At 42.2% G+C, this 72,089-nt stretch overlaps 3 protein-coding genes across 4 annotated transcripts; 2 read left to right on the forward strand and 1 right to left on the reverse strand.

Moving 5' to 3' along the window:
• Positions 1-3,741: 3,741 nt before the first annotated feature.
• LOC106585609 (inositol polyphosphate-5-phosphatase A) lies at positions 3,742-29,868 on the forward strand. Of its 2 annotated transcripts, none has more exons than XM_014172016.3 (16): positions 3,742-4,238; positions 11,295-11,336; positions 11,683-11,783; positions 13,680-13,767; positions 20,359-20,422; positions 21,051-21,154; positions 21,399-21,451; positions 23,901-24,020; positions 24,233-24,317; positions 24,445-24,540; positions 24,638-24,712; positions 25,763-25,836; positions 25,929-26,040; positions 26,158-26,226; positions 26,354-26,411; positions 27,178-29,868. In XM_014172016.3, exons 1-15 carry the CDS (start codon positions 4,179-4,181, stop codon positions 26,393-26,395), a joined length of 1,185 nt encoding a protein of 394 aa, XP_014027491.1. In that variant the 5' UTR covers positions 3,742-4,178; the 3' UTR covers positions 26,396-26,411; positions 27,178-29,868. The 2 variants fall into 2 exon arrangements, with proteins under 2 accessions (XP_014027491.1, XP_014027492.1); XM_014172017.3 differs by having other exon boundaries at positions 27,182-29,868.
• A 28,140-nt stretch (positions 29,869-58,008) lies between these two features.
• On the reverse strand, positions 58,009-60,897 carry LOC106585346 (homeobox protein Nkx-6.3-like). Its single transcript, XM_014171436.3, has 3 exons — positions 60,060-60,897; positions 59,128-59,297; positions 58,009-58,993 (listed from the first exon to the last, which is right to left on the reverse strand). The coding sequence occupies exons 1-3, from the start codon at positions 60,463-60,465 to the stop codon at positions 58,763-58,765; spliced, it is 807 nt and encodes a 268-aa protein (XP_014026911.1). The 5' UTR covers positions 60,466-60,897; the 3' UTR covers positions 58,009-58,762.
• Positions 60,898-64,102: 3,205 nt separating this feature from the next.
• lincr (E3 ubiquitin-protein ligase LINCR) lies at positions 64,103-67,479 on the forward strand. The gene is given in 4 exon segments (NM_001140813.1): positions 64,103-64,200; positions 65,348-65,848; positions 66,336-66,521; positions 66,899-67,479. Coding segments are annotated over 4 exon segments (903 nt in total). The 5' UTR covers positions 64,103-64,139; the 3' UTR covers positions 67,054-67,479.
• The last annotated feature ends 4,610 nt before the right edge of the window (positions 67,480-72,089 follow it).

Genomic DNA, 72,089 nt, shown 5'->3' on the forward strand with positions numbered 1-72,089 from the left:
TTCTGGCTTAGTTGACCGTACCTTTTATCCTGTACCAGGTTCCTTTCAATATTTTGTTGGCTACCTGACCACTTTTGCTTGGTCTGTTATTGATGGGATATTTGGTGTTCCTTCATACAGTATGTTCAACGAGACCCTTTCCAGAACATGTCTAATACTCAGGGAGCCAAGTCCCCTTTTGTGTGTGGTCTTCATCTATGATCTGTGTCTTCCTTTCTAAGCAGGAAGGAGAGGATGCAGTCCAGTTTGCCAATCATGTGTTACATGAAAACACACTTGGATAGGCATGTTGAAAAGAGTGGCCTTTGTGACATCTGGAACCCCTAAGAATCAGCATTCCATCAGCATTCAAACCATGAAGTTGGCATTCCATTATGAAAGTTTGCCAGCATTGGGCCTGCTGGCCGGGTGAGGCTGTACAGCTTTAATAATGGTTGATTGGGTTGAATAAATACTTTTTTTGTGGGGATCTGAATGGTTGATAGGTTTGTGCTAACCCTTGGCTTACTGAACAATATACTGTGCCCAGTTGTCCACTGCGGGCAGAGTGCCTACCTACTGTTAATTCATTTATAATGCAGTGGGCTGTGGGCCAGTAGTGCAGTGTAAGTTGTGAGGATTGAAAACCTTCCTTTTGAGGGTGATATATTCTATATCAATCCAATATCTGACCATGCACTCAGGGACGTGTTGTCCAGCCAGGACTCCTTTCTGCCAGGGTAAATTATTGCGAGTGATTTTACTGAGTACCCAGCCTGCATCCCGACAGTGAGGAACTGCCTCAGTAGCCTTTCAGGGGGAATTTCCCTTTTAGGTGGCTTTGTTTACACTGCTGATGGACAGGGCAACATAATGCTCTGCCAGGCTTCAAAGGGATTTATTGACACGGCAGGACAAAGCACACAATATGCAGAGGAGCAATAGGAAGTAGTGTGCAAACCTCAAAGGTTGGTTGTTTAAACCATGCCATGGTTTAGCAACTCGCAGCAAGCACTATTAAGGGTCCTGGGCCTCTGCCCCCTTTCTGTGCTTTACTCTGAACTATCTTTACTCTTTCTAAGCAGATTCAGACCGAGGCTAGTTCAAGACCAAAATAATGCAGCCCCCCTTGGAAGCAAATGACATGGTAAGGACAGTGGCGGGCATATCATTAGGCAGAAGAGGCAATTGTCTCAGACCTTGCATCATCATGGGGCCTTGGGAACTGGGTATAATAAAAAAAAAATACTAGTATTTTTTTTCTAACATCTCAGCAGCAGCTAAATATGCAAGAAGCTTCAAAGTTGCAAAGGAAATGAGGAGGGAGGGGGGTTTTGCCTGGCCGCTGTACCCAGGTTAATGAGGCCACATTGTCGACACAAAAGGCCCCCCAAAAAGTAAATGAATCCTTACAGCCGAATAATAATTAATAATAGATCAATTATTTATTTCATATCAATATACTTTTTTCTCATAACAGTAGAAACAAGTAATAAAAAATGTATATTTAATTTTAACAGAAAAATGACCTAATGCATTTAGTAAAAAGAAAGGTGCTGCTGATAATACTGCCATCGTCAGCGGGGCAGAGGACATGTACAGTGGGTATAGAAAGTCACCACCCCCTTTCAAAATGTTCACCTTTTGATGCCTTACAGCCTGAAATGAAGGAGCTTCAGGCCTTTATGGCAAAGACTGGTCAATGTGTTCATGTGACCACAATATCACAAGCTCTCCACAAATCTGGCCTCTATGTGAGGGTGGTAAGAAAAAAAACACTCCTCAAAAAAAGCCACTTCAAGTCTCATTTCAGCTTCGCCAAAAAGCACATTGTAAATTCCGAGGCTAAGTGGCAAAAAGTGGTCAGATGAGAACAAATTGTAACTTTTTGGCGTGAACGCAAAACGATATGTCTGGCGAAAACCCAATACATCTTTCCAGCCAAAGAACACCATTCCTACAGTAAAGAACACCATTCCTACAGTAAAGAACACCATTCCTACAGTAAAGAACACCATTTCTACAGTAAAGAACACCATTCCTACAGTAAAGAACACCATTCCTACAGTAAAGAACACCATTCCTACAGTAAAGAACACCATTCCTACAGTAAAGCACGGCGGTGGCAGCATCCTGCTGTGGGGGTGTTTCTCTTCAGCAGGGACTGGAGCACTTGTCAGGATAGAAGGGAAAATGGACAGTGCAAAATGCTGACAGATTCTTAAGGAGAACCTGCAGCCCTCTACAAGGAATTTGAAAATGGGAAAATGGTTCACGTTTCAACATGACAAGGACCCAAAGCACACCGCCAAAGCAACCAAACAGTGGCTGAAGGACAAGAAGGTGAATGTCCTTGAGTGGCCTAGTTCGAGCCCCGACCTAAATCGCATCGAGAATCTGTGGAATGACTTGAAAAGTGCAGTCTGTGAGCTGTCACCATGCAATTTGACTGAGCTTGAACAATTCTGCAAGGAAGAATGGGTCAATATTGCATATCTGTAATTCAAGCAAAAGGTGGTTCCAACAAGTATTAACTCAGGGGGGTGTTCACTTATCCAAATAGGGTATTTTACTGTTTTAATATTAAGTTTAAAAAAAAAGTACAAAAATTTGCTTGGATATTGTGGGTTACTGTGTGTAAATAAAGCTGAGAAAAGTCTGATTTTATGTGTTTTCATTTCTGGCTGTAGTGAGACAGAGGTTTGCTGTTTCGCTCGCTCGGATGCTTTCTCTGGTGAGATAGTTTCAGCCGCTTGCGAATTGAGGTGGCTGTTGGGATGCTGGAATTATTTTGGATGAATGTGTGAAGATAACCTACTGTTTGAAGTAATTTGTTTGAAGTGAAAACATCATGACTGTGTCATTAAAAGGTATTACATTTTTACAGTTAAACTGCGTCTTTACTATAAAATAAGGTCTGACCTGATTGTTCAACAGCTCAATATAATAAGTGGTCTGTAGTTTGTCCTGTTATCAAGTAACAGAGTAGGCTGTGAGGTCAGTGAAAAGCTGAATGTGGAGTCAGAATTATGATCTTCACAATATCAGTGTATCACTAAAAGTGTGGCTGCTCTAGTGCAGCACTGTCAATGTAGTGTCTGCTCAAAGATCATAGCATAAGTGTAAAACAAACATATTTCTGTCTTGTCATGCATGGTGACAGACAGTGGTTGGCACACATCCAAATGGTGCAGGTTACGAATAAAGGATGGTGAGATGGGGTCAATCCAATTAAATCACACAGCTCTGCTCTTTTGTTTCCATCATTGAAATGAGTCAGTTATGTTTTACAACAGCAGTGTCAGAGCTTGATGGAGTAGTTAATCAGAACAGTGCCTGGTCTTTTATCTTGTGCTCTTTGAACATTTTGCGTAGAGCAAACTGTTGCCAGCCCACTGACAATAACAGATTGAACATGATACACAATCTATATAAATGAATAGGCTACGTGTTTAAAAAAAATGTTTTTATGTAGTTTGTTTTATTATTTGTGAAGTAGCCTAATATCTGGTATTTGACAGGCTAACAGCTTTCAGGCCCAACCATTCATAATCATTCCCCCCAGTCTCAGACTAGTCACAGACGTGGGCTATAATTAGAAGGTATACCCTATAGTTGGCTACACTAGCCATAGCTTGTATATAAATGCTACTAGCCTATATTTTTTCGGTGTTTGGATGTTTTGAGGTCTGGATTATGCGTCTGTGGTTTTTCATAGTAAAAGGTAGGCTTATTTGTAAAATATAAATACCGGTATAAAAGAAACTGAGCGCCGTGGGCGGAGCTCCGGAGTTCATGACACAACAAGATCTGGTCGCGCTGTTCTGGCGCAAGCAGCACATGCACCGTTCCAGGTTTAAATCGGTTAAGAACCTAGTCCAATTACCATGGAGAGATATACAAATCCTTTCCTGCCTGCTCTGCCATTTCTTAGCAGACATGGGAAATAACTCCTTCCCAAGGATATAGAATCAAGACGGCGAACGACACCATCCATCAACAAAAAGCGGGCAAGAGAAGAGCAGAAATAAATTATCAGGATTAATTAATTATACGACCGACTTCTTAAGGGCAGGTTATAGCGACCTATACAATACACCACCATAATCAGTAAACTGTTTGTAGTTAACACACAACATTTTACCATCGCGTGTACAAGAGTTCTTCCTGCAGACTATTTCTGGAATTCGATCGTAATCATGGAAACGTACACTGACGTTCTACTTGTCACCGCAAATGTTGGTTCATTATTCGACAATGTAAGTATTAACACCATTTCACCTAACGATATCCTGTTTTAAGTCACTTTGAATGGTGAATCAAAATGTCCAAGTGGAACAGCGAGATTCCTATGTGAGCAGTTACTACACCTGCCAGAGAGCACCAGAACCGTTACAAGACCAAATTCTACTACCTGTAACATTGTAGTTAACTACATTCGAATAGAGACCAGTTCAACTCCCACAGGCTGGCATCGGGCACGCAATCCAATATTTAATTAAATTATTATAGGCCCTATAAAATAATATATTTTTTTAACATTAAATACTTCTTTAGACTATTAAATTTAATCATGACAACCATGATTTCTGTAGCCTAAATGCTTTCTTCTCAAACTTTGAAGTCACTTATTTAATGTTATTGTGGCTTCTGACGACACATTGTTTTCACTTCGATGGGCCTATACAACTGAAAGTCCTCTGTCTATAGTTATACTCACCCCGTATTTATCATGAGCTGTTGCGGCATGATTCTTGAGGCGCGTGCGTGTTCTCACATCATATTGACAGATTCGTGGAGAGAATCTACCTATCAAGGAACAACGGGTCCCAGTTCAAATCAAACAGGAAATTGATGGCGTGCAACAACGACACGTTTAAAGTTATTGCCGCGAAAGTGCAGTGCGAAACTTTTTATCATTCACTGAGCTCCCGCTCAGCTACTGCAGAAACAAGTGATTTGATATAATTTGTAGCCTAGGCTACATTGTTGGCAATTAGATGTGTATGCCTATATTGTTTCAATACTGTGGGCCTAACACCTGTTAGGTTACTACGAGTTAACAACATATCAATACAATGCTGGTACCACAGTAGGCCTTACTGCATAAGTATTTTACACATGATCACTGAAATAGGCAATGATCATGGTCAGCATGGAATTGTCCATATTTGGGTGTAATTTTAAATGGGCTAATTTTGCTGCACAATAACAACTCACAATATGCACAGTAGCCTAAAGAAGGGTTTCCCAAACTCGGTCCTGGGGCTGACCCTCTTGTTTACATGGTCGGACAGCATTCCTGTGTAGATTAAATTACAGCAGAGCCAGCACAAGATATGGCTTGGAAAATGTACCTCAATCCATGGATCAGAAATGCGTTGTACTCAGAACTGTCCCATTATTCCAATTGAAGATTAAACAACTAGTAGTTTTTCCAAAAACTGGCCTTTTGGTCCTCATGCTAGGTAGCAGAAGCCACAGCAGGCATTTTGGAACGTGTTTGTCATCCCTGGATCGAGATACGTTTTCCGAGCTACATCTTGCGCCGGCTCCATGGTGTGTTAATCTACACAGGAATGCTTGTTGGATCTGCTGGCTACCTAAAGCAATTACCTCATGGCCCTAGACAACATTGTGCATTTACTTATTTAATTTCATTCCGAGGAAGTCCCTGTCAATGGCTGTGAGGCTGAAAAGTTTGCACAAATACACGTCAGCTTGTTTTCTTTTAACTAATTGTCATTTTCCATGAAATCTGGTTAAAATATTTGAAGAGGCAAGTATTGTGAGTTGAGATCATGGAGACAGTTGCCTTGATGATATAGTCATTTGTATATGTGGTAGTAACAGGATGAAATCAATAATATATGAGTAGACATACTTTAAGTGGTTGTGATGTGATGAAAAATGCAAACACCAGTGCATTAGTTTTGTGCTGTGGTGTCTGGGGAATCGGGGCTTGGCTGTCATTGTGACTGAGGGGGAGGGGGGTTACACTAATGGAAATGTGGCTCAGGACCATGTTTCCGGTTGCCCTATCTGGCCTAGTTGAAAACATGTCAGATCCCATTGTGGGTTCAAGAGATCTGTAAACAGATGATTATCTTCCCAGGGGTTTCTTCATGCTTTTCTTCTTATATGGCTCCTAATACTTTTAAACAAACCCTTCCAAACTTGGAGAAAAGTTTATGCCTCACATTTTAGGGCCTTTAGTCGCGCTAGAGACTAGTAATCTTGTAGACATATTTACACAAGAAAGATGGAAATCCAGGTTTTCTATTATAGGGATATACTTCTAGATCAAATCAAATTTTATTGGTCAGATGTTATTGTGCTTGTAGCGAAATGCTTGTGCTTCTAGTTCTGACAGTGCAGCAATATCTAACAAGTAATATCTAACAACTTCAAAACATATACCCAATACACACAGATCTAAGTAAGGAATTGAATTAAGAATATATGAATATATAGACCAGCAATGTCAGAGCGACATAGACTAATATACAGTAGAATAGTATAGAATACAGTATATACAGTTTGTCTGAAGTTTACATACACTTAGGTTGGAGTCATTAAAAGTCGTTTTTCAACCACTCCACAAATTTCTTGTTAACAAACTATAGTTTTGGCAAGTCGGTTAGGACATCTACTTTGTGCATGACACAAGTCATTTTTCCAACAATTGTTTACAGACAGATTATTTCACTTATAATTCACTGTATCACAATTCCAGTGGGTCAGAAGTTTACATACACTAAGTTGACTGTGCCTTTTAAACAGCTTGGAAAATTCCAGAAAATTATGTCATGGCTTTAGAAGCTTCTGATAGGCTAATTGACATAATTTGAGTCAATTGGAGGTGTACCTGTGGATGTATTTCAAGGCCTACCTTCAAACTCAGTGCCTCTTTGCTTAACAAAATGGGAAAATCAAAAGAAATCAGCCAAGCCCTCAGAAAAAAATTAGTTCATCCTTGGGAAAAATGTCCAAATTCCTGAAGGTACCATGTTCATCTGTACAAACAATAGTACAAAAGGATAAACACCATGAGACCACGCAGCCGCCATACCACTCAGGAAGGAGACGCGTTGTCTCCTCGAGATGAACTTGTTTTGGTGTGAAAAGTGCAAATCAATTCCAGAACAACAGCAAAGGACCTTGTGAAGATGCTGGAGGAAACATGTACAAACATATCTATATCCACAATAAAACGAGTCCAATATCGACATAACCTGAAAGGCCGCTCAGCAAGGAAGAAGCCACTGCTGCAAAACCGCCATAAAAAAGCCAGACTACGGTTTGCAACTGCACATGGGAACAAAGATCATACTTTTTGGAGAAATGTCCTCTGGTCTGCTGAAACAAAAATGGAACTGTTTGGCCATAATGACCATCATTATGTTTGGAGGAATAAGGGGGAGGCTTGCAAGCCAAAGAGCACCATCCCAACCGTGAAGCACGGGGGTGGCAGCATCATGTTGTGGGGGTGCTTTGCTACAGGAGGGACTGGTGCACTTCACAAATTAGATGGCATCATGAGGCAGGAAAATTATGTAGATATATTGAAGCAACATTTCAAGACATCAGTCAGGAAGTTAAAGCTTGGTCGCAAATGGGTCTTCCAAATGGACAATGTCCCCAAGCATACTTCTAAAGTTGTGGCAAAATGGCTTAAGGAGGCCTACAAACCTGACTCAGTTACACCAGCTCTGTTAGGAGGAATGGGCCAAAAATCACCCAACTTATTGTGGGAAGCTTGTGGAAGGCTACCCAAAATGTTTGACCCAATTTAAACAATTTAAAGGCAATGCTTCCAAATGCTAATTGAGTGTATGTAAACTTCTGACCCACTGGTCCACTGCTGTCCCATCGATGTGGATGGGGGGTGCTCCCTCTGCTGTTACCTGAAGTCCACGATCATCTCCTTTGTTTTGTTGACGTTGAGTGAGCGGTTATTTTCCTGGCAGCACAATCCCAGAGCCCTCACCTCCTCCCTGTAGGCTGTCTCGTCGTTGTTGGTAATCAAGCCTACTACTGTTGTGTCATCTGCAAACTTGATTATTGAGTTGGAGGTGTTCTTGGCCACGCAGTCATGGGTGAACAGGGAGTACAGGAGAGGGCTGAGTATGCACCCTTGTGGGGCCCCAGTGTTGAGGATCAGCGAAATGGAGGTGTTGTTTCCTACCCTCACCACCTGGGGGATGGCCCGTCAGGAAGTCCAGAACCCAATTGCACAGGGCGGGGTTCAGACCCAGGGCCTCAAGCTTAATGATGAGCTTGGAGGGTACTATGGTGTTGAATGCTGAGGTCACAAAAGGTCACTAGGACATTCAATTAAAGGAACTTTACTTGTCAAGGAGAGAACCGTGCAAATCACCTCTAGGTTTAGAATTGTTAGGCCTACTTTTTTTTAGAGGGTATGATGGAACAGAGAGTGATGGTGGTACAGGACATGTACAGTGCATTCGGAAGGTACTCAGACCCCTTGACTTTTTCCACATTTTGTTACATTACAGCCTTATTCTAAAATTGATTAAATTCATGTTTTACTCATCAATCTACACACAATACCCCATAATGACAAAGTGAAAATAGTTTTTTGAAGTTTTAGCAAATGTATTAAAAATAAAAAAACAGATACCTTATTTACATAACTATTCAGACCCTTTGCTTTGAGACTCGAAATTGAGCTCAGGTGCATCCTGTTTCCATTGTTCATCCTTGAGATGTTTCTACAACTTGATTGGAGTCCACCTGTGGTAAATTCAATTGATTGGACATGATTTGGAAAGGCACACACCTTTCTATATAAGGTCCCACAATTGACAGTGCATGTCTAAGTAAAAAGCCATGAGGTCAAATGAATTGTGAGCAGAGCTTCGAGACAGGTTTGTGTGGAGGCACAGATTTGGGGAAGGGTACCAAAACACTAAGCAATCAGGGGAGCCAAACTGAGCAATCAGGGGAGAAGGGCCTGGGTCAGGGAAGTGATTCTCTGGTCTGATGAAACCAAGATTGAACTCTTTGGCCTGAATGCCAAGTCACGTCTGGAGGAACCCTGGGACCATCCCTATGGTGAAGCATGGTGGTGGCAGCATCATGCTGTGGGGATGTTTTTCAGTGGCAGGGACTGGGAGACTAGTCGGTTGAGGGAAAGATGAATGGAGCAAAGTACAGAGATCGTTGATAGAAACCTGCTCCAGAGCGCTCAGGACCTCAGACTGGAGTGAAGGTTCACCTTCCTACAGGACAACGACCCTAAGCACACAGCCAAGACAACGCTGGAGTGGCTTCGGGACAAGTCTCTGGTGCTTCAACAAAGTACTGAGAAAAGGGTCTGAATACTTATGTAAATGTGATATTTAAGTTTTTTATTTTGAAGAAAAAAACTGTTTTGCTTTGTCAGTGTGGGGTATTGTGTGTAATTTGATGAGGGAATAAGGCTGTAACATAACAAAATGTGGAAAAAGTCAAGGGGTCTGAATACTTTGTAGGGGGCACCGATTGGTGTCACCTCTTTAGTCCGTATGTGTTATACCTGTACTGGTTGCCATGTCGTTAGTGGGAAGGTGTTTCACCTGTGCTGGACCAGGTGCTATTTACTAGTGGCTGGCCGGTGCTCCAGTTGTCTTGAGAGATGTGGAGGGTCAACACCTTTAGTTTGCGCTCCCTATTTGAGTTCTAGAAAAACATACATTTTGCAGATTTGTTTTGTTCCACATTTTTGGTTTGCTTCCTGTCTTTAAGTTTGGTATGGGTTCATCTTTTTGTCTGCCTCTTCTTGGGTAAATTTAGTGGGCGTTCATGGTGGGTGTCTTTTAGGTTCCAGTTGTTGTTGCTAGTCAAATTTCAGTGGACACCCCTATGAGTGTCTTTCAGAACCCCGCCTAAAACCCCTGCTCTTTTGTTTTGATTGTTGTTCAGTGACTTTTTGTTAGTTCCCACTTTATGTTTGAGCGACATTTTTGGTTTTCTTGATGGGGAACGTAACAATAGCAATGTAAATAATATAATTACCATTAATAGTCATCAATGTTAGATCGACATATTTATCTTGGTGTTCTCTACCTTTTTAAAGAGCATTGTGTAAATTCATTTGGGTTGCCATGGTGTTTGGATCAGCATAAGGAAACAGCAGGTTGCCAAGTTTCACTTTCTTTGGCAAACACTTTCTCTTACTTGGAAAGGACTTCAGATGGACTTACAAGGGTGCCTTAGGCTGGAGTTACCCAAAGCAACTTTCATGCAACTTTGTCTGCTTGCACCCTGAGAAACTGAAGGGAATGGACATAAGGCACTGTAATGAAATGTTTCAGACACCAAGCCCTTCAATAAAAACCTTTGCAAATAAAATGGCATCTCAGCATCTGTTTTAGGCCTAATCATGCTTTTTTTATGAATAAGATTCGTTGGGAAAAGACAGTACAGGACACATGCAGTTGGGTTTCTTCAGTCAGTCACCTGGGACACATGCAGTTGGGTTTCTTCAGTCAGACACCTGTATTATGGATGAGCTGCTCTCCTGTCAGGCCATGGTGCCTGGGCAGCGGGGCATGGTGGGCAGCAGCAGTCATTTGGCCATGCAAATGCACTATGCAAAGCCACTGCTGTGCTGCTACAGCTCTGGCAGATTGGCCTGCATCCGGCTGGCCCTGGAGAATACAGCACAGTCTGTATTCTGGCCTGGCACTGGGGGAAACACAAACACACACTGTACTCTGGATACTTAGTAGCTCACAGAGGTTCCCTGGAAATATTTTGTTGAAGAACAGACATTAAACAAAATGGAAGGATGCATGTTAATTCAATCTCACATTGTTAGTGTATACATCAACAGGCAGGCTTGCTAATAATGTTACAGATTAGAGTCTGATTCTTTATGCCACTTATGTAATAAACATATTACAACCATTCCAGAGGGACATTTGTTTTTTAATTGCATAGGTTAAGTGTTAAACACACCAACAGGTACAATTATATGTTAATCTGCATAAATCTTACTGTATGTCCCAACAAAACATTTGACAAGACTGCCGTGTTGTGCTTATCCGCCTGCCTACCTCATGCATGTTTTATATCTTCCACTGTCAAGTGCTAATATATAATTAAACATGGCCTTTTGTCAGTGTATAGGAAAGGTGCCTGGCAGGGTTGATTGGTAAACCTGGGTGGACAAGATGGCACCGTAGGATCTCATTTAAACCATTCTGTTTATCCCCTTTGTTTTCAATATCTCAACTGTTCCGTTATTATTTTTGGTAGAAACCATGTGTGAATTGAAATGTTTTTTTTGTTTTTTTTTCAACCCACAGGTGGGTGAGATTGAGAGTGACTGGCTTCGAGAATTATTTGGGGTGAGTTTAGGATCCCTCTCAGGTGTCCACTCTGGATTCTCACATTTTTACTGTTGACATGCAAACACCTGAAGCCATCCTCTCATGTTGAGGCTGAACCAGGAACCCTCCTGGATGGTGGACTTATAAATCGAATAGATACTGTCTCCATTACCAAAGAGGTGAAGAAGACACTTTCCACTATTTAGCCAACACATTACCCATAGTTAAATTCCAAAGTTGTATGTCATCTTAAGAAATAACATGTACTTACCAGAATTCAGTAGGATGCCCCACATTTGACCACCATTATGGCACATGATTGTGGTAGTTTAACGGCTTGCCTGATGTCTATATCTTGTCACAGACTGTCCAGAGTCACAAACCACGCTTCATCGCCCTGCACTTCCAGGAGATTGGAGGCAAGGACTACATGGTCAATATGGGCCATGCGGAGAACTTCTTCTGGTAAGACATCACTGTGCCACACTCTCTATGGGACACTTTCAAAAGTATCCGCAAATGCTGCCCAGACTCAGTTTTATGACCAACAGATACAGTTTAACTTCATGATTCGTCTGGCAGGTAATGTGGTAGAAGGGTTTTTAACTGTGGTCATGAAATCTGTGTCAAAGACTGTATAATGTTATTATAACCTCAGGACATCAACTTCCATTATCTACACTGCTCAAAAAAATAAAGGGAACACTTAAACAACACAATGTAACTCTAAGTCAATCACACTTCTGTGAAATCAAACTGTCCACTTAGGAAGCAACACTGATTGACAATACATTTCACATGCTGTTGTGTAAATGGAATAGACAACAGGTGGAAATTATAGGCAATTAGCAAGACACCCCCAATAAAGGAGTGGTTCTGCAGGTGGTGACCGCAGACCACTTCTCAGTTCCTATGCTTCCTGGCTGATGTTTTGGTCACTTTTGAATGCTGGCGGTGCTTTCACTCTAGTGGTAGCACGAGACGGAGTCTACAACCCACACAAGTGGCTCAGGTAGTGCAGCTCATCCAGGATGGCACATCAATGCGAGCTGTGGCAAGAAGGTTTGCTGTGTCTGTCAGCCTAGTGTCCAGAGCATGGAGGCGCTACCAGGAGACAGGCCAGTACATCAGGAGATGTGGAGGAGGCCGTAGGAGAGCAACAACCCAGCAGCAGGACCGCTACCTCCGCCTTTGTGCAAGGAGGAGCAGGAGGAGCACTGCCAGAGCCCTGCAAAATGACCTCCAGCAGGCCACAAATGTGCATGTGTCTGCTCAAACGGTCAGAAACAGACTCCTTGAGGGTGGTATGAGGGCCCGACGTCCACAGGTGGGGGTTGTGCTTACAGCCCAACACCGTGCAGGACATTTGGCATTTGCCAGAGAACACCAAGATTGGCAAATTCGCCACTGGCGCCCTGTGCTCTTCACAGATGAAAGCAGGTTCACACTGTGCACATGTGACAGACGTGACAGAGTCTGGAGACGCCGTGGAGAACGTTCTGCTGCCTGCAACGTCCTCCAGCATGACCGGTTTAGCGGTGGGTCAGTCATGGTGTGGGGTGGCATTTCTTTGGGGGGCCGCACAGAACTCCATGTGCTCGCCAGAGGTAGCCTGACTGCCATTAGGTACCGAGATGAGATCCTCAGACCCCTTGTAAGACCATATGCTGGTGCGGTTGGCCCTGGGTTCCTCCTAATGCAAGACAATGCTAGACCTCATGTGGCTGGAGTGTGTCAGCAGTTCCTGCAAGAGGAAGGCATTGATGCTATGGACTGGCCCGCCCGTTCCCCAGACCTGAATCCAATTGAGCACATCTGGGACATCACGTTTCGCTCCATCCACCAACGCCACGTTGCACCACAGACTGTCCAGGAGTTGGCGGATACTTTAGTCCAGGTCTGGGAGGAGATCCCTCAGGAGACCATCCGCCACCTCATCAGGAGCATGCCCAGGCGTTGTAGGGAGGTCATACAGGCACGTGGAGGCCACACACACTACTGAGCCTCATTTTGACTTGTTTTAAGGACATTACATCAAAGTTGGATCAGCCTGTAGTGTGGTTTTCCACTTTAATTTTGAGTGTGACTCCAAATCCAGACCTCCATGGGTTGATAAATTGGATTTCCATTGATTATTTTTGTGTGATTTTGTTGTCAGCACATTCAACTACGTAAAGAAGAAAGTATTTTAATAAGATTATTTCATTCATTCAGATCTAGGATGTGTTATTTTAGTGTTCCCTTTATTTTTTTGAGCAGTGTATATAAGAGAGTGCCCAAATACAAGTGTACAGTGTTAGAGACAGTTACTTCAGCGTATCAGATTCTGAGTTGTTCAGTTTATCCTCTTCTGGTCTTTAGGAACATTGAGTCCAGTGAGGAGATGAGGGACTTTGACAGGGTCTGCATCTATGTGGACAACCACTTTAAGAACGTGGACAGCTTCACGGTGAGTACTACAGGACTGCACTGATCAACTGACAGAAGTTGAATTGAAAGACTCTATAACCACCGTGTCTGGTTACACTAGCTCAGTTAATAACATCGATATAGTGGAGCTTGACGTACAGGAGGCTTAGGTAAAGCAATAACATGTTGCGAAAGCCCTTACAAGGGTTACCATTGGTGTCTTTGCCTTTAGAATACCTAGTATCTCCTACAGCAGGGATTCCCAGACTTTTTTGCATAGGCGACCCCTTTTGTGATAGCAAATTCATCAGGGACCCCCTCATAATATCAGAACACAACTCCTACTTTCGAGTGCGATTAAAAATATAATTTCTTGCAGTTTTACTATGACTTCCACAGTGCATGGTTGGACTAATCAAGTCTCGGGCCTTAGGAAATATTAAAGCTCCCACACTTGGCATCAGAGAGAACATTTATTAGTGTATTAATATTTTGAGATCTGGCCGTGGACCCTGCAGTACCTCCAAAGACCCCACTTTCTTTAGACGGCAATATATCTCTGTGACCACAAGGTGGGGCCCTGCTCCACACTAGAGCTCCAATGAGGGCCAGGGCTTCCCATCAATGCTATATTGGGTATTTTTAGAATGAGAAACAGGGATTCTTTGGTAAATATAGCATAATAGAACATTACAAGTACATGGTACTGTACATACACATGATACATTTACATGTTCTGCTTTCCAATGCAAAATTCTATGTTCAGGATGACATCCATTCTGTACAGGTTATGGTCTAATGCTTTTTGGTTTTATTTAAATAATATGACATTTAAGTATACCCAATACAATGTGTTTAACATGACCATAGGGTGAGGCTTTAAATTATTGTTTCATCACAAAGACAGGGTAGCAAACAATTTGGCCTGAAAAAGTGCATGTATCCATGTTGTGACACGTTTTTCTCAATAGTACAGTACAATAAGAGGAACAAACTCCTACAACATGAATGAAGTGCATGGTGGACCCTAACCCACTGGACAGTTCAGATTTATCATTGACTTAGGAGATCATAGTATATTTGACAGTTGGAACTAGGGTGAGATTAGTTTGACCTCAGTGTGAATGTCACAGGGCAAGACTTTAGGTTACGTGCTGAGTTTGTTTCACCTGTGAAAGGACACTGTTGATCCTCCCATATAGTTAATTACAACATGACTGTGTGGAGGGTGTCTAAAAGAGAGTATAATGTACAGTACACTCTGAAAGTTATAACGTGTGAGTACGGACAGAGGTGCTGTGTTTAAAGGCTGGTTTATACACTTGCTCTTGACTCTCTGCTAGTCTTATATCCTCATCTATTCTCTGGCCCCCCAACTCTCTCTTTATGTGACTACAATATATACGGCTGTGTGTCTGTGCAGCACTAAACTGTCATTATAGAGTTGTCAGGAGGCTGTCTGGATCCTAGACAGTGTCTCAATCTCCACACCTGTCCAGACCAGCTCCATCTTCAGCCTCCTCTCTCATGTCCTCTGTACCTGGAATAAAGACTGTTTCCAGTGTTGCTTGTTCTGACCCACCTTAGTTCTAAATGAGCCATGTCATGTCAGAGCCTGGTTCATAAATGGGCTGGTCAACACAACACACAGGCCTAGTTGTTGCTTAAATCCAATCTTGGGAGGGTCCATCCCCAACATGTGCAGAGTGGCACAGGATTAAACCCACCCAAGCTAGACCCCAACACTGGAGCCATGACAGTGGGGTCAATGGATCTGTCTACACTCGGTGTGTGAAGTGGAGGGGAAAGTCAATGTCCAGGTGTGGGGAGACAGGCCAAAGTCAATAAATGTAACTCTAGATTAAAACTATTGATCCCTGCCCATTTGTAAACAATAAATAAGGGCTGAGGGGAGTGGCGGACATCTGGGACTATGTTTCCCCTGTGCTTGGGTGTCTGTGCCCCCCCCCCCCACCTGCCCTAAGAGGGCTGCAGCCCCCAATGCCACATTCTCATTTCGCCTGTGCCACCAGCATTGATTTTCAATTTGTTTCCCCTCGGCTGTGGATCAGCAGCTCCCTGGCCAGAAGAGGCTAGGGGGCGGGGGGGGTCTCTGTGTTCAGAGGGGTTGTGAGGAGGGGGGCAGGCATGCATGCATTCCCTGTATAAATGGTGTTTTGATAAAAAATCACTTGTAAGTCAATCGTTTTTTATTAAACTGTGCACAAACCTGATTGATGAAGATGGGTCCTTGGCAGCGTATATGGAGGAGAACCTTTGTGTGTGTTTTAAAAAACAAAAGGCACAGCAGACTTCTACAGTCATAAATTTGTTTTACAGTTTTAAGAATATCCCCCCAAAATGTAATTGCTATTGATAACGTCACTATATAGACATTAGACAATGTTTATTAGTCGCTAAACACTCAAACCTGCCTACCATGTTTTCTTTCAAACTGAGCTAATGCATTCGATTTTATTTAATAACTGCTATAACTCAGGTTAGGGATTCAGCTGAAGTCAGCCGATGTTAGATTTAACTTGCAAAACCGTCACTTTAGTCCGAACCTCCTCTTCCTCCTCTAACCCCCGTCCCCTCCTTCCCCAACTTGGACAGGTCCGTCCCTAATCGCTGGTCACCCTGGCTGGTCGTAATAGGGACAGCTCCGTCCCATTAAATGAGGATCGCTCTGGCAGTGAAGATGAATGGTCTCTTCAGGGAGCGATCTCTCATGCCGGGGGGGAATAGAGCGGCCCGTCACGCCTAGGGTTGCACGTTTTGGGGAATATTCAGAGGTGGAAACTTTCTGTGGGAATAAATGGGAAATATATGCAAATTAATATTAATACCATTTAAATATAGATGTTTTTTTGCATTGGATATATTTACCATATCATATGGAGACAGAAATATAAACCTTTTACCTCATCATAAGTAGACATAATTGCAAATGATTAAATCCTTCCAATATAAACAAAACAATTTAGTTACGAATTGGACTTTAATTAAATGAGTTCACTCTTCACATGGGATGATTTCACTGAACAACAAAAGAAAGGGAATATTGAATGATCTCCAATGATCCATCGCATCTCCCAAAAATGTTTTCAACATACATCTGTAAAATGATAGTCTAGAAACTAAAGCTTTGGTTGTCTTCCTCTCAGGCCTCCATGTCTTCTCCCTGGACCTCCTCAATGTCAACCTCTTGAACATCAGACTCTGAGGCCTCATCTTCACTGTCAGTTTCCAACCTTGTTGAGGATGGCTCATTGTCAGGCTCAAAAAGCTTCAAATTTGCCCGGATGGCCACCAATTTTTCAAGCCTTGCATTGGTCAGCCTGTTGCGTGCTTTGTTGTGTGTGTGTTCCCAAACAAGGACCAATTGCGCTCTGAGGCAGCTAATGTTGGTTGGATTTGGAGGATGATGGAGGAATCAGGAGAAAGAGCCTCAGATCCACAAAGTCCCTTCCACCAGGTGGCTGATGAGATATGTTGGCACAACTGCCATATTGCATCTCCATCCCAAAGCCCTTGCTTGGAAGTGTACTTCGCCAGACTGCCAAGAACCTTGCCCTCATCCAGGCCAAGGTGGTGAGACACGGTAGTGATAACAACATAGGCCTTGTTGATCTCTGCACCAGACAGAATGTTCTTGCTAGCATACTTGGGGTCCAACATGTACGCTGTGGCTTGTATGGGCTTCAGGCAGAAGTCTTCAGGCTTTTTGATGTCTCGGAACTGCAGTTCTTTGCTTGGAGTAACAGTGAAGTGGGCAGGGCAGTACGGATTTCTTCTCTTACATCTGCAAGCAGAGTCTGAACATCAGACAGGATGGCATTGTCTCCCTCAATCCGTGCAACGGCTACTGCTATAGGTTTCAGGAGTTTCAGGGTGCTTACCACCCTCTCCCAAAATACATCATCCAGGAGGATCCTCTTGATGAGGCTGTCCATATCGGCAGACTGTGATATGGCCACTTCTTGGAGATACTCCTTCCCCTCCAGGAGACTGTCAAACATGATGACAACACCACCCCAACGGGTGTTGCTGGGCAGCTTAAATGTGGTGCTCTTATTCTTCTCACTTTGCTTGGTGAGGTAGATTGCTGCTATAACTTGATGACCCTTTGCATACCTAACCATTTTCTTGGCTTTCTTGTAGAGTGTATCCATTGTTTTCAGTGCTATGATGTCCTTGAGGAGTAGACTCAATGCATGAGCAGCACAGCCAATGGGTGTGATGTGAGGGTAGGACTCCTCCACTTTAGACCAAGCAGCCTTCATGTTCACAGAATTGTCTGTCACCAGTGCAAATACCTTCTGTGGTTCAAGGTCATTGATGACTGCCTTCAGCTCATCTGCAATGTAGAGACCGGTGTGTCTGCTGTCCCTTGTGTCTATGCTCTTGTAGAATACTGGTTGAGGGGTGCAGATGATTTAGTTAATTATTCCTTGCCCACGAACATTCGACCACCCATCAGAGATGATTGCAATACGTCTGCTTTCTCTATGGTTTGCCTGACGTTCACTTGAACTCTGTTGAACTCTGCATCCAGCAAATGAGTAGATAAAGCATGTCTGGTTGGAAGGGGTGTATGCTGGGCAAAGAACATTCAGAAATCTCTTCCAATACACATTTCCTGTGAGCATCAGAGGTGAACCAGTTGCATGCACAGCTCGAGCAAGACATTCATCAGCATTTCTCTGACTACGTTCCTCCATTGAGTAAAAAAAAAACTTCTGATTCCATGAGGACCATGAGCCGTTGCTATCGAAAAGGTGTCTGATTCATCATTATCACCTCGAATAGAAGTAGAGGGACTTTTGTCAGAGGTTGCTTGTTGTGAGCGCTGAGGGAACTTTATGCACTTGGCCAGATAATTCTGCATCTTTGTTGCATTCTTCACATATGATTTGGCACAGTATTTGCAAATGTACACAGCTTTTCCTTCTACATTAGCTGCAGTGAAATGTCTCCACACATCAGATAGTGCCGTGGCATTTTCCTGTAAAGATTAGAAGAAAAAAAAATGTTAAACTCAAAATACAATTCCATGTACAGATAAATAGTTAAGCAGCTCGATTAAACAACTCCTTTGTAATGTAAGTGTTTTAAAATGAAACATGTATGGCAACAGTTGAACTAAAATCCAAGCTAAAATCCACATGGTAGCAAAAACTAACTAGCAGAAATTGTTAACAAGTTAGAAATGATTTAAACACACTTTGCTGTAGGCTACTATTTACTAGTTGACAAAAAATCATGTATGTCATAAAAAGTATATTCACCCCACCCAATATTATAATCAAAACTTAACAGAAAGCATGTAGTCCTTGGCTCAGACAGTGTAGTAGTGTGCAAGATCAGGACAATCAGCTGTACATGTGATGGAAGAATGCACTGTGCATGCAGAGGGTTGCAATTCCATTGAATTGGGGATAGTTTAACCAAAATATGCCACAAGACCTAGAATTGCCTTATGTGTATCCCACAAAAAAGGTTTACTGTTATAAGCTAACATTTTTGTTGAATTTAAGCAAAATTCCCCAAATTCCAGGGCTTAACTTCCCATGGAAAATTTCCTGAAAAATTCCAGAAATTTACTGGAAAGTTTCCGACCCTTTGCAACCCTAATCACGCCCAAGACCCTCTGGGTGCCGCCAAAAAAAAATCCGTCCCGCAGCCGGCACGGCAGCCCTACTGTTTAATACATTTTCAATTGTTTTAATTTTCTGTCTTTATTGATCTCAGAAAGCATGATTAATCAGAGCAGGCAGTTAGTACATAAAAAATGGTCACATCAGGGATGATTGGGTGCTAAAGTGTGTGTGTGTGTGGTGTGTGCACGTTTGATTGTGTACTGTGTACATGTTATTGCAGTAAAGCTATGTGTTTCTGTGGACAAGAGTGAGTTGAGCATAATATAATTGCTTGAAAGAGGGAAGGATTGAGAGACGGTGGGTGTGTGAAAGGAGACTAGAACTACTGAAGATGATAATGATGTAAATATTATGGAATCAGATCATGTTGCATGATACTCCTTGATGAATCAGAAATTAAGTTGTTTCTTTAAGTCATTAAGCAAAATGGCTTAAGGACAACAAGTTTAAGGTATTGGAGTGGCCATCACAAATCCCTGACCTCAATCCTATAGAAAATTTGTGGGCAGAACTGAAAAAGTGTGTGCGTACAAGTAGGCCTACAAACCTGACCTAGTTACACCAGCTCTGTCAGGAGGAATGGGCTAAAATTCAAGCTTGTGGAAGGCTACCCAAAACGTTTGACCCAAGCTAAACAATTTAAAGGCAATGTTACCAAATACTATTTGAGAGCATGTAAACTTCTGACCCACTGGGAATGTGATGAAAGAAATAAAAGCTATTATTCTATTATTCTGATATTTCACATTATTAAAATAAAGTGGTGATCTTAACTGTAAATGTCAGGAATTGTGGAAAAACTGAGTTTAAATGTATTTGGCTAAGGTGTATGTAAACTTCCGACTTCAACTGCATTTCTGGAAGAATGCAATATTGGAACATGAGAGAGCTTGATAATGTCTCTATAGGAAACTGACGTTCTCAGCAATTGTTTAAAGGAGCTTGTATTGTATTCCTTGTCCTTACAGGCCCTGGGAAGCATGTACTTCATCCACAAGTCATTGAAAAACATCTACCAATATGATTTTAATGGTAAGAACATTACAATCATATCTATATCACCTCATTATTGACTTTGAATAACAAAAGATGAATGACATTTTGTTATCGCTTTATGATTATCACTTCCATTCAGGCCCTGCACGTGGCGATAATTTCAGAACATCTGTATCAGTCCTGGTGTACAAACTTGGCCCTTTGCAATGTATCATTATTATAATATAATTAGAGTTTGGCACAAAACAGTTTAGGGGGTAAGAGCAATTTGCTGTGTCAGTCTGGAGATTCCTATCTGTGTATTTTGATAATAAGTCAGAACATCTTTTGATCACTGCAGTATGATGGCCACCTCTTTTGGCTAGACGTATCAGGGAATCTGAATTGAAAGTGGGACGTGTTATCATCTTGTTGCATAGTCCAGTCACGTTAGGCATGACAAATATATTCAGAAAAGGCTTATGGAAGAGCCATAAACATCCCAGGCCTGCCATGTTCTGTGTTGCCAGTCAGATTGGTGCACAGCAACCAAACACTGCCTAATGGCCTTATTATAGATCCTCTGGTCACGTATGCTGCTGTGATCAGCTTAACATCACTTTATTGATTGGTGTTTGCATGTTTTCTCACTCTTTTACCCTTCCCACCTCTCTCCCCCTCACAGTTAAGGATTTTAAAGCAGTGTCTGGACAAAACAAGTATGTGGGCTCCCTGGACGGGGTAACCACAATGGAGAAAGAAAAATTCCCGAAGAATTTCTGGCCCGATGTGAGTGTGTGTGTGTGGGGGGGGTAAAGTTCAGGGTGACCCAGGAGCTGTTGCAACAGATATGTGAGTGGGGGCTAAAGGGGGAGTCTATCTGACAGGGATATGAGACATATTGTATGGAATAATCAATAATTACCAGCATGGTCCTCCAATTAGTTAGCTAAATGGTGGTACAGTATTTGGTGAACATTTAACATACAAAACATTCATCTGTTTAACTTTTTGTTTGTGATGTGTTTTGCAGTTCAAATGGTCTAGGAAGGGCTTCATGAGGACCCGGTGGATCATTCACAACCAGTACGTACTCTAGTCTAGTGGTTCCCAAACGGTGGGTTGGGTTGACATTTTTCTGTGTGAAGAATTTACATGGATGTTCAGAATGGAAAAACGCTTTCCGTGTAAACTTAAATGACTAAAACCAAATAGAAGGTATGTAGAAAAGATAAAGGACCTGTATACAGTGCATTCGCAAAATATTCAGACCCCTTGACTTTTTCCACATTTTGTTACTTTACAGCCTTATTCTAAAATGGATTAAATAAAATCATCCTCATCAGTCTACACACAATACCCAATAATGACAAGGAGAAAACAGGTTTTCAGAAATGTTAGCAAATTTATTACAAATAAAAAACAGAAATAACAAATGTACATAAGTATTCAGACCCTTTCCTATGAGACTTGAAAATGAGCTCAGGTGCATCCTGTTTACATTGATCACCCTTGAGATGTTTCTACAACTTGATTGGAGTCAACCTGTGGTAAATTGAATTGAATGGACATGATTTGTAAAGGCACACTCCTGTCTATATAAGGTCCCACATTTTACAATGCATGTCAGAGGAAAAACCATGCCAAGAGGTCGACAGGATTGTGTTGAGCCACAGATCTGGGGAAGGGTACCAAAAAATGTCTGCAGCATTGAAGGTCCCCAAGAACACAGTGGCCTCCATCATTCTTAAATGGAAGAAATTTAGAATCACCAAGACTCTTACTATAGTTAGCTTCCTGGCCAAACGGAGCAATCGGGGGAGAAGGGCCTTGGTCAGGGAGTTCCTCTCTGGAGATGGGAGAACCTTCCAGGGGGACAATGATCTCTGCAGCACTCCACCAATTAGGCATTTGTGGTAGAGTGTCCAGACAGAAGCCACTCCTCAGTAAAAGGCATATGACAGCCCGCTTGGAGTTTGCCAAAGGGCACCTAAAGACTCTCAGACCATGAGAAACAAGATTCTCTGGTCTGATGAAACCAATATTGAACTCTTTGGCCTGAATGCCAAGTGTCACGTCCGGAGGAAACCTGTGAAGCATGGTTCCTTTTTCAGCAGCAGGAACTGGGAGACTAGTCAGGATTGAGGGAAAGATGAACGGAGCAAAGTACAGAGAGATCCTTGATGAAAACCTGCTCCAGAGCGCTCAGGACCTCAGACTGGGGTGAAGGTTCATCTTCCAACAAGACAATGACCCTAAGTACACAGCCAAAACAACACAGGAGTGGCTTCGGGACATGTCTCTGAATGTCCTCGAGTGGCCCAGCCAGAGCCCAGACTTGAACCCGATCGAACATCTCTGGAAATAGCTGTTCAGCGATGCTCCCCATCCAATCTGACAGAACTTGAGAGGATCTGCAGAGAAGAATTTGAGAAATTCAGGAAATTCACACCGAATACAGGTGTGCCAAGCTTGTAGCGTCATACCCAAGAAGACTCGAGGCTGCAATTGTTGCCAAATGTGCTTCAACGAAGTACTGAGTAAAGGGTCTGAATACTTATTTAAATGTGATATTTCCGTTTATGGGGTATTGTGTGTAAATGATGAGGGGAAACAACTATTTAATCAATTTTAGAATAAGGCTGTAACGTAACAAAATATGGAAAAAGTCAAGGGGTCTGAATACTTTCCGAATGCACTGTGTTTCAAAATCATAGCCTAGAATCTTTGAGAACTTACAATCAACAAAATAAAAGCTAGACAATCAGGCCCCCATTGATTTTGTTTTAATGCTTAAGCATAAGAACACAGCATTAGCCATGGCAAAATGTGTAGAATTTCAGGAAAGTAGTTTTAAAACTGCACAATTTTCTCCTCAAACAAGATGATATTCTTTACTTATTTTTTTGTCTGTGTATGTTTTTTCACCGCTCAACCCTCACGGTGGGTCACGACTCAAAAGACACCTCAATTGATGGGTCACGAAGCAGAAAGTTTGGGAACCCCTGCTCTAGTCTACTGACCTACTGCTCTACTCTTCTCGACTCGACGTACTCTACTGTCTACTGTCACAGCTCGTCAATAGACAGAGAGCCGGCTGTCATCCCGTTACTCAATGAATGCAGTGGTTAAAGCTGAAGCTCAGCAAACACCCTCTGTTTCCTCTGCACAATAGTTACTGCTTGCTCTCCTGTGTCACTACCACCAGTTCTTAGGCAAAAGGAGTCCATGGGCAGAGTGCTACAAGGTCACCCTGTGAGTCAACATAGCCCGTCTGTTGGATGCACATTCATTGTTTTCAGGTGGCAGCAGCAGAAAAGGAGTGAATGCTCAGCACAGAAGACTAATGTGTTTTTTTGTGGACTAGCATTACCTCAAGTGGCCTCACTAATAATTAAACTCTTCCTAACCGACATCACTGAACAGCACACACACAGCGTCTAAATCGAATAGGAGGACAAATATCTTCCCAATGCTTCCTTTTTTCATAGATATGTCTGCCAATTCTCATTTTGTGTTTGTGTGCTCTCTGCAGGGGTCTGGACCTAGTCAACGTACACCTTTTCCATGATGCCTCCAACCTCATTGCCTGTAATGCCAGTCCCTCCATCTACTCAGCCAACCGCCAGAAGGCCCTCAGATATGTCATCAACAGGTTAGCCTGCCCATTCTCAGCTTTGAAGAACAACTCAAGTGCACCTACTTGAGAGATATATTATAAGCCCACTTGGGAATCTAGATAAAAAAATAGTTGTCTGCAAGTTGGTTTGCAAGTGTATGTAGATCTGCGTTTACAATCATTTTAAAATAGAGGACTCAATTTATAGGCTAAAACATTTGACTCATACTGGTGTCATTTCCTTCTAGGATATCAGAGAGCAGCTACACTCCACTCCCCTTCTTCCTGTTTGGGGATTTCAACTTCCGCCTGGACACCCTTAGCCTGGTCCAGGTATTATATGACCCACTTCCTCAAGAATTTAATCAGAATCAGAAAATCAGGAAACCTTACTAATGGTCAGCTGACAGGTTAAAAATAAGTCAACAAACTGTGTGTGGTATGTTTGTGTGTGTTCTAGAACTTGTCCACTTCAGCAGAGGTGCAGACAGTGAAGAAGGACAGCAGTAACGAGGTGGAGAAAATAATCTGTGAGGAAAAGGACAATGACCACAAGGTGAGCCTCCCCATCCATCCACGTCTTCCATCCTACTGTCTCCTTGTTGTTATTCAGATTCAGACGTTTACTGTATCCCCAATTCCTTCATCTCAAGATTCTTCTCCATATTGAGACCAAGATGTTTGCCTACCTGCACCAGGCAGTGTTCAGAGAGGACAACGGCAGAGCGGTGAGAACATTTTCTACTGTACACATCAACTAATTTACACCCCACCCATATTAATATCATGGTCTACCACTCACTGCCATGACAACAATCATAACTAAGCTAAGGACCCAGGGACTGAACACCTCTATCTGCAATTGGATGCTGGACTTCCTGACGGGACGCCCCCAGGTAGTGAGGGTAGGCAACAACGCAGCCGCCATACTGACCCTCAACACAGGGGCCCCTCAGGGGTGCGTGCTTAGTCCCCTCCTGTAATCCCTGTTCACCCTCGACTGTGTGGCCGTGCACAACTCCAACACCATCATTAAGTTTACAGACAACACGACGGTGGTAGGCCTGACCACCAACGACAATGAGACAGCCTATAGGGAGGAGGTCAGCGACCTTGTCAAAGACTCCAGCCACCCAAGTTAGAGACTGTTCTCTCTGTTACCGCATGGCAAGTGGATGCACATTCTGGAACCAACAGGACCCTGAACAGCTTCTACCCCCTAGCCATAAGACTGTTAAATAGTTTACCAAATAGCTAACCGGACTATCTGCCTTGACCCTTTTTTTGCACAAACTTTTTTTGACTCATCGCATAGCTGCTACTACTGTTTACTGTCTGCCACTTTATTCCTATTTGCTGTGTATGCACATATCTACCTCAATTACCTCGTACCCCTGCACATCGACTCGCTACTTGTACCCTGTGTATATAGCCAAGTTATCATTACTCATTGTGTATCTATTATTATTTGTATTATTACGTGTTTTGTTTTTTTATTATTTCTCAATTTTCTTTCTCTCTGCATTGTTGAGAAGGGCCCGTAAGTAAGCATCTCACTGTTAGTCTACACCTGTTGTTTACGACGCATTTGACGAGTAACATTTCATTACTGCCTCTAAAACAACCACAGAAGATACTTCATTAAATTCATTAATTAAATTACATCCTACAACAGAGATAGTTATGAAATTGAATTTTCACATTATGCAGATGTTTATGGTTTGCAGATTACAGGTTTTGGGTCCTCCAGTAATTGTTAATCCTTCTATATCGCTCAGATTTTGAAATATGACAAGGAGATTGCAGCCTTTCAAGATGTCATTGCAGAGGAAGAAATCCTGTTTCCACCCAGGTAAGCCTCATCCCTGACAGCCCTGTCACTATTACAGTCACTATTACTACTACCTGAAGATGCTATGCTGTCGGTCGGTCTGTCTCTGTCAGTTACCCCTACAGTGAAGACTACACTAAACCCACCCAGTACATGAACACTCGCTGCCCCTCCTGGTGCGACCGTATCCTCATGTCTCACACTGCCCAAGACATCATCCACAGGGTGAGTCAGCTGGCAACGCTCTGCCATCCACACTTACTGACTAGTTGATTCATTTATTCATTTACCATGGAGGCACTTTCTATAGGCCTATTGAAAAAATGGTGTGTTTCATTTCAGAGGGATGAGGGAGAGAGCAGCGTGGTTTACAACATACTGGGCCCTAATGTCTGCATGGGCGACCACAAAGTAACCTTTATTTATACATACATACATGCATACATACATACAAATGTAACATGTCTGGTCTTGAAAATGGCCCTTGATAAACAGGACTTAACTTATGAACCATTGTGTATTCCTCCTTTTTCTCCAGCCCGTTTTCTTGTCCTTTGCACTGAAGACAAATGGCCATTGACAAGGATCTCTCTGTGGTAAGAGTATATGTGCTAGTGAGTGTGTAGTGTATGTTCTGTAGGTTTATAGGATTATATCCAGGGGGTCTCTGAAATAGTGATCACAGGCCGTAATCTTGTCCAGCTCCCGGGCCTTATTCTCCAGAGAGCCATAGGCCAGGCTGGCCCAGTGGAGTGCTGTTGGGATATGAACTAAGATGAAGTGCCTCTGTGGACAAACTGCATCCTTTGTCCATAATGTAGCTGGACCATCTATGGCTATAGAATCCTCTCCATGGTCGCTGTGCGTGTCTACACTAAGCCCAATGTGGGCCCTCTTTTCATTCATTACCAGACAGATCGCCGTCCAGAGAGACATTCGTTGTGCAGGGCAGTGTATTGGCATTTTTACGGCTGTGATTTTGTTTTGCTGCCATTTCTATGACTTTTTCATATGATGGTTTTCTCCTTAAAGAGGATTTCTCTTCAGAAGGTTCTAACAGTGATAAAAGCCATGGTTCAGAAGGACTTACGGCTGTCAATTAGCTTTTCAATGAGGGGACAGCATACCAAAGCAAATAATATGTGATTCTCTGGTCTGCCTTGGCTATCCTGGTCCCATCTATGAATCCAGCAGGATTTCACCCAATTTGGACTTGTATCTGCTTTTGTTTTTTAGGAACTCCTTTTGCCATCCTATATCATTCATTTACACATTGAAACAATTTCTAGATGATTTTTAGATGTTACTGTATGTTTTCCTTGTTGATGGTAAAGAGAGTTAACTTTTCTCCCGTTATCTAAGCCAGTGTCTACCCAACATTGGTCATCACCATCACACACTCCCACTCCGCTATCCGTACCAGAGGATAAACAGAGCAGCTCCTACCCAGTCACGGCACCCAGCCTCTCCCTGAAGTGCAGTCAGTCAGTCAGTCAGTCAGTTTCCACCCAACCAAGTCTCTCACATTCTATTCTCCTCTCACTCCAAGTTATTGATTGCCATGACTTGGGTGACATCATCACAGATTTGATCATCAGCATTATAGATTTTTTCGACAGACAATTTGCTCTATCCTGTGCTTGGCCATACGTCTTGCCAAGCAGACCCCAAAACATACACCGAGACGGTATTTTCTGGGAGTCCTCTCTTCAGTGATGGATCGTTGGAATAGGATTGCTGGATGGAATAGGACCAACGTAAAGACAATAAACTATGTGACTGTGGGACTGCTGATGTTTAGGCCATGGTCTTGTCAGGGAGGGACCAACTCTCTCACAATGGGAGGAAGAAGACATGCGAGGACACACACCCTCTGGCACTCTGCCAAGTAAATAGCGTGACTTCAGCTGGTCAAACGGTTTTCAAGTGTCAAGGGTTTATAATTAAGTATTGACCTTCATTCCTTCTGACATTCCTGAATGGAATATGGATGCATGCTTTTCATTTGTATTTCAGTAGTCTTTTATTTTACTTATTTATTTTCTAACTGTTTTAACTGTTTACTATCAATATAAGCATGCTAAAAGAAAACACTCACAAAGACATTAAACTAAAGCTGCCACAGTATTTCAATGCACTGTCAGCATGTTTGTCAGAATAGAGCAGTAGCGTAATACACATTTCTCTGTGCATTCTTATATTGTGTAGTCTTTTGTTGAAAGCATACATTTTACCAGTACATACATACTATCCCAGCTCATCCTTGAAACAGTGAACTCTAAGAAAACAGTCAATTTGCCCCCTAATGCCACGCTGAGGTCATTTTTCCTAACCGACAATCTCAATGGTGTTGTTATAACTCAGCCCATAATGTCAGTATGAAATGTGGAAATGCACCTTCCTTTCCCATCAGACCTCTGCCTTGGATTCCCTCAGACTCTAAAGTATAACATCTACATGCTGCTGAATACTGATGATCACAGCTCTGCCTGCCTGCTACCACACTCTGCTGGGTATACCTCTGGTGGCTTGTACGTTGACATGTTATGGGGTGGGCCTATGTAATGTACAAACATATGGTTCAACTGTAAGGTTAGTCTACTCTATTGGACGTCAGAGCAGACATAGGTGGCTAAATACTGTTCCACATTCAGATAATATCAGCACAAAAAGACACCAAGCTTGCCAGATCAGTCACTGATAGGAGTTGATTTTGCTGCTCTCTTATAAGGCCATCACGATTATGTAGTCTATTTTCATTTCTGATGTGTATTGCCGGTGGTACAGTAGGTAGCTATGTTCTTGTTACCATGAAGTGCTTTATTCCACAAACTATGACTGGGTCCTTTAAAGTTGCTCCTAAGAGTTTCATAAATATGTTTTCATTTGTTTTTAGAGAATTGAAGAGTGTGCTAATAGAGATTTGTCTTGTTCAGGGGAGCTGACGCAATGTAATTCTGCTTTTAATAATGCCTCCATTGTTTTACAAGCAGCATCTTCTGGACTGTTTCAGTTACTGTGATCAGTTTGACTGTTTACCAAACAATAACTTGTTTACTATCCCACTCTTTAATTTGAATGTGGATGTGTCTGGAATGGATGTTTAAAACCACAGTCACACATGCACACGTTCACACATGCAAAGGTTGAACAATTTGAAGCTTGACACCTACGTATTATTTGTTTGCAGTTATTTTATTGAGTATATCTCTTTTTCTATGTTTTATGTTTATTTGTGCTGTAGCAACCTCTTCAGATCTTTGTTCATTGTCCATGTTCTGTTTTGTATTAAATGGATGGATAGTTTGCATAATGTTGCTATATTAGGACTAATTCAAAGACTTTTAAAATATAATCATGGATTTCTTATTGATTAACAGTTGTATCAATGATATTCAGAATGCACTTAAATGATCAATGCCTATTAATGAAGTTTTTCCAATGTTGTACTCTTATTTTGATGTAGAAAATGCATCATTTGTAATCAATCTTCCTCTGTAGTATGGACTTTGACTGCCACTCAATCTGCTGTGAAGTAATTATAGACTGATATGACAACGATTCATTATTTCAAATGTATAGATAGATTATCCTTTTATTCTGGACCCTGTCAAATGTCCTTAAATTAGTTTACAATCAATAATGTATGGGTCTGCGTGGAAAGTGCAAGGCCCACTCAATAATATACTTATAGTAGTTGATTCATGGTATTGTTACATTTACATTTTAGACATTTAGCAGATGCTCTTATCCAGAGCGACTTACAGTAGTGAATGCACACATTTCACACATTTTTTCCCCGTACTGGTCCCCCGTGGGAATCGAACCCACAACCCTGGCGTTGCAAACACCATGCTCTACCAACTGAGCCACACATATTGTAATGCCCTCCAGGGATTGCTCTTGGTTTAGAGTTCAACATGAGGCCAGTAGTATTGTTAGATGGAGTGGATTAATGTCGTTTTTCAAATTTTCTGGTTCAACACAAAAAAAAACACTACATTCTTGTAATGCTTCCAATTTTGTAAATAAATGTTGACCACTGCAATTACATTACCGTATTATTGTCCCTTAATGAAATTCTACCCACTGGACTCACACTGGTTGAATCAACTTTGTTTCTACGTCATTTCAATGAAATTCTGTTAACCCAACGTGGAATTGACGTTGAATTGACTTCTGTGCCCAGTGGATACCTTGTAAAACCAATGTCAACGTTATTGCTGCTAGCTTGATTCTTCTCAGTTGGCATTCTACTTGCACCTCTCGCAGGGTCATGCAAGTGTTTTTCTTTGGGTAGGTAACTAAGATTGCTATTTGTCGTTATCTTTCTGTCACACCAGTAATGGCATGTCCTGCACGACACAAACATTGCCATGTGATTTCAGATTAAGTTCTTAAGAAATTGCTTCACTCCAATGTTTACAGCCAGAACTGGATGCACCTGAAATGTAACATACTATACCATAGACGACCCATCACACAAGTTCACCTTTAATGTAGAAAAAAAAGTGGTCTGCATATTTATAGGACTTTGTGTGAAATATATGGGATATTAAAGCGTCCTCTCAAGGTGGAATGGGCTGGCTATTTTGGACCGTCAAAACTGGCCAAGTTTTTCGATTGATACTCTCAGGCTCCAGAAAGAAAAAGCCAACTGAAATTGTGAGTTGCATTTAAGAAGACAAATGTTAATCCAATACTGTTGTCTCAGATGTATCTTCGGTGCAAGGCAAAAGCTTCAGCAGAAACAATACAGTCTGCAGTGAGCAACTGAAATGTATAATGCTGATGATGATGATAAAAATGATAAAAAATGTCTATGAATATGCATGTCTCATTTCTGAACCGCTTCTGCAGTTATCACAGAACTGGGCTACTCTTAAATAGACTGCATGTAAGTAAAGTGTGAATCCAATTGGTGCAATAACTGCTGATGTGCTCGGCTGATTCCACTACACTCGGGTTTCCCTTTTGAACTGCTTTCGATTGATATAAAAGTCAAAGTGAAAAAGTCGATTTCTAAGTTGACCAGTTCTACACATGCTTCCTTGATGCACACATGCACTGGTGTCTCTTGCTGCCATTGCAGCTGTTACTTACTAGCTGTTACTCTTTCTGCTTGCTGTTTTCTGATATCCAATTACCACCCCAGCCTTCACCTGTCTGGGTTCTGTTTCTTCCTTCAGGGGATTTGGTATAGCATATCGTACTGACTGCCTGTAGTTATTTTATCATCTGTGTATGATGCTTTGCTCTGGCAGTGAGCTACCCTGAAGGAGCAGAGCCTAACGCCTAGACTGCATTGTAATCTTATCTAATAAATGGTTAAGCGTGGTATTTCCTTTCTGAAATGAAGTTGCACCAGAACGGCCTAAGGTGTTCTGAGACTTTCCTAGATTCAGTGACAGTTAACCTCCCTGGGCAAGGTGGGACGTTTGCGTCCCACCTAGTCAACAGCCAGTGGAATCGCGTGGTGCGAAATACAAATACCTCAAATGCTATAACTTACATTTCTCAAACATATGACTATTTTACACCATTTTAAAGACAAGACTCTCGTTAATCTAACCACATTGTCCGATTTCAAAAAGGCTTTACAGCGAAAGCAAAACATTAGATTATGTCAGGGGAGTACCCTGCCAAAAATAACCACACAGCCATTTTCAAAGCAAGCATATATGTCACAAAAACCAAAACCACAGCTAAATGTAGCACTAACCTTTGATGATCTTCATCAGATGACACTCTTAGGACATTATGTTATACAATACATGCATGTTTTGTTCAATCAAGTTCATATTTATATAAAAAAACAGCTTTTTACATTAGCATGTGATGTTCAGAACTAGCATACCCACCGCAAACTTCCGGTGAATTTACTAAATTACTCACGATAAACGTTTACAAAAAACATAACAATTATTTTAAGAATTATAGATACAGAACTCCTTTATGCAATCGCGGTGTCAGATTTTAAAATAGCTTTTCGGCGAAAGCACATTTTGCAATATTCTGAGTAGATAGCTCGGCCATCACAGGCTAGCTAATTTGACACCCAACAAGTTTGGTGCTCACTAAACTCAGAATTACTATAAGAAAAATTGGATTACCTTTGCTGTTCTTCGTCAGAATGCACTCCCAGGACTTCTACTTCAACAACAAATGTTGTTTTGGTTCGAAATAATCCATAGTTATATTGAAATAGCTCCGTTTTGTTCGTGCGTTGAGGTCACTATCCGAAGGGTGACGCGCGGGCGCATTTCGTGACAAAAAATGTTTTCTCGTAAAATAGCGATAATATTCCAACTGGGCGACGTTATATCCATTCAAAGACTGAAAGAAAAACATGGAGTCCTCTCGTGGATGCGCACTCTAGAGTCATTGTTCCCTGCCTGACCACTCACAAAAACTCCTGCTGTTTTTCGCCCAGAGACTGCAGAGAAGTCATTCCACTTTCTGGCGCCTTCTGAGAGCCAATGGAAGCCTTAGAAAATGTCACGTTACAGCAGACATGCTGTATTTTGATAGAGATGCCCTAGAAAGAGAACAAATTGTCAGACAGGGCGCTTCCTGTATGGAATCTTCTCAGGTTTTGGCCTGCCATATGAGTTATGTTATACTCACAGACACCATTCAAACAGTTTTAGAAACTTTAGAGTGTTTTCTATCCAAATCTACTAATTATATGCATATTCTAGTTTCTGGGCAGGAGTAGTAACCAGATTAAGTCGGGTACGTTTTTTTATCCGGCCGTGAAAATACTGCCCCCTATCCCAAACAGGTTAAAGTACCAGCATTCTGTTTAACACTTTTTTGGTTACTACATGATTCCGTATGTGTTATTTCATAGTTTTGATGTCTTCACTATTATTCTACAATGTAAAATTAAAGAAAACCCCTTGAATGAGTAGGTGTGTTCAAACTTTTGACTGGTACTGTATATATATATATATAAAATGTAACATGTCTCATCTTGAAAATGGCCCTTTATAAACAGGACTAAACTTATGTACCATTGTGTATTCCTCCTTTTTCTCCAGACCGTTTTCTTGTCCTTTGCACTGATGACAAATGGCCATTGACAAGGATCTCTCTGTGGTAAGAGTATATGTGCTAGTGAGTGTGTAGTGTATGTTCTGTAAGTTTACAGGATTATATCCAGGGGGTCTCTGAAATAGTGATCACAGGCCGTAATCGTGTCCAGCTCCCGGGCCTTATTCTCCAGAGAGCCATAGGCCAGGCTGGCCCAGTGGAGTGCTGTTGGGATATGAACTAAGATGAAGTGCCTCTGTGGACAAACTGCATCCTTTGTCCATAATGTAGCTGGGCCATCTATGGCTATAGAATCCTCTCCACTGTCGCTGTGCGTGGCTACACTAAGCCCAATGTGGGCCCTCTTTTCATTCATTACCAGACAGATCGCCGTCCAGAGAGACATTCGTTGTGCAGGGCAGTGTATTGGCATTTTTACGGCTGTGATTTTGTTTTGCTGCCATTTCTATGACTTTTTCATATGATGGTTTTCTCCTTAAAGAGGATTTCTCTTCAGAAGGTTCTAACAGTGATAAAAGCCCTGGTTCAGAAGGACTTACGGCTGTCAATTAGCTTTTCAATGAGGGGACAGCATACCAAAGCAAATAATATGTGATTCTATGGTCTGCCTTGGCTATCCTGGTCCCATCTATGAATCCAGCAGGATTTCACCCAATTTGGACTTGTATCTGCTTTTGTTTTTTAGGAACTCCTTTTAGCAATCCTATATCATTCATTTACACATTGAAACAATTTCTAGATGATTTTTAGATGTTACTGTATGTTTTCCTTGTTGATGGTAAAGAGAGTTAACTTTTCTCCCGTTATCTAAGCCAGTGTCTACCCAACATTGGTCATCACCATCACACACTCCCACTCCGCTATTCGTACCAGAGGATAAACAGAGCAGCTCCTACCCAGTCACGGCACCCAGCCTCTCCCTGAAGTGCAGTCAGTCAGTCAGTCAGTCAGTCAGTTTCCACCCAACCAAGTCTCTCACATTCTATTCTCCTCTCACTCCAAGTTATTGATTGCCATGACTTGGGTGACATCATCACAGATTTGATCATCAGCATTATGGATTTTTTCGACAGACAATTTGCTCTATCCTGTGCTTGGCCATATGTCTTGCCAAGCAGACCCCAAAACATACACCGAGACGGTATTTTCTGGGAGTCCTCTCTTCAGTGATGGATCGTTGGAATAGGATTGCTGGATGGAATAGGACCAACGTAAAGACAATAAACTATGTGACTGTGGGACTGCTGATGTTTAGGCCATGGTCTTGTCAGGGAGGCAGGGGCGCCGCCAGGGATTTTGGGCCCCAAAAATAATTGGGCCCCTCCACCACAGGCCACACCACCCCTGCGCAATTGCTTTAACCACACACCTCCAGAACCCAATCGACCCATTCAAAGCTTTAAATAACTCTACCTTTGCAGGCTTGCAACTCTCTTGTAGTCCAATATTTACTGTACGATATTTACTGACAGTGAGCTGTGATAATATAACACTGCAGACATGCATGCAACATTCTGCCCTCTATAAGGGCAGTCCAAATTTAATTTTAATGGTACAATTCTTGAATGAAAAATTCTCTTAACATTAATGAATAACTTAAAATAAATATTACTTAAATATACATTAACCTCTTAAATTAAAATAAATTAACATTATCATCTATAGAATGATATAACAAACAAATAATAAAATCAGCAGCAGATTGTTGAACTAAGTATACATACCAACTAGAAAATAAGCAGCTGTAGGAAAATGGAAATGAAAAGGCCTGAGGAAAGGTCAAGTGGTCACCAAATCAATAGGTTTCTTCCACTTGGGGTCTTGATTGTGCACAACAAATGTTATGGTAATAGAGCCATTACTTTGAGATATCTTGTTCTCAGCCTGTTCTCAGTCTTGTTCTCAGCCTGTGGGCATCATGTGTAGTGATCCAACATCCATAGCCATGCCATTTAACAGTTATCAATGGCCCTTGCTCAGCCTTACTCACCAAGAGCCCAGCGCTGAGCCTTCTTGTTAACAAAGTCACTGATCAAGTTTTTGAGGTCCAGCTTTCTAGCTAACTGACTTTCAATGGACAGCATGGCAAGACTGCAGAGCCTATCCCTGAGCTGACAAGGTAAAAATCTGTCGCTCTGCCCCTGTTCCTTGGCCGTCATTGTAAATGAGAATTTGTTCTTAACTGACATGCCTAGTTAAAGAATTGTTTAAAAAAAAAACTAAAAAACAGTGGACGTCAAACAGTTAAAAAAAAAAATCAGTTTTAGCTTACTGAAAGCTTTCTCGCCACCAGCAACAGTCATAGGCAGTGTGCAAAATATACGTAAAGCAATGAACACTTCTCCAAAAATGCTTTGCAGTTGCATCTTACAAATTGCATTCAGGAGACCAAGAGGGGACAATTTAGGGGGGAAAGTGGCAGCATATACAGGGTCCAGGTGTCTTTCTTCATTTTGAAACTCAGGTGTAAGTTCTCTGGAGTACTTCATGATCAGTGGTTGGCACACAGAAGGGACTTTATCCTCACTAATCTGCCCAACTTTCAGAACAGCAGTGGTGTGGAACCTAGTGGCCAAGTCACTTATGTCCATAGCAGTAAATAACACTGTGCGCCGAAACAGCATAGCTGCACTATCCTGAGCTGTCTCCTCATCAGAGGTCTCATCATGGAATATCTTCCTTTTCCTCTGGCGGCTTTGTTCCTTGCCAGAGGTGCAACAGACATTTGCATAGCAATCAGGAGAGACTCCCGTCCAACTCTAAGAGCCTGCATCTCTTCCTTCTTCTTTCCCCCGCACGCTCGACCGAGCGCTGTTTGTGAGTCTGATCGCAATTATAGAATTGTACCAAATCAATTCCATTACATGTACAGTGTAGAATGGAGATAATTATCTATAACGCTTGTCACCTCCCAAACAGGGCCAATCACTACGGCCAACTCACAAGTATTGGCTTTTTAGACACGGTTCACAATCAACACTAAAAGCAAAATCATTTTCGAAAACATAAAAACACAAACAAATGATCGCATCGACACAGACCGCAAACTGGCTACACAAAGCTTAAGTAGGCTACGGCAAAGGGAATCTGAACGCTGTTCGCTAGAAGAGTCCGGTGTTTCAGCCTATGTAAAGGTGCCTATTGCATTTCTTTGCAGCGCACACATCATTTCAGATTTTAGAAATTGATAAAATCTCGAATCTAGTGCAAAGGCATTTTGGAAGCATTGCCTCTGTAGCTAATACAGGACACTCATTCATTCTTCATCGCGCAGTCTTCTAAACTCCCGACTCCATTTAATGCCAATATGTTTATATTTATTTTCGATTATACTTTTGTAATGTTTTTTTGTGACGTGGATCATAATTACAATTACAGTATATCAGTTTGCGTGATCCTCGTAAAGTAACGTGGAAAATACAACTAATGGTACGCAGAGTGAAATGTATATCACACTCGCACAAATGCGACCAGTTATTTTTCGTATTTGCATTTAATTTCTTTCACTAGCAAATGCGAGTGAACTGCTGGCACTTTAGAGAAAGAAACTTTAGAGTAAGAAAGTAAGAAAAATACTACTAATAATCAGGCCCTATTAATTTCTGCGTACTTTTAACTCGAATCTCGTACCTGCGTACATGGACAGAGAATTGCGTAGTTGGTACACAAAATGCGTGCATATTAGCAGGTCTGCTCCTTCTTCAGTCGGGAGTAGGGCTGGTTCAGGGGTATGGGGACGGGGAGACAGGGCTGCTGACCCTGAAGCTGCATCTGTTGGGCCTGGCATACAGAGGCTCTCTGAATGTTTGTGCCAAAAACAAGAAAAGAAGAAAGAACCCATTAGTTGTATTTATGATGATTGGTTAATAATATAATATTCAATTTTTTTTTTAACCTAATGTTCAATTCATTTATTAGGGTCCATGTCAGTCACAGGCCCTTAGACTAGTGATCCATTAAAGTGGCCAGTGTTTGGGTGCCAATGTAGGCAGCAGCCTCTCTGAGTTAGTGATTGCTGTTTACCAGTCTGATGGCCTTGAGATAGAAAAATAGCTTCTATCTCTCAGTCCCAGCTTTGATGCACCTGTACTGATCTCGCCTTCTGGATGATAGCGGGGTGAACAGGCAGTGAACAGGCAGGCAGGTGGTTGCTGTCCTTGATGATCTTTTTGGCCTTCCTGTGACTTTGGCTGCTGTAGGTGTCATGGAGGGCAGGTAGTTTGCCCCCGGTGATGCTTTGTGCAGACCGCACCTCCCTCTGGAGAGCTTTGCGGTTGATACAGCCCGACAGGATGCTCTCCATTGTCCATCTGTAAAAGTTTGTCAGGGTTTTGGGTGACAAGCCAAATTTCTTCAGCCTCCTGAGGTTGAAAAGGCGCTGTTGTGCCTTCTTCACCACACTGTCTGTGGGTGGACCATTTCAGTATGTCTGTGATGTGTACGCCGAGGAACTTAAAACTTTCCACCTTCTCCACTGCTGTCCCTTTGATGTGGATGGGGGGGGGGGCTCCCTCTGCTGTTTCCTGAAGTCCACGATCATCTCCTTTGTTTTGTTGACGTTGAGTGAGAGGTTGTTTTCCTGACACCACACTCCGAGAGCCCTCACCTTCTCCATGTAGGCTGTCTTGTCGTTGTTGGTAATGAAGCCCACTACTGTTGTGTCGTCTGCAAACTTGATGATTGAGTTGGAGGCGTGCATGGCAACGCAGTCGTGGGTGAACAGGGAGTACAGGAGAGGGCTGAGCACGCAACCTTGTTGTGCCCCAGTGTTGAGGGTCAGCGAAGTGGAGATGTTGTTTCCTACCTTCACCACCTGGGCCTGGCCCGTCAGAAAGTCCAGGACTCAATTACACAGGGTGGGGTTGAGACCCAGGGCCTCCAGCTTGATGATGAGCTTGGAGGATACCATGGTGTTGAATGCTGAGTTGTAGTCAATGAACAGCATTCTTACATACAGTTCAAGTCAAGAGTTTACATACACCTTAGCCAAATACATTTAAACTCAGTTTTTCACAATTCCTGACATTTAATCCTAGTAAAAATTCCCTGTCTTAGGTCCGTTAGGATCACCACTTTATTTTAAGAATGTGAAATGTCAGAATAATAGTAGAGAGAATTATTTATTTCAGCTTTTATTACGTTCATCTGTAGGAGACAGAACGCGTCTTCTTCCTGAGCGGTATGACGGCTGTGTGGTCCCATGGTGTTTTTCTTGCGTACTATTGTTTGTACAGATTAACGTGGTACCTTCAGGCGTTTGGAAATTGCTCCCAAGGATGAACCAGACTAGGGTCTTGGCTGATTTCTTTTGATTTTCCCATGATGTCAAGCAAAGTGGCACTGAGTTTGAATAGGCCTTGAAATACATCCACAGGTACACCTCCAATTGACTCAAATGATGTCAATTAGACTATCAGAAGCTTCTAAAGCCATGACATCATTTTCTGGAATTTTCCAAGCTGTTTAAAGGCACAGTCAACTTAGTGTTTGTAAACTTCTGACCCATTGGAATTGTGATACAGTGAACTATAAGTGAAATAATCTGTCTGTAAACAATTGTTGGAAAGATTTCTTGTGACATGCACAAAGTAGATGTCCTAAACAACTTGCCAAAACTATAGTTTGTTAACAAGAAATTTGTGGAGTGGTTGAAAAACGAGTTTTAATGATTCCAACCTAAGTGTATGTAAACTTCCGACTTCAACTGTAGGTATTATTTTTGTCCAGATGGGATAGGGCCGTGTGGAGTGTGATGGCGATAGCGTCATCTGTGGACCTGTTGGGGCGGTATGCAAATTCAAGTGGGTCTAGGGTGGCCGGTAAGGTGGAGGTGATATGATCCTTGACTAGCCTCTCAAAGCACTAAATGATGACAGAAGTGAGTGCTACGGGGCGGTACTCATTTAGTTCAGTTATCTTTGCCTTCTTGGGTACAGGAACAATGGTAGCCATCTTGAAGCATGTGGGGACAACAGACTGGGATAGGGAGCGATTGAATGTGTCCGTAAACACACCAGCCAGCTGGTCTGTTCATGCTCGGAGGACACGGCTAGGGATGCCGTCTGGGCCAGCAGCCTTGTGAGGGTTAACACGTTTAAATGTTTTACTCACGTTAGCCACTGAGAAGGAGTCCTTGTTAGTGAACCGCGATGGTGGCACTGTATTATCCTCAAAGCGGGCAAAGAATGTGTTTAGTTCGTCTAGAAGCGTGACATCCATGATGTGGCTAGTTTTCTTTTTGCCATCTATGTCGGCGCCATCTTACTGAGTCCCCCTTCTCTGTGCATTCTTATGTTGTGCAGTCTTTTGTTAAAAGGATACATTTCACCAGTACTGTCACGCCCTGACCTGAGAGAGTCGTTTTTAACTGTTTGGTTAGGTTAGGGTGTGACATGTGGTTGGCATTCTATGTGTTGCATTCTATGTTTTTGTTTTTCTTGGTTTTGTGCCAAGTATGGTTCCTAATCAGAGGCAGCTGTCTATTGTTGTCTCTGATTAGGAATCATACTTAGGCAGCCTTTTCCCCACCTGTGTTGTGGGTTATTGTTATGTGTGTGTGTGTGTGTGTGTGTGTGTGTGTGTGTGTGTGTGTGTGTGTGTGTGTGTGTGTGTGTGTGTGTGTGTGTGTGTGTGTGTGTGTGTGTGTGTGTGTGTGTGTGTGTGTGTGTGTGTGTGTGTGTGTAGGTGAGTGGCACAGTGCTTTACGTTTCTTGCTGCGTACCTGTTTATTGTTTTGGTTTCGGTTTCCTTCAATAAAGATGTGGAATTACCGACACGCTGCACCTGGCTCCTTTATGACAGGGAATTTGAAGACAGCACTCGTGACAAGTACGTACATACTATCCCAGCTCATCCTTGAAACAGTGAACTCTAAGAAAACAGTCAATTTGCCCCCTAATGCCACGCTGAGGTCATTTTTCCTAACCGACAATCTCAATGGTGTTGTTATAACTCAGCCCATAATGTCAGTATGAAATGTGGAAATGCACCTTCCATTCCCATCAGACCTCTGCCTTGGATTCCCTCAGACTCTAAAGTATAACATCTACATGCTGCTGAATACTGATGATCACAGCTCTGCCTGCCTGCTACCACACTCTGCTGGGTATACTCTCTGGTGGCTTGTACGTTGACATGTTATGGGGTGGGCCTATGTAATGTACAAACATATGGTTCAACTGTAAGGTTAGTCTACTCTATCGGACGTCAGAGCAGACATGGGTGGCTAAATACTGTTCCACATTCAGATAATATCAGCACAAAAAGACACCAAGCTTGCCAGATCAGTCACTGATAGGAGTTGATTTTGCTGCTCTCTTATAAGGCCATCACGATTATGTAGTCTATTTTCATTTCTGATGTGTATTGCCAGTGGTACAGTAGGTAGCTATGTTCTTGTTACCATGAAGTGCTTTATTCCACAAACTATGACTGGGTCCTTTAAAGTTGCTCCTAAGAGTTTCATAAATATGTTTTCATTTGTTTTTAGAGAATTGAAGAGTGTGCTAATAGAGATTTCTCTTGTTCAGGGGAGCTGACGCAATGTAATTCTGCTTTTAATAATGCCTCCATTGTTTTACAAGCAGCATCTTCTGGACTGTTTCAGTTACTGTGATCAGTTTGACTGTTTACCAAACAATAACTTGTTTACTATCCCACTCTTTAATTTGAATGTGGATGTGTATGGAATGGATGTTTGAAACCACAGTCGCACATGCACACGTTCACACACGCAAAGGTTGAACAATTTGAAGCTTGACACCTACGTATTATTTGTTTGCAGTTATTTTATTGAGTATATCTCGTTTTCTATGTTTTATGTTTATTTGTGCTGTAGCAACCTCTTCAGATCTTTGTTCATTGTTCATGTTCTGTTTTGTATGAAATGGATGGATAGTTTGCATAATGTTGCTATATTAGGACTAATTCAAAGACTTTTAAAATATAATCATGGATTTCTTATTGATTAATAGTTGTATCAATAATATTCAGAATGCACTTAAATGATCAATGCCTATTAATGAAGTTTTTCAAATGTTATACTCTTATTTTGAGGTAGAAAATGCATCATTTGTAATCAATCTTCCTCTGTAGTATGGACTTTGACTGCCACTCAATCTGCTGTGAAGTAATTATAGACTGATATGACAACGATTCATTATTTCAAATGTATAGATAGATTATCCTTTTATTCTGGACCCTGTCAAATGTCCTTAAATTAGTTTACAATCAATAATGTATGGGTCTGCGTGGATAGTGCAAGGCCCACTCTATAATATACTTATAGTACGTGATTCATGGTATTGTTACATTTACATTTTAGTCATTTAGCAGATGCTCTTATCCAGAGCGACTTACAGTAGTGAATGCATACATTTCACACATTTTTTCCCTGTACTGGTCCCCCGTGGGAATCGAACCCACAACCCTGGCGTTGCAAACACCATGCTCTACCAACTGAGCCACACATATTGTAATGCCCTCCAGGGATTGCTCTTGGTTTAGAGTTCAACATGAGGCCAGTAGTGTTGTTAGATGGAGTGGATTAATGTAGTTTTTCAAATTTTCTTGTCGAACACAAAAAAACCCCACTACATTCTTGTAATGCTTCCAATTTTGTAAATAAATGTTGACCACTGCAATTACATTACCGTATTATTGTCCCTTAATGAAATTCTACCCACTGGACTCACACTGGTTGAATCAACTTTGTTTCTACGTCATTTCAATGAAATTCTGTTAAACCAACGTGGAATTGACGTTGAATTGACTTCTGTGCCCAGTGGATACCTTGTAAAACCAATGTCAATGTTATTGCTGCTAGCTTGATTCTTCTCAGTTGGCATTCTACTTGCACCTCTCGCAGGGTCATGCAAGTGTTTTTCTTTGGGTAGGTAACTATGATCGCTATTTGTCGTGATCTTTCTGTCACACCAGTAATGGCATGTCCTGCACGACACAAACATTGCCATGTGATTTCAGATTAAGTTCTTAAGAAATTGCTTCACTCCAATGTTTACAGCCAGAACTGGATGCACCTGAAATGTAACATACTATACCATAGACGACCCATCACACAAGTTCACCTTTAATGTAGAAAAAAAGTGGTCTGCATATTTATAGGACTTTGTGTGAAATATCTGGGATATTAAAGCGTCCTCTCAAGGTGGAATGGGCTGGCTATTTTGGACCGTCAAAACTGGCCAAGTTTTTCGATTGATACTCTCAGGCTCCAGAAAGAAAAAGCCAACTGAAATTGTGAGTTGCATTTAAGAAGACAAATGTTAATCCAATACTGTTGTCTCAGATGTATCTTCGGTGCAAGGCAAAAGCTTCAGCAGAAACAATACAGTCTGCAGTGAGCAACTGAAATGTATAATGCTGATGATGATGATAAAAATGATAAAAAATGTCTATGAATATGCATGTCTCATTTCTGAACCGCTTCTGCAGTTATCACAGAACTGTGCTACTCTTAAATAGACTGCATGTAAGTAAAGTGTGAATCCAATTGGTGCAATAACTGCTGATGTGCTCGGCTGATTCCACTACACTCGGGTTTCCCTTTTGAACTGCTTTCGATTGATATAAAAGTCAAAGTGAAAAAGTCGATTTCTAAGTTGACCAGTTCTACACATGCTTCCTTGATGCACACATGCACTGGTGTCTCTTGCTGCCATTGCAGCTGTTACTTACTAGCTGTTACTCTTTCTGCTTGCTGTTTTCTGATATCCAATTACCACCCCAGCCTTCACCTGTCTGGGTTCTGTTTCTTCCTTCAGGGGATTTGGTATAGCATATCGTACTGACTGCCTGTAGTTATTTTATCATCTGTGTATGATGCTTTGCTCTGGCAGTGAGCTACCCTGAAGGAGCAGAGCCTAATGCCTAGACTATGCATTGTAATCTTATCTAATAAATGGTTAAGCGTGGTATTTCCTTTCTGAAATGAAGTTGCACCAGAACGGCCTAAGGTGTTCTGAGACTTTCCTAGATTCAGTGACAGTTAACCTCCCTGGGCAAGGTGGGACGTTTGCGTTTGCGTCCCACCTAGTCAACAGCCAGTGGAATCGCGTGGCGCGAAATACAAATACCTCAAATGCTATAACTTCAATTTCTCAAACATATGACTATTTTACACCATTTTAAAGACAAGACTCTCGTTAATCTAACCACATTGTCCGATTTCAAAAAGGCTTTACAGCGAAAGCAAAACATTAGATTATGTCAGGAGAGTACCCTGCCAAAAATAATCACACAGCCATTTTCAAAGCAAGCATATATGTCACAAAAACCAAAACCACAGCTAAATGCAGCACTAACCTTTGATGATCTTCATCAGATGACACTCTTAGGACATTATGTTATACAATACATGCATGTTTTGTTCAATCAAGTTCATATTTATATCAAAAAACAGCTTTTTACATTAGCATGTGATGTTCAGAACTAGCATACCCACCGCAAACTTCCGGTGAATTTACAAAATTACTCACGATAAACGTTTACAAAAAACATAACAATTATTTTAAGAATTATAGATACAGAACTCCTTTATGCAATCGCGGTGTCAGATTTTAAAATAGCTTTTCGGTGAAAGCACATTTTGCAATATTCTGAGTAGATAGCTCGGCCATCACAGGCTAGCTAATTTGACACCCACCAAGTTTGGTGCTCACTAAACTCAGAATTACTATAAGAAAAATTGGATTACCTTTGCTGTTCTTCGTCAGAATGCACTCCCAGGACTTCTACTTCAACAACAAATGTTGTTTTGGTTAGAAATAATCCATAGTTATATTGAAATAGTGTAACGGCTGTCTACGGAAGAAGTGGACCAAAATGCGGCGGAGTTAGGGTTCGTCATTTTTAATGTTACGAACACCATACAATTAACAAAACAACAAAACTGACAGCCAACACAGTCCTGTCAGGTGCAACCACAGTGACAAGAACAATTACCCACACCACACAACGGAAACGTAGGCAACTTATGTGTGACTCCCAATCAACCACAACCCTCTACAGCTGTGCTTGATTGGAAGTCACACGGCCAAATTAAATGAAACAATAAAACACTCACTCCCTTCTGCCACGTCCTGACCCAACTACACCCTCTACTGGTCAGGACGTGACAGTACCCCCCCCTCAAGGTGCAGACCCCGTGATGCACCTAAAAAAAGGAAAACACAAAAAAAAATCCCCAACAAAAAGGAACACCTAAACAATAAGGGAGGGAAGGGAGGGTGGCTGCTGTCACCGACGGCACTGTGCTACACCCTCCCTCCCCAACCCACCTATCCTGGAGGTGGCTCAGGTGCAGGACGTGGACCTCGCTCCACCTTCGGCATCGCCCACTCTGTTGGCGCCGATCGCTGCGCCGGGCAGACGGGCCACTCGGGCTGACCCTGGCAGAGGGACCACTCTGGCTGGGTCGGAAGACATGCTGGGCCACTCGGGCTGGGCCGGAAGACATGCGGGCCACTCGGGCTGGACCGGAAGACATGCGGGCCACTCGGGCTGGACCGGAGGGCAGGAGGACCACTCGGGCTGGGCCGGAAGGCATGCGGGCCACTCGGGCTGGGCCGGATGGCATGCGGGCCACTCGGGCTGGGCCGGAAGGCATGCGGGCCACTCGGGCTGGACCGGAGGGCAGGAGGACCACTCGGGCTGATCCTGACAGGCCGGGCACCCTGGCAGATCAGGGCAGGCGGGCACCTCTGGCAGAACAGGTCAGTCCGGCCACTCTGGCAGAACAGGGCAGTCCGGCCACTCTGGCAGAACAGGGCAGTCCGGCCACTCTGGCAGAACAGGGCAGTCCGGCCACTCTGGCAGAACAGGGCAGTCCGGCCACTCTGGCAGAACAGGGCAGTCCGGCCACTCTGGCAGAACAGGGCAGTCCGGCCACTGTTGACTGGCGGGCAGCTCCGACTCAGGATTCACCAGGCTGGGGAGACATAACGGAGGACTGGCTCTGGGCGCAGGCCCTGGACTCACCAGTCTGGGAAGGCCCGCTGGAGGCCTGGTTTGAGGAGGTGGCACAGGAGAGACCAGGGTGGAGAGACCCACTGGAGGACCGGTCCGTGGAGGAGACACGGGCTTGACCAGGATAGGGAGATCCACTGGAGGACTGGTCCGTTGAGGAGACACGGGCTTGACCAGGATAGGGAGACCCACTGGAGGACTGGTCCGTGGAGGAGACACGGGCTTGACCAGGATAGGGAGACCCACTGGAGGACTGGTCCGTGGAGGAGACACGGGCTTGACCAGGATAGGGAGACCCACTGGAGGACTGGTCCGTGGAGGAGGCACGGGCTTGACCAGGATGGGAAGACATGCAGGAGGCTTGGTTCTGGGCGTAGGTACAGGATGTGCAGGGCTGGGAAGACATGCAGGAGGCCTGTTTCTGGGCGCAGGCACAGTCTTTACCAGACAACCAGCATGCACCTCAGGACGAGTATGGAGAGCTGCCTCAGGTGACATCATACCCACGACACGCTCATTAGGGCGAATGCCGTACTTTATGCACCACACTAGCAGCTCTCTCATCTCTCTCTCTCCTAATTTTCCCATTAACCCCGTCACAGTCTCTGTCTCATAACCCTCGCTCACCTCCAATGTCATCCCGACTGGCTCTGGTTCCGACCTCAGCTCCACCGACTGTCCCGTGTGCCCCCCCAAAAAAAATTCTTGTGGCTGCCTCTCGCGCTCGTTGCGCTCTCTCTCCTCGTAGTATCGCCTCTCCGCTCTCGCCGCTTCAATCTCCCACTGCGGGAGGCGATAATCCCCAGCCTGAGTCCATGGTCCCTCTCCGTCCAGGATCTGTTCCCACGTCCATTTGTCCATAACGCAGTAGTCCTGCTGCTCCTTCCTCTTCCGCCGCTTGGTCCTGGTTTGGTGGGTAATTCTGTAACGGCTGTCTACGGAAGAAGTGGACCAAAATGCGGCGGAGTTAGGGTTCGTCATTTTTAATGTTACGAACACCATACAATTAACAAAACAACAAAACTGACAGCCAACACAGTCCTGTCAGGTGCAACCACAGTGACAAGAACAATTACCCACACCACACAACGGAAACGTAGGCAACTTATGTGTGACTCCCAATCAACCACAACCCTCTACAGCTGTGCTTGATTGGAAGTCACACGGCCAAATTAAATGAAACAATAAAACACTCACTCCCTTCTGCCACGTCCTGACCCAACTACACCCTCTACTGGTCAGGACGTGACAAATAGCTCCGTTTTGTTCGTGCGTTGAGGTCACTATCCGAAGGGTGACGCGCGGGCGCATTTCGTGACAATTTTTTTTTTTGCGTAAAATAGCGATAATATTCCAACTGGGCGACGTTATATCCATTCAAAGACTGAAAGAAAAACATGGAGTCCTCTCGTGGATGCGCACTCTAGAGTCATTGTTCCCTGCCTGACCACTCACAAAAACTCCTGCTGTTTTTCGCCCAGAGACTGCAGAGAAGTCATTCCACTTTCTGGCGCCTTCTGAGAGCCAATGGAAGCCTTAGAAAATGTCACGTTACAGCAGAGATGCTGTATTTTGATAGAGATGCCCTAGAAAGAGAACAAATTGTCAGACAGGGCGCTTCCTGTATGGAATCTTCTCAGGTTTTGGCCTGCCATATGAGTTATGTTATACTCACAGACACCATTCAAACAGTTTTAGAAACTTTAGAGTGTTTTCTATCCAAATCTACTAATTATATGCATATTCTAGTTTCTGGGCAGGAGTAGTAACCAGATTAAGTCGGGTACGTTTTTTTTATCCGGCCGTGAAAATACTATCCCAAACAGGTTAAAGTACCAGCATTCTGTTTAACACTTTTTTGGTTAATACATGATTCCGTATGTGTTATTTCATAGTTTTGATGTCTTCACTATTATTCTACAATGTAAAAATAAAGAAAAACCCTTGAATGAGTAGGTGTGTTCAAACTTTTGACTGGTACTGTATATATATAAAATGTAACATGTCTCATCTTGAAAATGGCCCTTTATAAACAGGACTAAACTTATGTACCATTGTGTATTCCTCCTTTTTCTCCAGACCGTTTTCTTGTCCTTTGCACTGACGACAAATGGCCATTGACAAGGATCTCTCTGTGGTAAGAGTATATGTGCTAGTGAGTGTGTAGTGTATGTTCTGTAAGTTTACAGGATTATATCCAGGGGGTCTCTGAAATAGTGATCACAGGCCGTAATCGTGTCCAGCTCCCGGGCCTTATTCTCCAGAGAGCCATAGGCCAGGCTGGCCCAGTGGAGTGCTGTTGGGATATGAACTAAGATGAAGTGCCTCTGTGGACAAACTGCATCCTTTGTCCATAATGTAGCTGGGCCATCTATGGCTATAGAATCCTCTCCACTGTCGCTGTGTGTGGCTACACTAAGCCCAATGTGGGCCCTCTTTTCATTCATTACCAGACAGATCGCCGTCCAGAGAGACATTCGTTGTGCAGGGCAGTGTATTGGCATTTTTACGGCTGTGATTTTGTTTTGCTGCCATTTCTATGACTTTTTCATATGATGGTTTTCTCCTTAAAGAGGATTTCTCTTCAGAAGGTTCTAACAGTGATAAAAGCCATGGTTCAGAAGGACTTACGGCTGTCAATTAGCTTTTCAATGAGGGGACAGAATACCAAAGCAAATAATATGTGATTCTCTGGTCTGCCTTGGCTATCCTGGTCCCATCTATGAATCCAGCAGGATTTCACCCAATTTGGACTTGTATCTGCTTTTGTTTTTTAGGAACTCCTTTTGCCATCCTATATCATTCATTTACACATTGAAACAATTTCTAGATGATTTTTAGATGTTACTGTATGTTTTCCTTGTTGATGGTAAAGAGAGTTAACTTTTCTCCCGTTATCTAAGCCAGTGTCTACCCAACATTGGTCATCACCATCACACACTCCCACTCCGCTATTCGTACCAGAGGATAAACAGAGCAGCTCCTACCCAGTCACGGCACCCAGCCTCTCCCTGAAGTGCAGTCAGTCAGTCAGTCAGTCAGTTTCCACCCAACCAAGTCTCTCACATTCTATTCTCCTCTCACTCCAAGTTATTGATTGCCATGACTTGGGTGACATCATCACAGATTTGATCATCAGCATTATAGATTTTTTTGACAGACAATTTGCTCTATCCTGTGCTTGGCCATACGTCTTGCCAAGCAGACCCCAAAACATACACCGAGACGGTATTTTCTGGGAGTCCTCTCTTCAGTGATGGATCGTTGGAATAGGATTGCTGGATGGAATAGGACCAACGTAAAGACAATAAACTATGTGACTGTGGGACTGCTGATGTTTAGGCCATGGTCTTGTCAGGGAGGCAGGGGCGCCGCCAGGGATTTTGGGCCCCAAAAATAATTGGGCCCCTCCACCACAGGCCACACCACCCCTGCGCAATTGCTTTAACCACACACCTCCAGAACCCAATCGACCCATTCAAAGCTTTAAATAACTCTACCTTTGCAGGCTTGCAACTCTCTTGTAGTCCAATATTTACTGTACGATATTTACTGACAGTGAGCTGTGAAAATATAACACTGCAGACATGCATGCAACATTCTGCCCTCTATAAGGGCAGTCCAAATTTAATTTTAATGGTACAATTCTTGAATGAAAAATTCTCTTAACATTAATGAATAACTTAAAATAAATATTACTTAAATATACATTAACCTCTTAAATTAAAATAAATTAACATTATCATCTATAGAATGATATAACAAACAAAATAATAAAATCAGCAGCAGATTGTTGAACTAAGTATACATACCAACTAGAAAATAAGCAGCTGTAAAAATGGAAAATGGAAATGAAAAGGCCTGAGGAAAGGTCAAGTGGTCACCAAATCAATAGGTTTCTTCCACTTGGGGTCTTGATTGTGCACAACAAATGTTATGGTAATAGAGCCATTACTTTGAGATATCTTGTTCTCAGCCTGTTCTCAGTCTTGTTCTCAGCCTGTGGGCATCATGTGTAGTGATCCAACATCCATAGCCATGCCATTTAACAGTTATCAATGGCCCTTGCTCAGCCTTACTCACCAAGAGCCCAGCACTGAGCCTTCTTGTTAACAAAGTCACTGATCAAGTTTTTGAGGTCCAGCTTTCTAGCTAACTGACTTTCAATGGACAGCATGGCAAGACTGCAGAGCCTATCCCTGAGCTGACAAGGTAAAAACCTGTCGCTCTGCCCCTGTTCCTTGGCCGTCATTGTAAATGAGAATTTGTTCTTAACTGACATGCCTAGTTAAATAATTGTTTTAAAAAAACAAAACAGAGGACCTCAAACAGTTTTTTAAAAAAAATCAGTTTTAGCTTACTGAAAGCTTTCTCGCCACCAGCAACAGTCATAGGCAGTGTGCAAAATATAAGTAAAGCAATGAACACTTCTCCAAAAATGCTTTGCAGTTGCAAGTTAGGGGGGAAAGTGGCAGCATATACAGGGTCCAGGTGTCTTTCTTCATTTTGAAACTCAGGTGTAAGATCTCTGGAGTACTTCATGATCAGTGGTTGGCACACAGAAGGGACTTTATCCTCACTAATCTGCCCAACTTTCAGAACAGCAGTGGTGTGGAACCTAGTGGCCAAGTCACTTATGATGTTGTCCATAGCAGTAAAAAACACTGTGCTCCGAAACAGCATAGCTGCACTATCCTGAGCTGTCTCCTCTTCAGAGGTCTCATCATGGAATATCTTCCTTTTCCTCTGGCGGCTTTGTTCCTTGCCAGAGGTGCAACAGACATTTGCATAGCAATCAGGAGAGACTCCCGTCCAACTCTAAGAGCCTGCATCTCTTCCTTCTTCTTTCCCCGCACGCTCGACCGAGCGCTGTTTGTGAGTCTGATCGCAATTATAGAATTGTACCAAATCAATTCCATTACATGTACAGTGTAGAATGGAGATAATTATCTATAACGCTTGTCACCTCCCAAACAGGGCCAATCACTACGGCCAACTCACAAGTATTGGCTTTTTAGACACGGTTTACAATCAACACTAAAAGCAAAATCATTTTCGAAAACATAAAAACACAAACAAATGATCGCATCGACACAGACCGCAAACTGGCTACACAAAGCTTAAGTAGGCTACGGCAAAGGGAATCTGAACGCTGTTCGCTAGAAGAGTCCGGTGTTTCAGCCTATGTAAAGGTGCCTATTGCATTTCTTTGCAGCGCATACATTATTTCAGATTTTAGAAATTGATAAAATCTCGAATCTAGTGCAAAGGCATTTTGGAAGCATTGCCTCTGTAGCTAATACAGGACACTCATTCATTCTTCATCGCGCAGTCTTCTAAACTCCCGACTCCATTTAATGCCAATATGTTTATATTTATTTTCGATTATACTTTTGTAATGTTTTTTTTTGTGACGTGGATCATAATTACAATTACAGTATATCAGTTTGCGTGATCCTCGTAAAGTAACGTGGAAAATACAACTAATGGTACGCAGAATGAAATGTATATCACACTCGCACAAATGCGACCAGTTATTTTTCGTATTTGCATTTAATTTCTTTCACTAGCAAATGCGAGTGAACTGCTGGCACTTTAGAGAAAGAAACTATAGAGTAAGAAAAATACTACTAATAATCAGGCCCTATTAATTTCTGCGTACTTTTAACTCGAATCTCGTACCTGCGTACATGGACAGAGAATTGCGTAGTTGGTACACAAAATGCGTGCATATTAGCAGGTCTGCTCCTTCTTCAGTCGGGAGTGGGGCTGGTTCAGGGGTATGGGGACGGGGAGCCAGGGCTGCTGACCCTGAAGCTGCATCTGTTGGGCCTGGCATACAGAGGCTCTCTGAATGTTTGTGCCAAAAACAAGAAAAGAAGAAAGAACCCATTAGTTTTATTTATGATGATTGGTTAATAATTTAATATTCACATTTTTTTACCTAATGTTCAATTCATTTTTTAGGGTCCATGTCAGTCACAGGCCCTTAGAACCATCCTAACCCCCCCCCCCCGTCAAGTAAATACCCTGACTTGCTAGTGAAACGGTTTTCAAGTGTCAAGGGTTTACGATTAAGTATTGACTTTCATTCCTTCTGTCATTCCTGAATGGAATATGCATGCATACTTTTCATTTGTATTTTAGTAGTTTGAACTGTTTACTGTCAATATAAGCATGCTAAAATCAAACACAATAAACTAAAGCTGCCACAGTATTTCAATGCACTGTCAGCATGTTTGTCAGAATAGAGCAGTAGTAGAATACACTTTTATCAAATCAAATTTTATTGGTCACATACACATGGTTGGCAGATGTTAATGCGAGTGTAGCGAAATGCTTGTGCTTCTAGTTCCAAGAGTGCAGTAATATCTAACAAGTAACCTAACAATTCCCCAACAACTACCTAATACACACAAATCTAAAGAGGTGAATGAGAATATGTACATATAAGTACGTATATGGATGAGTGATGGCCAAGCGACATAGGCAAGGTGCAATAGATTGTAGAAAATACAGTATATACATGTGACATGATTAATGTAAGATATGTATTGTTTAAAGTGACTAGTGATCCATTAAAGTGGCCAGTGTTTGGGTGCCAATGTAGGCAGCAGCCTCTCTGAGTTAGTGATTGCTGTTTACCAGGCTGATGGCCTTGAGATAGAAGCTATTTTTCAGTCTCTCGGTCCCCGCTTTGATGCACCTCAACTGATCTCGCCTTCTGGATGATAGCGATGTGAACAGGCAGTGAACAAGCAGGCAGGTGGTTGCTGTCCTTGATGATCTTTTTGGCCTTCCTGTGACTTTGGCTGCTGTAGGTATCATGGTATCATGGAGGGCAGGTAGTTTGCCCCTGGTGATGCTTTAAGTCCACGATCATCTCCTTTGTTTTGTTGACGTTGAGTGAGAGGTTGTTTTCCTGACACCACACTCCGAGAGCCCTCACCTTCTCCATGTAGGCTGTCTTGTCGTTGTTGGTAATGAAGCCCACTACTGTTGTGTCGTCTGCAAACTTGATGATTGAGTTGGAGGCGTGCATGGCAACGCAGTCGTCGGTGAACAGGGAGTACAGGAGAGGGCTGAGCACGCAACCTTGTTGTGCCCCAGTGTTGAGGGTCAGCGAAGTGGAGATGTTGTTTCCTACCTTCACCACCTGGGCCTGGCCCATCAGAAAGTCCAGGACTCAATTACACAGGGTGGGGTTGAGACCCAGGGCCTCCAGCTTGATGATGAGCTTGGAGGATACCATGGTGTTGAATGCTGAGTTGTAGTCAATGAACAGCATTCTTACATACAGTTCAAGTCGAGAGTTTACATACACCTTAGCCAAATACATTTAAACTCAGTTTTTCACAATTCCTGACATTTAATCCTAGTAAAAATTCCCTGTCTTAGGTCCGTTAGGATCACCACTTTATTTTAAGAATGTGAAATGTCAGAATAATAGTAGAGAGAATTATTTATTTCAGCTTTTATTTCTTTCATCACATTCCCAGTGGGTCAGAAGTTTACATATACTCAATTGGTATTTGGTAGCATTGCCTTTAAATTGTTTAGCTTGGGTCAAACATTTTGGGTAGCCTTCCACAAGCTTCCCACAATAAGTTGGGTGAATTTTGGCCCATTCCTCCTGACAGAGCTGGTGTAACTGAGTTAGGTTTGTAGGCTTCCTTGCTCGCACACGCTTTTTCAGTTCTGTCCACAAATGGTCTATAGGATTGAGGTCAGGGCTTTGTGATGGCCCCTCCAATACCTTGACTTTGTTGTCTTTAAGCCATTTTGCCACAACTTTGGAAGTATGCTTGGGGTCATTGTCCATTTCGAAGACTCATTTGCGACTAAGCTTTAACTTCCTGACTGATGTCTTGAGATGTTGTTTCAATATATCCACATCATTTTTCTTTCTCATGATGTCATCTATTTTGTGAAGTGCACCAGTCCCTTCTGCAGCAAATCACCCCCACAACATGATGCCGCCACCCCCGTGCTTCACGGTTGTGATGGTGTTCTTTGGCTTGCAAGCCCCTTTTTCGTCCAAACATAATGATGGTCATTATGGCCAAACAGTTGTATTTTTGTTTCATCAGATCAGAGGACATTTCTCCAAAAAGTATGATGTTTGTCCCCATGTGCAGTTGCAAACCGTAGTCTGGCTTTTTTTATGGCAGTTTTGGAGCAGTGGCTTCTTCCTTGTTGAGCGGCCTTTCAGGTTATGTCGATATAGGACTCCTTTTACTGTGGATATAGATACTTTTGTACCTGTTTCCTCCAGCATCTTCACAAGGTCTTTTGCTGTTGTTCTGGAATTGATTTGCACTTTTCGCACCAAAGTACGTTCATCTGTAGGAGACAGAACGCGTCTTCTTCCTGAGCGGTATGACGGCTGTGTGGTCCCATGGTGTTTTTCTTGCGTACTATTGTTTGTACAGATGAACGTGGTACCTTCAGGCGTTTGGAAATTGCTCCCAAGGATGAACCAGACTAAGGTCTTGGCTGATTTCTTTTGATTTTCCCATGATGTCAAGCAAAGTGGCACTGAGTTTGAATAGGCCTTGAAATACATCCACAGGTACACCTCCAATTGACTCAAATGATGTCAATTAGCCTATCAGAAGCTTCTAAAGCCATGACATCATTTTCTGGAATTTTCCAAGCTGTTTAAAGGCACAGTCAACTTAGTGTTTGTAAACTTCTGACCCATTGGAATTGTGATACAGTGAACTATAAGTGAAATAATCTGTCAGTAAACAATTGTTGGAAAGATTTCTTGTGACATGCACAAAGTAGATGTCCTAAACAACTTGCCAAAACTATAGTTTGTTAACAAGAAATTTGTGGAGTGGTTGAAAAACGAGTTTTAATGATTCCAACCTAACTGTATGTAAACTTCCGACTTCAACTGTAGGTATTATTTTTGTCCAGATGGGATAGGGCCGTGTGGAGTGTGATGGCGATAGCGTCATCTGTGGACCTGTTGGGGCGGTATGCAAATTGAAGTGGGTCTAGGGTGGCCGGTAAGGTGGAGGTGATATGATCCTTGACTAGCCTCTCAAAGCACTAAATGATGACAGAAGTGAGTGCTACGGGGCGGTACTCATTTAGTTCAGTTATCTTTGCCTTCTTGGGTACAGGAACAATGGTAGCCATCTTGAAGCATGTGGGGACAACAGACTGGGATAGGGAGCGATTGAATGTGTCCGTTAACACACCAGCCAGCTGGTCTGTTCATGCTCGGAGGACACGGCTAGGGATGCCGTCTGGGCCAGCAGCCTTGTGAGGGTTAACACGTTTAAATGTTTTACTCACGTTAGCCACTGAGAAGGAGTCCTTGTTAGTGAACCGCGATGGTGGCACTGTATTATCCTCAAAGCGGGCAAAGAATGTGTTTAGTTCGTCTAGAAGTGTGACGTCCATGATGTGGCTAGTTTTCTTTTTGCCATCTCTGTCGGCGCCATCTTACTGAGTCCCCCTTCTCTGTGCATTCTTATGTTGTGCAGTCTTTTGTTAAAAGGATACATTTCACCAGTACTGTCACGCCCTGACATGAGAGAGTCGTTTTTCACTGTTTGGTTAGGTTAGGGTGTGACATGTGGTTGGCATTCTATGTGTTGCATTCTATGTTTTTGTTTTTCTTGGTTTTGGGCCAAGTATGGTTCCTAATCAGAGGCAGCTGTCTATTGTTGTCTCTGATTAGGAATCATACTTAGGCAGCCTTTTCCCCACCTGTGTTTGTGGGTTATTGTTATTTGTGTGTGTGTGTGTGTGTGTGTGTGTGTGTGTGTGTGTGTGTGTGTGTGTGTGTGTGTGTGTGTGTGTGTGTGTGTGTGTGTGTGTGTGTGTGTGTGTGTGTGTGTGTGTGTGTGTGTGTGTGTGTGTGTGTGTAGGTGGGTGGCACAGTGCTTTACGTTTCTTGCTGCGTACCTGTTTATTGTTTTGGTTTCGGTTTCCTTCAATAAAGATGTGGAATTACCGACACGCTGCACCTGGCTCCTTTATGACAGGGATTTGAAGACAGCACTCGTGACAAGTACGTACATACTATCCCAGCTCATCCTTGAAACAGTGAACTCTAAGAAAACAGTCAATTTGCCCCCTAATGCCACGCTGAGGTCATTTTTCCTAACCGACAATCTCAATGGTGTTGTTATAACTCAGCCCATAATGTCAGTATGAAATGTGGAAATGCACCTTCCTTTCCCATCAGACCTCTGCCTTGGATTCCCTCAGACTCTAAAGTATAACATCTACATGCTGCTGAATACTGATGATCACAGCTCTGCCTGCCTGCTACCACACTCTGCTGGGTATACTCTCTGGTGGCTTGTACATTGACATGTTATGGGGTGGGCCTATGTAATGTACAAACATATGGTTCAACTGTAAGGTTACTCTACTCTATCGGACGTCAGAGCAGACATGGGTGGCTAAATACTGTTCCACATTCAGATAATATCAGCACAAAAAGACACCAAGCTTGCCAGATCAGTCACTGATAGGAGTTGATTTTGCTGCTCTCTTATAAGGCCATCACGATTATGTAGTCTATTTTCATTTCTGATGTATATTGCCGGTGGTACAGTAGGTAGCTATGTTCTTGTTACCATGAAGTGCTTTATTCCACAAACGATGACTGGGTCCTTTAAAGTTGCTCCTAAGAGTTTCATAAATATGTTTTCATTTGTTTTTAGAGAATTGAAGAGTGTGCTAATAGAGATTTGTCTTGTTCAGGGGAGCTGACGCAATGTAATTCTGCTTTTAATAATGCGTCCATTGTTTTACAAGCAGCATCTTCTGGACTGTTTCAGTTACTGTGATCAGTTTGACTGTTTACCAAACAATAACTTGTTTACTATCCCACTCTTTAATTTGAATGTGGATGTGTCTGGAATGGATGTTTGAAACCACAGTCGCACATGCACACGTTCACACACGCAAAGGTTGAACAATTTGAAGCTTGACACCTACGTATTATTTGTTTGCAGTTATTTTATTGAGTATATCTCTTTTTCTATGTTTTATGTTTATTTGTGCTGTAGCAACCTCTTCAGATCTTTGTTCATTGTCCATGTTCTGTTTTGTATGAAATGGATGGATAGTTTGCATAATGTTGCTATATTAGGACTAATTCAAAGACTTTTAAAATATAATCATGGATTTCTTATTGATTAACAGTTGTATCAATGATATTCAGAATGCACTTAAATGATCAATGCCTATTAATGAAGTTTTTCCAATGTTGTACTCTTATTTTGAGGTAGAAAATGCATCATTTGTAATCAATCTTCCTCTGTAGTATGGACTTTGACTGCCACTCAATCTGCTGTGAAGTAATTATAGACTGATATGACAACGATTCATTATTTCAAATGTATAGATAGATTATCCTTGTATTCTGGACCCTGTCAAATGTCCTTAAATTAGTTTACAATCAATAATGTATGGGTGTGCGTGGAAAGTGCAAGGCCCACTCAATAATATACTTATAGTAGTTGATTCATGGTATTGTCAACATATTGTAATGCCCTCCAGGGATTGCTCTTGGTTTAGAGTTCAACATGAGGCCAGTAGTATTGTTAGATGGAGTGGACTAATGTCGTTTGTCAAATTTTCTGGTCGAACACAAAAAAACCCCACTACATTCTTGTAATGCTTCCAATTTAATGAAATTCTACCCACTGGACTCACACTGGTTGAATCAACTTTGTTTCTACGTCATTTCAATGAAATTCTGTTAAACCAACGTGGAATTGACGTTGAATTGACTTCTGTGCCCAGTGGATACCTTGTAAAACCAATGTCAACGTTATTGCTGCTAGCTTGATTCTTCTCAGTTGGCATTCTACTTGCACCTCTCGCAGGGTCATGCAAGTGTTTTTCTTTGGGTAGGTAACTATGATCGCTATTTGTCGTTATCTTTCTGTCACACCAGTAATGGCATGTCCTGCACGACACAAACATTGCCATGTGATTTCAGATTAAGTTCTTAAGAAATTGCTTCACTCCAATGTTTACAGTCAGAACTGGATGCACCTGAAATGTAACATACTATACCAGTTTTGACTTGTAATGTATAGCCGAGGTTTCATTTCCCAACCTCGACATCTGACATCAATGTTGCTCTTCAGCTTTTCTCCTAGCTTCCTTGTCTCTTCTGTTTACAGTATATAACTTTGTGGTAGAAAGTTATCTGATGCAGTATGTATTATTCTGGGAATATTTCTAAAAGTGTGTAGTCTGTAAAGTGTGGCCGTTAACATATCCTCTTTATCTGGTGATGCACACATTGCTTGATTGTAGAGCGACCTAACGCTTGATGTTTCATTATCAACAATAGCATCATTGCTTCAACAGTAAGCAAGCACAATGCAGATTTTCCTTGGTGTTGGGAACACACTCACGCACTCCTTTAGCATCTGTCCTAATGACAAACAGCACTGAGCTGCCGATGAGTCTGATTTCTTGGTCTTCTACACAGAACACTCCAGCCAGTTCAGCCACAGCTGTCAAGTCTTCCGCCGAAGTTGGTGCCTCTCCTTGTTCGGGCGGCGTTCGACGGTCCTCGTCACCGGCTTTCTAGCCACCGATCCACGTTTCTTTTTCCATTTGTTATGTCTTGATTGTTCACACCTGGTTCCCATTACATTATTATTATTTCCCTATTTAACCGTCTGGTTCTCATTATGTTTTGTTTGTGATTGTTTCATGGTTTTTGTGTTAGTCGTTTGTGTTAGGGTTAGGGTTGTTATACCTGCATGGATTTTTTTGGATAATTATTTTTTAGAGTAAAGTACGTTATTTTACTCAGTTCTGTGTCCTGCGTCTGACTCTGTCCTCACCTCCACACAACTGACACTTGACAACAGCACCCTGGTAACTATATAGATCACAGTGGGATTGGCCTTTGACCCCTCTCTTCTACTCAATGATTGTGCCTCCCAACCGCCGATCTGTCTTAATTGTCACTTGTAATATCTATTTCTGATATAGACTTCAGTGCCTGTTTTAATGGCAGATCCAGTGTGCTATTAGTCGTCTGTTTTGGGATTGTTGTCGTTTATCTGAAAACAATTACAGAAAAACCGAGGCATGACACAATCATTTTACCATTGTTTTCAATAAATAATTCACAATTTATTTTACAATTCCAAATTTCATCATTTATTTACACTATCCTTATGGGACTTATTTTGAATGCGCAGAAACCCTCAAATGTCATGAAAGTTTGCCAACACATTAGTCGAAATGGAATGTTAAGACTTATATTGAGATATGTGTGCCCTCAACGCCAGTATGAAAACAGCATTGCCCTCAAGTTAAATTAATAAAGGTTAATTATATAAGTATTCTGTGTTCATAGTTACTGTACAGCAGTTGACTGTGAACAAATTCAAATGCACATTGAATCATAGGAGTACAACAAGCAAATTAATTTGATAAAACAAAATAGTGTTTGTGTTTGTTCTGTACAAATAAAACAAGTACTGTAAACTGCATTATCAATGCTTTACAAATCCTCTATACAGTTTGTCTGCTATAATGTGTCTTTATACATTAGAAACAATTTCCTTTCACGTTTGATACAACCATCATAACAGATTATCATGATGGGTTTCCCACATAACAGTAAACCAGTTTCCACATTGAAACTCATTATGTTCAATTCTCAATTTAACTGTTTCACCAATCATTACATATGTAACATCTCTCTGTTTACATTATACAGTGCTGTACGTCAAGGCAACAGTTCAAGTGAACCATTACCCTTTTTTCTCCTTAAACTTACTGTATTGTAAATGTGTCTTTTTTAACATGCTTAAATATTAAATTGTGGGTCTATACTACAAAACAATACCCCTTGCTACAACATGCACATCTGATTTGTGTGTGCGCTTGTGTTAGTGTGTCAGACGTGGTGTGGTCCAAGGTGGAGTACAGAAAAAGCCCGGCGGTGTTTACGCAGCAGCAGTCGTATCTTCTCGTCATCTGAGTCGGGGTCCAGAGGCTTGTTGTACTCCTCATCCTCCACCTCGTTCTCCGAGGCCTCCCCTCCCTGCTCACCCCGTGTGGCCTGGGTGGAGCTAGGCTCTGAGGCACTCTTCTTCCTCCACTTGGTGCGTCGGTTCTGGAACCACACCTGATGAAATAATTTATTTACTTAGTGGGATTTCTTGTTTTAACCTGCTTACATTACATTATTGTAATACTTTTTACAACTTCAATTCAGATGAAGTGTTTAATTGTTAGTGCATGCATGTAGATCTGTTTTACCTTGACTTGTGACTCTGTCATGCCCAGGGAGTAGGCCAGTCTAGCTCTCTCTGGCCCGGCCAAGTACTTGGTCTGCTCAAAGGTTTTCTCCAGGGCAAATATCTGATGTCCACTGAATGTAGGTCTGGTGTGCTTCTTCCTGCCTGACATATCTCCTAGATGCCCACTGTCTGGAAATAAAGTATATATTACAGTTTAGTATTTTTTTTAAATTTAAGTCATTTGTGGACTTCATATTAATAGTGAGGTAAATAATGATAACCTGGTCAATTCCATAGATATGAATCTCCTACCTGTAAAATGTTAGTCAAAAATTCTTATATTTGAGGAATCAAAATGAATAAACAAATAAATAAAATTAGGACATAGATACAACCAATTGTCCAGTAGTTTTAGGATGGTTGTTTTAAAGAATATCAGATATAATAGTAGAATACATTTCTCAATACCTAATTTCTTCCCATATATATATAATATTTTAAAAGCAATCTTGAAAGGTTTTATGTGACTTGCACAGCATTATACTTGGATATAGTATGTAATCAGGTTCCAAATATTTGTATGTATGTCAAGTGAATGAATCAATTTTTAAACAATGATACATAAAATAACATTATAGATTACAATATCTAATATTGAGTATTTCAAAGACAACAGCACACTCTATCAACAATATATTTACACCTTTAACTAACAGAACCTTGAATTAAAAACTTGAATGAGATAAATTAAGTTATTAAAATGTTTTAACTAAGATGTTTTTTAATTAAACAGCAATTACAGAGAAATTTACACAATTACATTTATTAATTAGTTTGAGCTTGTAGAAAAACATGATAATAATCTAGCTAATAATCACCCTGTCATGCCTCAGGCAGTTGATTAGTGAGTGGTGTGATGTTAAGCTGACTACAGTGTGGAGTTAAACTCACTGTCTGTGGACTGCTGCCTCCCTCTCCACTCGCACCCGCTCTCTGCCCAGCAACTGCCACTGCGACCCTTCATGGGGCACTCAGTGCCAGGCTTGGTGAAGCTGCCCAGGGAGGGGTTATAGTCTGCACAGTTGTAGTAGACCCCTGGGTCCACAGTGCCAAAGCCCCCCATGGTGGGGTATCCAGAGAGCAGGGTGGTGGTGCCTGTAGCGCCCATCACGGAACAGCTGAGAATGTTGCTAATGCCTTGGGCTGTGCCCGCTGCCTGCAGCTGGCTGTTCAGGCCTGGGTTGAGCTTGCAGAAGGAGTTGGGCACTGAGAACTGACACACAGGTGTCTTTAAGTCCGAGGAAAATTGGTTCAGGCTGTTGTTAAACAGGAAAGACCCCGGTATGTTGGGATCCATGGGAAGTGGTCCCGCCTCCAGATTTCACCAACTCACCTAACAAGGTCCAGTCATGAAAAGACCCAGTGTGGCCCACAAAGGTTCAAGTTCACCTCTCTCACCAAGCTGGATGAATACAGGTTTGTTGATTGTGTTCTTATTTCTTAATCCAGTCTTTTGATGTTCAAATGATGACCTATGATGCAAATGCCAGTGTCCCCTAACTGAGGACCAGATTACTCCAGGTCACTGGTATCTGCAGAGGTGTCTCTCTAGCTGGCTATGACAGCAGAGGGCAGGTACCAGCATAAAACCTCTTCACTCTCTTCCTTCACCTGATTTGTACCATTGTACTGAACGTGGTAATTCCAAAATTAGCATCAGGTGTTGTGGCACCTGAGAAAGAGTGTTCACAATTGCTCCTCAAGACAAATATCTCCTCCCTGCTCTCTCCTCGGGGGTAATAAATAAGCAGTATCTTGAAGTGGAGTGGCACCTTGATAAAGATAGGCCACATTAGAATGCTGCTTAGGATTGGTCAGGGTCTCACAGCTCTCATGTGTTTCTATTGGCTCCCTGGTCAAAGCCAACTATTGGAAAACAGCAGATTAATAGTGTTTTGAAAAGGTGGAGTGGGAACAAGTTGCTTTTTGATGGCCTGACATGGCTGGCCCTCTGTGGTGCTGAGGCAGAAGTAGCTTCGGCACACAGATTTATATTTCCTCTGTTTTAGTTCATAGCATGTGTTGCTGCCATGTTGTGTTGTCATGTTGTTTTGCTGTCAAGTTGTGTTGTCATGTTGTGTTGCTACCATGTTGGGTTGTTATGTTGTGTTGCTGCCATGTTGTGTTGTTTTAGGTCTCTCTTTATGCAGTGTTGTGGTGTCTCTCTTGTCTTGATGTATGTTTTGTCCTCCATTTGCCTCTTGGTAAGCCGTCATTGTAAATAATAATTTGTTCTTAATTGACTTGAAAAGTTAAATAAAGGTAAAAAAAAAAAAAAAGTAAAGCATCTTTAGCTTTTTCATAAGATATTTTGAATAGTGGTTATTATTATAAAGCTTCTTGTCGCCAAATTATATAATTGGATTTCTCTTTTGATGTAAGTTTGGTTATTATGTTGTTGCATTCTGTGACTATTCTCTGTCCATTTTCTGCATCATCTCTAATGGAGTCATTGTTCTGTATCTATTCATACTCATTCCATTAATAGATAAAAATCCATTTGTATTTCCTGCATCTTTATTCAAATGTATTTAATACTCTATGGAAATATAAATGTAAACAGTGAATTGATTAAAAAAATATATTTTAATTATTATTTAGGATAAAAAAACAAATTAAAATCCTCACGGCATGTAGAAGGGTATATTTATTACAGAATGTAAACTCACAAATGATTAGAGAATAATGATAATAATTATTATTAACTAGTCTGTTTGTAATATGCACACATATTGCTCTGATTTCTATAATTGTGTCTATATGTGCACATTTAGCAGAAGTCAAATTCATAACACTGGTAATGTTTGCTCTTGCCAGGACAGATTGATAGCAGTCTACGGGAAACGCCAAGAGCGTTGCATAATCTTGTGTAATCCTGACCTTTGGAGTTTTCCTGAGGTAATTTAGTGGGGGGAGGGGAGATCTAACATGTGACTATTAGGTCACTTTTCTCCTTACTTTTTTCTGGTTACTATTGATATCTCCAGTAACTTTCCAGAAGTGGTGACATGACTTTGGAATGTAAATTGGGATGGTCTGTATCCTGTCACATGATGCTGAACCTGCTGATGCCGAAACCTCCAACAGAGGGCAGCCAAATTCACCTTTTTTTCTGACCAATTTGAGCAGTGGGTGACCAGCAGTTTGGTTTATAACCACAAATGGTTGACATGCCTTGTTTTGAATAACCAGCCTGGTCTCATAGACTAGACGTAACATAGTAAACATAAACCCGGGACACTCAAATGAGTATGATATGTTATGTTTGGTATGGTTACATAAGACAGAAGGTTGGTGGTTGGTCAGGGTCTGCGTGTTGAATCTCACCATGAACAACTTTAGCATTTTAACTAATTAGCAACTTTGCAATTACTTACTACTTTTTAGCTACTTTGCAACAACTTTGCGTTTTAGAAAAACCCTTCCCCTAACCCTAACCCTTTAACCTAACTCCTAACCCTAACCCCTAGCCTAGCTAACGTTAACCATCTAGCTAACGTTAGCAACAACAAATTGGAATTCCTAAAATATCATACGTATTGCAAATTAGTAACAGATTGTATGAATTGCAAATCATAGGATATCATACGAATTGTAATTCATAACATATCATATGAAATGGATGATGGACATCCACAAATTAATACATAACATGCTAAACGTAACATATCCTACTAAATGGAGGGAGACAGATTTAGATCTACTATGTTACATCTACCCATGAGTCCAGGTTGGAATGACATAGGCTTTTTGAGTTACCATTGCACATTTTCAAGATAATCTCAAAACCAACAGTTTGAAATGAGGTAGAGTTGAGAGGGAAGTGATGCCATTAGCCTATTTTGCAATGAGGTCAACTCACTGCCACCATGTCAAGTCCCCTGTGAGATACCTCGCCCTGGCCCTGGCCCAATAGAGACTACTTTATCATATTATCAGCTCACTGAATCAATCATGGATGTTTGAGCTGATGCAAAGGTTCAAATGTAGAATTTCCACAGAGTTTTTTAGTTATTTTTTAGATGTTTGAAATGGAAAACCCCCAACTAGACGTTTGAAATGGAAAAACCCCAACTGATTCTCAGTAACTCCCGAGGCAGGTAGTCACCTACTTTTTAGGTGACTACTTCTTGTCTTACTGTTATAAATTATCCTCTCCCCATGAAAAAAAGATGTGGTGCATATAGCGATGGTTAGAAAGTGGAACCTACAATTCTTGGATTAAAAAAGATTGAAAGAAAAGTTTTATACACAACTTAACTTTTCACAGGAGCTGAACAAAGAAATGATCCAATACAGATAAACAAAACCCCAGAAGAAGACAACATTCTTTACCTGTCAACTATATAATTGTATTGCTCTATTAATAGAAATCGCAACTCATGGTTATCTCTTCTTCCCTACAGTATGTGAACCATGTAATGTATGTGGAACATTCTCCAGGCATACAACATTCTGTTGTTTGCATTGTAGGCTGTAGCTACCTGCTTTACATGTGTAGTCATTGAACATGGGGGAATTCCTTATTGTTGAAAGAATAATGTAATTTCTGGTTTAGCAGTAATTATTTTCACATTATATATTCATACTTAAAGAACCTGGTTTATTCATAACTTGAATAATGTAAAATGACAGTGAAACCACTTGGGCGTGATACCTCTGGTTGATTTCCCACAGTTTAGTTTTGTCATGCTTTAAAAATATAAAAATGTTACTGTTTTCAAAGATCTCAAATCGTTGGATAAAACAGAAAACGGTGTTAGATAAAACAAATGAAAACATGGTGTCTTCTGTTAGAATGTATGTACTTTTCATGAGTACTGTCCTGCCCCATAGCCCTCCCCTTTCCTTGTGATGAGTAATCTTTTGTGTTTAAACTACAGGCATGTGGGCAGACAGAGGAGTATAAAGCCTGCGAACACTCCCACCACCTCAGAACTACTCAACCTACTGTAGGTGTACTATGTGGCTATGCATTACATTACAGAGGATACGAAGAGCTACATGTATAAGATGGTCAGCAGAAGCCTTGGTAAGGATCGTCTCTTCATTGATGAATGATGACAACTGTGTTGTAATTGTAATAGGAGGAATGTCTACTTCTAGTATATTTTCATAGATGTAGACCAACCACTTATATTATAATGGTCTTATGTAAAGTGAATCTTTATACTGTATCTACAAACATTACAATATTTTTCCTTCAATGAATCATGCACATTTATGTCAAGGGATTCTGGTAGGCACAGATAACAGTAAAGCTAGTCATTCACAACACTGACATACTATACATGGCAGTTACCCATGGATATGGCAGTTACCCATGGATATGGCAGTTACCCATGGATATGGCAGTTACCCATGGATATGGCAGTTACCCATGGATATGGCAGTTACCCATGGATATGGCAGTTACCCATGGATATGGCAGTTACCCATGGATATGGCAGATCCTAGAGGGAGACCAATCTGTCATTTACGATATACAATTGAATAAGACATTTTCTGGCAACCAGCCATATAATCTGTTTTATTTAAAAAAAAATGTTATTATGGTTTGACTAGGAATTAGATTTACTTCTAACAAGAACTCTGCTATGCAGAGGCTTCTCTGGTCCAGGGTGAGAGGGGGCTAAATTATTATTAATGTGAATTAAAGATTTCATTTGAGACACAAGTTTAGGACAGGTTAATGGGGAGATACAATTTAATGTAAGACAAATCAGACAATTGTTTAGGGCACTGTAAACAGGAATGTGATGTAAACAAGACTCTTCCTTAACCAGGTCACTCTCCTGTATTTATCTATCAACATAGTGTAACTGCCTTTCTTGCTGGCAGTGTTAATGCAAAACTAAAATAATAATAAAACGAATATAATCTCATCTCCTCTTTTGCAAGTAACATTCAGTATTTGAATGAGAATTGTTGTCATTTAAGATTTTTTGACAAAAGCCTGTCCTATACTGATGCAATGTACTTTGTTGGCTTGCAAACAATAAATTCCATAAAACAGTAAAGCAGTTTCATTCTCAGTCACATTCAGATATTAATTTCTATGTTGTTTTGATCATTTTAATCATTATGTCTGCCAACAACAGCTATCTTTTTCATCCTTGACTGAGGTACTGTAGCATTCAAATGATTAGCCCTACTTCCCCTTTTCAAATCTTCTTTAGAGCCTGAGCCAGCACACGTTTGTGGACCCCGCTGCCTGGGCCGCTTGACCTTCCATAGGGAGGCGGTGGGGGCTTTGGTGAGCCTGAGCCAGGGTGCCAGACGGGCAGACAGGACTGGGGACACCTTCAGACATGGCCTGGTGTTCAGCAGCCGCCCGGTACAGCCCCAGGAGAGGGTGCGTCTGCGAGTGGAGCGGTGTGGGCTGAACTGGTGTGGAGCTATGCGTATAGGCTTCACCACTGTACCTCCAATTGCCAGAGACTTGCCCTCCATGGCCATCCCAGACCTCACAAACATCCCTGGTCATTGGGCCGCTCCTGTGCCTGAGACGTGCTGCCATGCAGGCTCAGAGCTGGAGTTCTGGGTCTCCAATGGCGGTACATTGTATTTCAGGAATGCCAACGGCCGACAACACAAACTGCTGGAGGGAGTAGACCTCAGCTGGCCCCTGTGGGCCATGATTGATGTGTATGGGCAGACCTGTTCTGTGCTCTTACTGGGTAAGTTCAGAAATCAATGGAACATGTATGAATGAACAGTCTGTCTGTCCTTCTCATTTGACCTATTAGTTTAACTTTTTACTGCAGTTGGCTAAATCATTGTCACACAGAGTGATTCTTTGTAGTCGTAAATAAATCTACTTTGAAACAAAAGTATACACCTCACACACATGGTTATGGGCTTAAAAAAAAGACACATTTACCTTGTCAGATATAGAGTTTAAATGTTCAATGTTGAGTTTACATACCAATATTATGCTGTATATACATCACAGAAGACTGAAATATAACAAAATTGTTTGGCATAGAAGCACTGGATTTTCCTCAGGTTTTTAATAATAATCTTTATTAATTATGAAATTATGAAATATATGAATAACATTCCACCCATGAGGCCAAAGAGGGTGCTTTTGGTCATTGACCGCAGGAAAGGGCTACTGATGTCCAACTGTCAGTGACTAACCACACATCTGGTTATCACTTGTAGGTTCGGAGAAGAAATGCTTTTTGTCTAATCAAAAATCCTGTCCTGCTCCTCAACGGCATTCCTCCTGTTCTGCTCATCAGAGACATGCCTTGCTCAATGTAGACGAATATGTGAATGTGAAGCGAATTTGTGATGACAGCCATGACAGATATCTTCTTCCATGTCCAGCCAATAAGCAGACATCAGGTAAGCGTCATGATACAACAAACTCTATCTTGTTTTAAAACTTTTAAATGAAAAATATCCTTAATTTGAATGTAATTACTTGATATCTCATCTAGCTATTCTTAAAATAATAATGTTCAATACTATTTCAAACCAAACATTTTCCCAAGGCTAACATTTTACACTCATGCACTATTGTGTAGCTAAACATTTATAGAAACATCTAAGCCATGCTGGTTCAAGGACATACCGTAGCTACAGTACATTTTAGCCTCACATAGGAGTGAGCAACCTTTTGGACACCACACCACTAACCACACTAACTTCAAAGCCATGCCGAGCTGAGTCCCACTTGACCTTACAGGTCATGTAACTGAGTGTATCTGTTCTGATTGCAGACTGTGAGAGTGTAGAGGACTGCGCAGTGTGTATGAGCCATAAGGCCTGTATCAGCCTGCGGTGTGGTCACCAGTGCCTGTGTCACCAGTGTTTCACCAGAGTGATCCAAGAGTTTGGAACCTGCCCTCTGTGTCGCCAGAACATCAAGAACTAAACGCCCCAGGCACAGACCACCACTTGACAAACTGATATGATGATATGATCAAATGCTGTTGAGGTACAACCACAATAAGGCTGAGAAGAGGAAGAAATGAAAATGCACAATCTACTGAAAAGATAATGGATGTGACCTGCCAGACATGCTGCTATTGGCATAAATTGCACAAAAAGACTTGAATGTGTAAAGCTATATTTTCTTGTACATGTACTTTACTTGACTGTGATCTATTACTATAAGAGTGACTTCCTGTAGTGATAACTATTCTGTTTGATATATAACTGTTTAAGGACCATATATCAATCGCTGCCTTTGACCCATACTGTATTTTTACTGTCTACTTTTTGTATCTGTTATTTAAGACATGTTGTGTGTTGTAGAAAGATATATGTGTTTTATATGTGTAATAAAATCCATGAACATAACTGCTACTGGGCCTAGTGTGGTCTGCTCACTTCGTGAAGTAATACTTATGCAGCTCACCATGTTACATATTTCTCATTATAAAATGTAATTACAAAGACATTTAATAACACAGAGTTACTGATTAATTGCATGTCAACATATGTTCTGTCTCTGTTTAGGGCCGTACGCTTTTGAATAGCCTAGTTCTAGTTCATGTCCACATCCAGGCTCAGCCCTAACCATAACCCTAACCCTAGCTTAATGTCCATACTCCAGCTCAACCCTAACCATAACCCTAATCCTAGCTTCATGTCCACACTCCAGCTCAACCACAACCATAACCCTAACCCTAGCTTCATGTCCACACTCCAGCTCAACCCCAACCATAACCCTAAACCTAGCTTCATGTCCACACTCCAGCTCAACCCTAACCATAACCCAAACCCTAGCTTCATGTCCACACTCCAGCTCAACCCTAACCATAACCCTAACCCTAGCTTCATGTCCACACTCCAGCTCAACCCTAACCATAACCCTAACCCTAGCTTCATGTCCACACTCCAGCTCAACCCTAACCATAACCCTAAACCTAGCTTCATGTCCACACTCCAGCTCAACCCTAACCATAACCCTAATCCTAGCTTCATGTCCACACTCCAGCTCAACCCTAACCATAACCCTAACCCTAGCTTCATGTCCACACTCCAGCTCAACCCTAACCATAACCCTAACCCTAGCTTCATGTCCATATCCAGGCTCAACCCTAACCATAACCCTAACCCTAGCTTCATGTCCACATCCAGCTCAACCCTAACCATAACCCTAACCCTAGCTTCATGTCCACACTCCAGCTCAACCCCAACCATAACCCTAACCCTAGCTTCATGTCCACACTCCAGCTCAACCCTAACCATAACCCTAACCCTAGCTTCATGTCCACATCCAGGCTCAACCCTAACCATAACCCTAACCCTAGCTTCATGTCCACACTCCAGCTCAACCCTAACCATAACCCTAACCCTAGCTTCATGTCCACATCCAGGCTCAACCCTAACCATAACCCTAACCCTAGCTTCATGTCCACATCCAGGCTCAACCCTAACCATAACCCTAACCCTAGCTTCATGTCCACACTCCAGCTCAACCCTAACCATAACCCTAACCCTAGCTTCATGTCCACACTCCAGCTCAACCCTAACCATAACCCTAACCCTAGCTTCATGTCCACATCCAGCCTCAACCCCAACCATAACCCTAACCCTAGCTTCATGTCCACACTCCAGCTCAACCCTAACCATAACCCTAACCCTAGCTTCATGTCCACACTCCAGCTCAACCCTAACCATAACCCTAACCCGAGCTTCATGTCCATACTCCAGCTCAACCCTAACCATAACCCTAACCCTAGCTTCATGTCCACATCCAGGCTCAACCCTAACCATAACCCTAACCCTAGCTTCATGTCCACATCCAGGCTCAACCCTAACCATAACCCTAACCCTAGCTTCATGTCCACACTCCAGCTCAACCCTAACCATAACCCTAACCCTAGCTTCATGTCCACACTCCAGCTCAACCCCAACCATAACCCTAACCCTAGCTTCATGTCCACACTCCAGCTCAACCCTAACCATAACCCTAACCCTAGCTTCATGTCCACACTCCAGCTCAACCCTAACCATAACCCTAACCCTAGCTTCATGTCCACACTCCAGCTCAACCCTAACCATAACCCTAAACCTAGCTTCATGTCCACACTCCAGCTCAACCCTAACCATAACCCTAACCCTAGCTTCATGTCCACACTCCAGCTCAACCCTAACCATAACCCTAACCCGAGCTTCATGTCCACACTCCAGCTCAACCCTAACCATAACCCTAACCCTAGCTTCATGTCCACACTCCAGCTCAACCCTAACCATAACCCTAACTCTAGCTTCATGTCCACACTCCAGCTCAACCCTAACCATAACCCTAACCCTAGCTTCATGTCCACACTCCAGCTCAACCCTAACCATAACCCTAACCCTAGCTTCATGTCCACACTCCAGCTCAACCCTAACCATAACCCTAACCCTAGCTTCATGTCCACACTCCAGCTCAACCCTAACCATAACCCTAACCCTAGCTTCATGTCCACATCCAGGCTCAACCCTAACCATAACCCTAACCCTAGCTTCATGTCCACATCCAGGCTCAACCCTAACCATAACCCTAACCCTAGCTTCATGTCCACACTCCAGCTCAACCCTAACCATAACCCTAACCCTAGCTTCATGTCCACACTCCAGCTCAACCCTAACCATAACCCTAACCCTAGCTTCATGTCCACATCCAGCCTCAACCCCAACCATAACCCTAACCCTAGCTTCATGTCCACACTCCAGCTCAACCCTAACCATAACCCTAACCCTAGCTTCATGTCCACACTCCAGCTCAACCCTAACCATAACCCTAACCCGAGCTTCATGTCCATACTCCAGCTCAACCCTAACCATAACCCTAACCCTAGCTTCATGTCCACATCCAGGCTCAACCCTAACCATAACCCTAACCCTAGCTTCATGTCCACATCCAGGCTCAACCCTAACCATAACCCTAACCCTAGCTTCATGTCCACACTCCAGCTCAACCCTAACCATAACCCTAACCCTAGCTTCATGTCCACACTCCAGCTCAACCCCAACCATAACCCTAACCCTAGCTTCATGTCCACACTCCAGCTCAACCCTAACCATAACCCTAACCCTAGCTTCATGTCCACACTCCAGCTCAACCCTAACCATAACCCTAACCCTAGCTTCATGTCCACACTCCAGCTCAACCCTAACCATAACCCTAAACCTAGCTTCATGTCCACACTCCAGCTCAACCCTAACCATAACCCTAACCCTAGCTTCATGTCCACACTCCAGCTCAACCCTAACCATAACCCTAACCCTAGCTTCATGTCCACACTCCAGCTCAACCCTAACCATAACCCTAAACCTAGCTTCATGTCCACACTCCAGCTCAACCCTAACCATAACCCTAACCCTAGCTTCATGTCCACACTCCAGCTCAACCCTAACCATAACCCTAACCCTAGCTTCATGTCCACACTCCAGCTCAACGGTAACCATAACCCTAACCCTAGCTTCATGTCCACACTCCAGCTCAACCCTAACCATAACCCTAACCCTAGCTTCATGTCCACACTCCAGCTCAACCCTAACCATAACCCTAATCCTAGCTTCATGTCCACATCCAGCTCAACCCTAACCATAACCCTAACCCTAGCTTCATGTCCACACTCCAGCTCAACCCTAACCATAACCCTAACCCTAGCTTCATGTCCACATCCAGGCTCAACCCTAACCATAACCCTAACCCTAGCTTCATGTCCACACTCCAGCTCAACCCTAACCATAACCCTAACCCTAGCTTCATGTCCACACTCCAGCTCAACCCTAACCATAACCCTAACCCTAGCTTCATGTCCACACTCCAGCTCAACCCTAACCATAACCCTAACCCTAGCTTCATGTCCACACTCCAGCTCAACCCTAACCATAACCCTAACCCTAGCTTCATGTCCACATCCAGGCTCAACCCTAACCATAACCCTAACCCTAGCTTCATGTCCACACTCCAGGCTCAACCCTAACCATAACCCTAACCCTAGCTTCATGTCCACACTCCAGCTCAACCCTAACCATAACCCTAACTCTAGCTTCATGTCCACACTCCAGCTCAACCCTAACCATAACCCTAACCCTAGCTTCATGTCCATATCCAGGCTCAACCCTAACCATAACCCTAACCCTAGCTTCATGTCCACACTCCAGGCTCAACCCTAACCATAACCCTAACCCTAGCTTCATGTCCACACTCCAGCTCAACCCTAAACTTAATCATTATTTATTTATAAATAATTTTCTTGGATCTTTAGTATGTGTTCCTTTTATTTGTGTGATACTTTATGAGGGAGGCTTCTATAACACTTCATTTGCCTATATTAGCGCTTACACTTTTCTTTTACCTTTAGTTTGTACCTCTTTTATTTAATAATACTTTAAGATCTTTGAATGTGTTTTTTTCTCTCCAAATATATGGGAGGTTTTATTAGCATTTATTATCATTCCCTTAATGCAATTGATTTTTTCATATTAGCACTTATAACTTTATGAATTATAAGACTTGTTTATTTAGTCACATTTATGATCTGTTTCTTTAAAGCTGCAATATGTAACGTTTTGGGCAACTGACCAAATTCACATTGACATATCTATAACATCCATTTCTTTCTCATTGAAAGCAAGTCTAAGAAGCGGTAGATCTGTTCTATGTGCACTATTTCTATACTTTCAGTTTCAAACAGCTGAAAATACAATATTTTTGTTTATGGAAAAAGTTTTTCACAGCGGTTTAGATTGTACAATGACTACACGATACTTGATTGTTTTGTCACATAAACCGAAATTAGTCAAACTATTACAGTTTTAGTAACCAGGAAATGGCGGAGCGATTTCTGCATAGTGCATCTTTAAGAGTGTAGATATTTACAGATTTTGATTCTGTGGTGGTCTCTTCTCCCAGCAAAAAGGCCTTATATTGGACTTTATTTCCACAGCTCCTGAATGTGTACA

The sequence above is a fragment of the Salmo salar genome, chromosome 24, assembly GCF_965601325.2.
Source record: "Salmo salar chromosome 24, fSalSal1, whole genome shotgun sequence".
Lineage (NCBI taxonomy): Eukaryota > Metazoa > Chordata > Actinopteri > Salmoniformes > Salmonidae > Salmo > Salmo salar.

Coding starts and splice junctions, on each gene's coding strand:
- LOC106585609 (XM_014172016.3), top strand. CDS start 4,179: ATGGAAACGTACACTGACGTTCTACTTGTCACCGCAAATGTTGGTTCA. Junction 11,784..13,679: donor CATGCGGAGAACTTCTTCTG/GTAAGACATCAC, acceptor TCTGGTCTTTAG/GAACATTGAGTCCAGTGAGG. Junction 21,452..23,900: donor CGGTGGATCATTCACAACCA/GTACGTACTCTA, acceptor TGCTCTCTGCAG/GGGTCTGGACCTAGTCAACG.
- LOC106585346 (XM_014171436.3), bottom strand. CDS start 60,465: ATGGATCCCAACATACCGGGGTCTTTCCTGTTTAACAACAGCCTGAAC. Junction 59,298..60,059: donor GAGGCAGCAGTCCACAGACA/GTGAGTTTAACT, acceptor CTTTATTTCCAG/ACAGTGGGCATCTAGGAGAT. Junction 58,994..59,127: donor TGACAGAGTCACAAGTCAAG/GTAAAACAGATC, acceptor TTATTTCATCAG/GTGTGGTTCCAGAACCGACG.